Source organism: Thalia democratica, chromosome 5 (genome assembly GCF_965202585.1).
Source record: "Thalia democratica chromosome 5, ktThaDemo2.hap1.1, whole genome shotgun sequence".
In the NCBI taxonomy this organism is placed as follows: domain Eukaryota; kingdom Metazoa; phylum Chordata; class Thaliacea; order Salpida; family Salpidae; genus Thalia; species Thalia democratica.
Window position 1 is genome coordinate 39,798,026 of NC_139169.1, and position 72,089 is coordinate 39,870,114.

Genomic DNA, 72,089 nt, shown 5'->3' on the forward strand with positions numbered 1-72,089 from the left:
GTTCGTGTGACGAACTTACTGCATGTATGGAGATGAAAATTCGTACACTTACTAATGACGACCTAAATCTGTAAAATAATTTTTTTTAGGCAATCCGTTGAGTAATTATGACGTCACAGCGAAATTGCGTTTTAAGCAGAATGAAGTTCGTGTGACGAAGTTACTGCATGTATGGAAATTAAAATTTGTACACTTACTAATGATGACCTAAATCTATACATTAAAATTTTTAAGGCGATCCGTTGATTAATTTTGACGTCACAGCGAAATTGCGTTTTAATCTAATAATTATTGAATGAAGTTCGTTTGACGAAGTTACTGCATGTATGGAGATGAAAATTCGTACACTTACTAATGACAACCTAAATCTATAAATTAAAATTTTTTAAGGCAATCCGTTGAGTAATTATGACGTGCTACGCAACACGTATTATTCAAAACTATCCTATAATTATCCTTTAACTATCCCTCGATAAGATGCGCATAACAATTTTACTATTACACAAAATAAAATTCGTATAAAATACTGTCTTTTTCGGATGAAGTCATCAAAATGTGCTTATAAGGAAATGTAAGTAAATTTTCAGGTGTCTAAGAAATTCACAGGCAAATATTTTGAAAACGTTTTAGAATTACACTGAAAATTATGATCTAGAATCTTTTATTGTCTCATTTATACAAAAAATGCTTTTTCAAAGAACAGATGTTAACTTTCTTTGTTTAGATGTTGTGCAAATATTTTTTCTTCAAAACAAAAAAGCCTCTCAATAAAAAATATATTCAAATCATGTTTTTAATGCTTAAACAAAAGATAAATTTCAAAACATAACGTGTCATGCATGTACTTTTTCTTTGTACAACTTTTTAAAATCTATAACAAAAAAGCATTTTGAAAAGCTTTTAAGCATAAAAACTTTAATGAAAAGCTTTTATAATATTATCATAAGAGTATAAAGTTGTTTGTATAAAAGTTCATTATGGTTTAAAAAGTTTCAAAACACATTAATAAATACCTGTTCAATATATTTATATTTCTATACATATTTATAGTGCTTTAATTCTGAATTAATTGCTGAAAACCTATTAGTATCGTAAGCATAAATACCTTTATGTAACAATATTTTTCAAAGAACGTTCAATTAAAAACAATAAAGTTTGTCCAGTTATTACATAGATGCCAATACTAAACTTCTACAACACTCACTTGAGATTTCTGTGTTTCAAATAAGTTTAGCACTATGCTTTCAACCAAACAGTAACTTTTGTATAAAATTAGCTTTTATGTCGTAAAAGAGAGTATACACTATACATAGTCTAAAGAGTAAGCAGCTATACGATAAGTTCTTATTTTTTAATTATTGTCAAGTTTTTTAGAATAGTTTTAACTAGTAATTATGTAAAAAAAATGCATTTTTCACAAAGATTGATAAGATTCTCTGCCTATAAAATGTAAACAGCTCTACGCAAGTCCGCAAATGACTTTTCAAAGCGGTTTTTGATCAACGTATACATACAGTATTAAGTGTATCTTATATGTATGTTTATAAATGTTTGTAATTAAAAACATAATACAATAATTTGTCTGAAGGACAAGCTAAATTAAGACTTTAGCATTGCTTTTTTATCAACAACCTAATATTGTAATAAAAGCATATTTCAGGTTTAAATAAATTAGTGTTAACCAGGTTGTTACAAAAAAAACGCAATACACTTAAAACATAAATGTAAAAAAGTTAAAAGATGTACCAATTTTTTTTGCAATTGTTAATGATGTATGTTACAGAACTTCAGACAAATTTAAAGCAGCTTTTCTTTTATGGGCAGAGTAACTTTGTTAGCTTAATAAACTTCTTGATCATTGTATATAAATTTAAAAGTATTTAGAAAAAAACCATGCCAAATTTGTTTAACTTTTTCATTAGTGATAACAGATGTATGTAACCGTTTATATTTGTTTAAAACCAAGTATAACTTTTATTATTAATCTGTTTTTAGTTTGTCCGAAAGTGTAAGAAACCTTATAAAAATAAACTTTTTATTTTAATCTACTTGTTTAAACTATACTTTCTTAACTAATAAGTTTTCAATATTAAACGTTTAGTTATGGATAAACGACAAAATTTTTGTGCGCATGAAAAGTTTAAAGTAAAACTTCACACACGTTTAAAGCACTTTAAAGCCATTGTTTGTTACCAAAACAAAAGAAGCTTTAGTTAGAAAACTACCCGTGTAACTTGAAGTAGCTATTGTACACTTATAAGGTAGTGTAACTAAGTTTTCATGCGTTTAATAAATTCATAGACAATTTTTTGTTTAATTTGATAACAGCTATTTGACTGAGTCCGAAAATTTGGTTTTAAATTTTATAATGTGTCACTATATTATATATAAATGTATATAAAGCCTTACTTGGTAACATAAGTTCAACTTTTCTTTTGCGATATTGTTCGAAAAAGTTCAAGCTAAAGTTTAAGACTAAAAAAATCATCGTAATAACATAGCTATTGAAAACAGTTTTTTTCAATGAACAAACAATAAGTAAAGTTATACTTGCAATATACTTTTTAAGTTATGAAGTTTTATTTAAAAAGGCCTTTTAAAGTTTTGTATTTTTAAACAACCATACTTATATAAAACTTTGTATGGTGATGTTTTCTTACTTGGTGTTTAAAAAGTTTAACAAATTTGTTTTTCAAATAACAATTTTCAAGTGTTTAAAGTTAAATAATAGTGTTAATGTTTTACAACTTTTACTATAAAGGCTTATTAATTAATTTTAGCTAAACATTATTGTTTAATAGTTAAAACTGAGTTATCAATTCTTAAAATTGTCAACAAAAAAATGATCATATATAAATCTGTAGTTTCAATTTAAATAGCTCCCTTCATAGAAAAGTGTTACTCTAAATCGTGTATAAAGTAGAAGTATAAAGGAGTGAATAACGTACAACCTCTGGTATACCTGATTTACTTACTATCTTGAAAATAACATGTGCATAAGTTAGAGCATCTTTATAGAATATTTTGTGTTAACCTTATACATTATTTTCAGTGTAATAGTATTACTTAATACCTAATAATTTTATTGCAGTTTTGAATTTACAGAGTCTTTTTAACACACATGAAATACTATCTTCAAATTATGCTGTCTGCCAACAAACATAATCTGTTAAATTAAACTACAATTTCCATAAAACAATCCTTAAACTCTAATTCCATCCAATAAGCTCGTAACATCTGGGAATCTTAGTTATGTCGAAAAATGAAAACATTAAAATGAGCCGAGCAATTCTTCATATTCGTCCTCTTGTTTCACTTAAGGCGTAAGTTTGATTTAAGTATACTTTGATAACGTTAACTCAACAGGTTTTTACTTATTTTTGTAAAATTTTAATATTCTAAATAACCTAAAACTAATCTTTCACAAAACAGTTTTAACAAAACTTTGTTTATTAAGACTTTACTTTATGTTAATCAACATTATATCATCTTTTGTTTGTTAGTAAAGTTTTATTATATTTCAAAGTAAAAAATCCGTTAAATGTAAAGTTTCTTTGCACAGTTTTTTTCTTAAAATGTAATTGGTTTTATAAATAATTTTGTATACTTTAAGCTGCTTTTAAAATTTTTACAAAGTCTTCAATGCTCTTTTTTAACTTGTAATCAGTTGGTTAAAATGTTTAGTTTATTTTGAATTGCTTGAAAATTCAAAAGTAAATCAAAAAAGATTGATTTCAGAGATTTTAAAGTATTTAATTTTAAAAATGTCATAATTTAAAGTTTTCAACTTAATCTTCATTTAAATAAAAAAGTTTTAAACTAAATAACTATTGTTTAAAACAAAAACTAATTAAAGAAAAGTAAACAAAGTTCTCTTAACTTAAACTCTTAACTTCTTTACTTGTGTTTTTTTTAATAATTTTAACTTTTTGCTGACTGCTCCATATAAAATTGTTAATAGGGCTTCCAATTATTTTATAAATTTAATTTATCAGTTGGTATACTGAAAATACAACTTATGTGAAGTAAACTTCGTTTCGAATTAAAACTTGTTTATGAAAAATTTAATTTTAAAGTTTAGCTTAGTTTTTTTATACATAAGTAGAGTAATAAAGGTTTTTATCACCATAATGTATTCACACGGTTTCTAGAAAGTATAAATAATAATTTATACAGTTAAGTAAAACTTTAAATAAAAGTTGAATAAATTTTAAACATCTTTTGAATTACTTTATGTTTTAGAAAGCAAAATATTCAATTCTTAACAGCAAAAAGTAACACATATATATATATGCCTTTTTATTATTCTTTATATATATAACAAACAATTACAAAATATTTTTTTCTTTATATGTACTTTAATTGCAGAAGTAAAGTGAAGAATTTGGGATTTAGTTGTAAATCGGCAAATAAAAGAGCATTAAATAACATTTTAGAATAAATTAATATATAAGTTTTAGTATTTTCTTTTATAAGTTCATAAAAATATTTTTTAAATCTTAAGTGTCAATCTAATTATAAATGTGCTTTTTAAAAAAAAATTAGCGTTTCTTGCAAAAATTTTTCTTTTTATATACATTTTAAAGAATGTGTTTTTGCAATACCAGTATTTAAGTTTTTTGTTTATATTTTTTGCTTTTCTGATTCTTTTGTAAATATATGAATACTGTAAAATACTTGAATATACCCTGTTGTTTGATTATATCTCAAATGATTACCAAAATCAGTTTAGTACTTTGTTTTTAGCTTATACCCAATATTTACATAAAAATATTTGTAAATGTACTTTTAGTTGGTGTTATTCAAAATAATCATGATTTTTTTCAAATTTCTATAGAAGACAAACCTTTTTAACTTTTTAACTTATATTTTCTAACAAAAAAACGTCCGTAATTTTATAAATAATAAAGTTAGATTATTCTAGAAAGTCTAAATTGATATGTTTTTAAAGTTCAATGATTTTATCAACTACAAAATTTTTAATTTATTGTTTTTATAAAAACAGTATAGACAAATTTCTTAAAACAGTGAGATATGTCATAAAAATACAGTATTAAAAGTAATACAATACATTTTTTTAATCACTTTTGCTTAAAATATTTTCTCGTTTATTGTAATTGTAGAATTCTGTAGGTATTTTTTATAGAAGTTTTAAACAAGAAACAATAGGTCTAAACATTTGTCAAAAACTCATCTCTTATAAAGATGGTTGTTAACTTTTTAGTTTGTAATATTGTCTAATGTTTGTTTTTTATTATTCTTACTAATTTGGCTACTTTGGTTCAAATATTAGTTGTATAACAATTTGACTTTTTTATACTTATCCTATATCTTAAACTTATACTGTTTTATGACAAAAAGATCTTTCATACATTGGGTCCTTAGACCTTTTTTTTGAGTATTTTAATTTACGTGTTTAGTAATCTTATTACTTAAATTACTTACTTTTTTGCTTCGAAATATTTCTATGCTCAACGCTGTTTATTAAATTTTACTTAAACATTATTAAAGTATTATGTTTTTGTATTTCAAAACCATTTAATTTAAACCGTTTAAATGCTAAACCAAAACAAAATGATCAATGTTAACTATTTGAAAGATTTAAACTGGAAAGAATAACTTTCATATACCATAAATTTTAATGCTCTCTATCAAACTATATTTTAAATGAACGCTTCACAGTATTAAGCGGTATCAATTTTTCATATTTTTTATAGTACTGCCTTACATAAACAAGATTTAATATATTGCAAGACTATGACAAACAACTTTTTGAACGATATTAAAGTGACTGATGTTATTGTAGCGCGAGCAAGATCTGCCAAATATGCAACCTTGAACGAATGGCAATTTTAGCAGAAGATAGTAAAAATTACTAAATAAAAGACGTGATATTTCAAACAACTGTGCACACAACCGACGGTTCTTCTTCAAATAACACCTTGGCGCCTTCTCACCTTTCATACTTTTCATTCACCTTCCACATACACACACACACACATTCACTTAACATATATTAATATAATTATATATCCTAAGTAACATATAGTTTTATTCATTTATTATTTATATCTATTTCACACAAGTCACTTTCTATTCTCTGAAATTTCATATATTCACTTTACCCTCCGACTATAATTCTTCACACCTTTATATGTTAAGTTCCAAGTTTAATTTGAAGCCTGTATTTAAATCACAGATAAACCGTGCTTTTTTACCTACTACGCCCAAGAAAGCTAGTAGGTTTTTTACTGCAGGTTTATACTTAGCATATGACTACCTTGTTGTTTTACATTTTAACTTTCATATATAACACAATTTACTTATAAAATATATAAAATATCTGTATGGGATATTTAAATTAAACAGCCGACTCCTACTTTACCAATTAATTATTTTATTAATTATAAAATACAATATATATTTAATTCAGGTCATTATGATTTTATGTATGTCGCTGTAAATTAATTATCGGTCAGTACATTGTAAGCCTAGTAATAATTATGGTTTTTGTGTTTTGTTTTTCCTTAAAGTTTAATTTTTTTCCTTAAAGTTTAATTTTTTCATTTTTTCACTTTTTGATTTTTACATTTGAACTAAACCTGCTTCCTAATTCTATATAACTTTGATTCAATCATTACTAACATTCAATATATAATATACATGTTACACCGAGTTTCTGTGACTTTTATTGCCTTCAGCGTCGTTAAGTTTTATTAAATTTTATTGATTTACTAACTAATGGTTAATGTTTTATTTTTGTTCCAAATAGATTACATAAAAACAAAATTAATGTTCTTTACAATACAAATTAAATAGTTTAAATAACCTCATTTACATTGTGACGTAATTATTAGTTGTAACGAATGTATTTTTTTCGTTAGTTAACAACAGTAAATTTTGATTTAGTTATCTTTCCTATTAACGTGAGTTGTTTGTTTATATTATGTTTTGTTGAGTAATTTAGCTTACTTATTTATTTTAGACTTAATAATTTCAAATATCTTATAGTTTTATAACAGTCGGATTTAATATTAAGTATTTCACCTATTAATAACTATTATCTGTAGAAAATATCTTATTTTAATGAAAACATGTGTACACCTACTTTATTCTATGCTTCTATTCTCTCATTACAGTAATTATTTTTTTACAGAACCCAGTTGAAGTGTGTTGATTCGTTGACACACAGAAACATATGTTGGTAGAATAAAGGAAGAATACTGTATAATTTGTTTTTATTTATATTCCAGTGAAGTTACTTTACTAGGATCTTTTGTTAGCAAACAATTGATATATTTTGAACAGTTATTTCCTGTATAATGTTTTTTTGAGAATAACTAAATAGGTAAAAAATATTTACGATTTTTTAATAGTTATCATCATTACAATTTATTCATTTGTTTAAAATATCTTTGATATTCAAGCTTTTTAATATTGGAGACATGTTTTTAATAGTATTTCAACTATAACATTTTCGTTAGCTACTTTTATACATGTTTTATTGATAATATGTTTAGCCTATTTTAAACTAAATATACTTTTCAACAAAACACGAAAAAAACAGCAACTACTCATTTTTCATAAAATTAAAATGTATATTGTTTCTAATTCTTTTTTTATGAACCTTTGCTAAGCTTGTTCGAATAAAAATGTATCACACTAAAAAATTTTGTTTTGAACGTTACAAATAAATTTAAGAATTTAATCAGTTACCCAAATCTTCTTTTTTCTTTGAAATGTTTTAAAGAATTGTTTTATAAATGGAGAGTGTTATTTTATGTACCTCGACTTTAAACATAGCAAAGTCTTTTAAAAACATCTTAATCTTAATTAAGAAGTTAAACACACTTGTACTTTGAAAAATATTCATACTCTCCATAAAAAAACTTATTGAAACTGAACATACTGGTATGTTTTTTTTTTTTTCAAATACTCGTACTTAAAGTAGGTACTTTAATTGTAGCCAAGTAAAAAATGTAATAATACATCACTTTGAACTTCATTTTTAACGACTAAAAGTTCAAGAACTTTATAAAGTTTAAAACATTCAATTAACAAGGAAAATTAGTTTTTAAATTGTAAATACGCTGGTTTACAATAACAGTAACAACGAAAAGCAACAATTTAATTATTTATTTTCTTTTTTTTTTTTCAATTTTTACCTTTGTAACATCTAGTTTAAATACCATAAACAACCGTAATAAAGAAGTATATTATGTTTAACATACACTTATTTCGTGTAAAAGTTTTAATGTATCTCACTTGCCTACTAAAAAAGGTTGAAAAATTGAAAATGAAAATTGCAGTGTTATAATAATCATATTATTCGCTTTACTTTGATACTGGTCGTATGTTCTGTTTATAAAATAGGAAACTTTTCACAGAAATTTTCGTTTTAAGCATCTTAACTTGTAATATTTGTACGAATTTTAAGATCATATCAAATAAGTACTCTAATCGCACGAAGAAAAGGTATGAAGTACTCAAAAAAAAATAACTATAATATTCAAGTAGTGCTTAACAAAAATATATACAAGACTATTCTGTTACGATTTTATTTATCAGGTACATTTTTAAACAAATACTAAATAAATTATTTACATAGGCAGAAAACATCTATTTCAATTTCAACTTATTCACAAAATGAAAGTCTTTTTTAAGATGAAAACATTTTACAAACAACCAAAATGTCCTGGACATGACTTTAAACTATATCCTGGTGTATGACTCGATAACCGAAAGGTTTTTTCGTACACTAGGTCCTAGGACCAAATATTTGAGCGCTTTTTTTTTTTGTTTAATAAACAATGTAAAATATAAATGTTTGTATGAAAAACAATACTTTCACACTGACACGATCAACCTTAACATTTTGTTTAGTGGGTGTAAAAATTGTTAAAATTTACTTCTTGAAGCAATAAAGTATAAAGAAATGTTAATTGTAGAAGCTTATGCTTGCATGGTAGCTACAATTGAAAAATTATGAATTTATCAATTTCACTTTTATTTTGTACTTTTCTGTCGACTGGTTTTTGTTATGAAGGTTAATTTTAATGTTTTTTGTTTTTAAATGTGCCATCTTCTTCTATGAATCTTTTTTTGTAGAGATTTTGCACTACCTAATATAAACATAATTTAGTCAACATGAGTAAAAGTTTATAGTGTTTCTTTTGTACATACTATTGTACGAAATATTCTAATCTAATACAATAAAGCTAAAACAACTTAACAACGATAGCTTTAAAAAGCTCTGAACTTCTAAAAAAAATTATATTTGTAAAAAAACGACACAAGTCAGTATAGAATTTTTGTTTTTAAATGTGTCATCATCTTTTAAAAAACCTAATTTCGTACAGATTTCGCGCTACCTAATTGTTTTTACTTTATTATTATGGTTTAAAAGTTGGTAATGCTCCTTTGTATCTTTAATTTAAATCTCCCTTACACTAAACTCAAAATTCTGTTGTTTTTCCTTATAATACTTAACGAAATGTTTTAGTTTAATACAAAAAGGCTAAAACAATTAAAAACGATATCCTTAAAACAGCTTTAAATTTATAAACACGTTATTTGTGAAGTTATTAAAAAAAACGTCACAAGTCAGTAAAGAGTCAACATTTTGACCTTAATACAAAATAAAGGCGTATTTAATAATATTGAGGAGGTACCCCCTGACGTCACAAAAGAAGGGAGACGACGAACGATGCAAAATGTTGTGACGTCACCGCGAAAACGTTCTTTGAAAGCGATGGCGTCACTGACGATGAAGAAGACAACGACCTTAGTGATGAATCGAGCGATGACGTAGATGATGACCTTCCCCATCTCCTATGGTTTTAGGGAGGCTTTATGCAAAACAACTTTTATTTAATTTAAATTTATCTTTGTCTAACAATTAAATGATTTAAACTGTATATACCCTAAAAACTGTTTTGAGTTTTGGTTGGTGATGCATGAAATTAGTGGCTCATGACGATATTAAACTCAAATTGTTTTCAATATAAACTAAGCTTTTTATAGTTAAGTTTTTACACAAGCATTTTAACCACAGGTCTAGTATCGACAAAATAAATGTGAAACAAATTTTAGAACCGATTGATTAGGAAAAGTTTTACTTAAGAATTATAAGTAGTTTCTGAAAGTTAATGATTAAGTTACTTAATCCGTAGCTTTTCATCAAACTAAGTTCTAACCGAAACAAGATAATTTTTCCAAACTGAAATCAGGCCGGATTGGAATAACTTTTTCAAACTGAGATCCGGGTGTAGATTCAGATAACTGTGAATTTCAAGAGTCATCAATGCTGATCACATTTTAAAATATTTTTTATTTGTGTTTTACAAACCCTATAGAGATTGATAACATTTTTATGTAAGCTAAGAGTTGGCTGTGTGGCTAGCTTTATGGTTATATTGAAATAATTTGGCGCAAATAAAATATTTCCATTTTATAATTTTTCCAAGTTTGATTATGTGTAAGACTAATTGGTTAAGAATATAAAAAGAAGTTCAAAACAGAAATTTGTTAGTTATGAATATGGTGAATCAAAATTTTTGAACATGTCTTTATTCTTGGTTAAATTAACATAAATTAAGCTGAAAAATGTTCAACTTTTATATTAAAATCCCTTATAGCAACAAAAAAAACAATACTATAAATAATTACAATACAAATTATTTTAACACCGGATTTGTTTGTGCTTTACTTGTATTTTTAAGTAACTTTTTCTACAAATTTAGTGTAATTTTCTAACATTTTAAAATTTAAACCTAACTTTTGCAATTTTTCATTAGTTGGATACGGATCCGACCGGATATTATTAAGGATGCTGATCTATTATTAAAATCAAGATACTAATTTTTTTTTCAGAATCACGATTTTAGCAAAAAAGGCTAGCTATTGTAGATCACTTCTACTAGTTGCAATATAAAAAATTAATCATTGTTTGGTTTAAAAAATACTTTGTTTAAAAGTTTAATAATTTTTAATGTGGATCCAGCTATACCACAACTTGTATACAGGGTATGGAGATACTTTACATTATATAAATTAATTTATAATAAAAAATTTAATTTTAAAAACTATTAATAATGTTTTATAAAAGCATTATTAGTTATATAATAAAGTTACTTATACAACATAAGCTAAATAACAATTATAGGAGTAAAAACTAATCAGCTTTTGTACACAACTGTATAACTTTTAAAAACTACATGAAAAAGTTAAGTTAAATAATTTATTAACATAGTAATGTACAAAAACTGTAGAAATAGCTAAAATGGAGATTTAACCTATAAACTAACATCGTAGTTTTTAAAAATAAGTAATTAAATTAGCTCTACTTTACAAACTTAAGATCTCTTTTTATTACAAAACTTATCTCAAAAATACTTTCAATAAAAAAAAATTACAAATTTATAAAAAAAGTTTGTAAAAATAACCTATTCTGGTTGTAAAAAAATTTTAATTAAAATTTTTGATAGAAATTAAAATAAAACTGACCTAACTGAAACAAATTTTATTAAAATTTAGAGTTTTTATGAAATATTTAAGCTAGTAAAACAAAACATTTTCTTTTACAAAAACATAAACCCACGAACATAATAATATTAACACAAATTTAATTATTTAGCACTGGCCGGTTTCGGGGCTTCTTTGGTTTTATTTTCTTTCTGAGCCTCCTTTTTGCAATCACCTCCCGACTTTTCACTTTGATCACCGAATTCCAACTTTATTAATTGTAATTGTTATTATTTGTAAAATTAGTGATACTTTTTATTTATTAATCTAAACAAAATCAAAACTGCTCCTTTTTTGGATTACTCGGTTTTGTGCAGATTAATACAAACTTAAAATCGTGTTGTTGATTAGGAACTATTATAAAAATAATATACTATATCATAAAACCTGCCTAATGACAATTTATCTCCTGATGAGAAATAATAATTAAGTAATAGATTTTTTCAAATTAAACAGAAAACCTGTCTATGTGTTACCTTGTTTTTGATAAACTTGTTGTTAACTAACTAAAAGACAAGTATAAACAAGCTTTTTTTTTTTATTCATTTAAAACAATTTTAAATGAATAAATAAAAAACTGTCTAGTGGCAATCTTGGTAGAAGATTGAAATTTTCATTTCAAAATTAAATCAAAATAAGTAAATAAATATAAAAAAATAAATTCAACACCTCAACAAAATACATGTTTGGTGCAATCATTTTAGTGAATTAAAATTTAAAAATAAAAAAAGTACAAAAACTTGTGTATGACTAAATTTATAATAGAATACGTCTTAATTTATTTAAAATATTTATATAAAAAACAATAAAAACTAATTACCTGCCTGGTGGAAATCTTGTTGTTGATGAGGTTGTATATAAAAACAACACATTAAATTGTTATTATTTTATTAATTCAAAAATTACATAAAATTACTAAGTATTACTAATTACCTGTCTGGTGGAGATCTTGTTGTTGATGAGGGAATTATATAGATGAAATTATACTTTACATGTACACATATATAATAAAATTAAATATCTCAATAAATACCTGTCTGGTGGAAATCTTGTTGTTGATGAGGTTGTATATAAAAACAACACATTAATAACAAATAAATTAATATTATTTTACCAATTCAAAAATTACATCAAATTACTTAATATTACTTCAAACCTGTCTGGTGGAGATCTTGTTGTTGATGAGGTTGTGCAGCGAAACCACGGTTCTGATCAAACTGGAAAGGTACACCACCATCAGCTGGTCGTTGGTCTTTAGGTGAAAGCTACTGCTGAAATCCACCAGGTTGACGTCTGGTAAAAGGTTGAAGATGTCATGGCACAGGTACATTATCTGGTGGTTCATCGGCAGCTCGCCCTTGTACACCTGTGGCGTCATAATCGTGAAGTTGTTACGTCATAGTGATACTTTTTTTTTAAGTTGTAGGTAAAAATTTCGAAGGTTGTACGCTTAAATCGCAGCTTCTAGTGTTAATGATTCAAACATTAGAGGCATTAAAATATTTTTCTACACCTGTGTGTGTGTGACGTCATAGTGATTCGATAAAAACCAATCGTTACGTCATACGGATGCTTTTTACCAAAAGTAATGGTGTGTTGATTTAATGGCGTTCGTTCAGGGGTGAATTTAAACTAATGGTAGATAGACTCAAAACGTTATTTCAACTGACTAAATGTAATTTTGTGTTTTATAAAATATTTAAAAGTTCCATTGTGTTCATTTAAATCTTATCCCTGTGTTTTATTATTCAAAAAAAAAGCTGAATGAGGTTTTTAAGATTTTTTTGAAACCTCCGACTTTTTGATTAAATATTATTACTGAAGTTTAAATGATGGTGGTACCATTATGTTCATTAATTTTTTATTACTAAATTTCAAGAAATTTTTTAATTTTACTTAAACTTAAACGTTGGATTTTACTAAAAGTAAAACAATCTTTATAATTTTGTTTGTTACATATATATATATATATATATATATATTTATACCTACAGCTGAACAAAAAACTAATTCAATTTTAAACATGGCAGCACTCTTTGCAACATGGAAAAACACGACATCTCAAAATTAAACCAAAATCTAGATTTACAAAAGAAATGAACTTTTTAGTAACTACAAACATTTTTCTAGCTTTTATTTCAAATAATTTTGAACGTTTTTGCAAACTTGGTGTGTCTTATATTTTTTAATGACTTACTTACTGGCGTAACAATCTTTAAAGTTTATTGCTTTAATTCGTGTTCATTTTAATTTATGTTTAAAGATACTATTGTAATAAACTAACTGAAGAGCTGTGAAACATTTGTAATAGTAAAACGTAGTGTTATTTTAAATATATGTTAGTTTTAGAAGTTAGATTCTAAAATATGCGACAGGTTGCATGAAAAACCAAAAAATAATATGCAATAATAAATAATTGATTATTTTTTATCTTGTAGACGTATACGGTTGTCAAAAGGTTGATAAAGATGAAAAATTTCACAAGTTACAATAAGTGAAGTTAATGTAAGTTGACTGTAATTTTAAAGACTAATAAACGGCTCAAAAATTATTTTTTTCATTTAATTTCAGATAAAGTTTACTAATCGTTGTATTTTTTTGAAAAAAGTGATAATATGAAAGAATATAGAAGTGAGGTATTAGCAAAACATTGTATAAAATAAAAATATAGTTATAGCTAATGGTTTTTTTCATATTCTTAAATTTAATTTAGCCAGGGTCGGGAAAAAATTATATCCACTTTTTAAAAACTATTAACTTTTTCGAATTTACCTATAGCTGGTTATTGCATATGACAGGGTTGCCAAGGGTTTTATAAAAAATGTTTCCAGGTTTTCTGAACTTCTTTCAGGATTTTGAAAATACAATATTGTTAGTCCATTTTTGGTATAAAAATAAATTAAAGGTAAAAAACTGTCTTAAATGATAACATAATATTGAAAAGATACTGGAATGCTACTTTGTATGAGATTTTAAATATAATAATTCAAATTATCTTTTTTTGAATTCATAGATTTTCGTATCTAACCTAAATTTCATAACTTTACATGTAAAAACTGCTTAAAGTTTTAGATTTTCCATGTTTTGTTAAAAAGTTTTCAAATTGTAGATATTTCTAGTTTTTTGTTTAAATTTTCAATTTCCAGGGTCTTTTGCAACACTGATATGGGCTTTTAAATAAAATTTTCTTATAAGAAAAGTATAAACTCTAAACAAATGTTATATCTTAAACACTCTACAATGGTATAAACTGATTTTAATCTAAGTCAGTAACAAAATTTAAAAAATATATTTTGATTTTATAGTACTACTTACTATACATCAAACTAAAAAGCTAACAATTTAGATATATATTTTATTTTGTCAACTAGACAACAGAAATTAGGGTTTTCGCACTAGTAAGTTTGTAAAAGTCAGCAAAGTTTTCAGCACAATCGTAAGAAAAATAAGAAAAGTTGTAAAACAATCTAAAAGCTTTTACAGTATACTTTTTGGATATAAGCCACTGAAGGTTTATGTTTCGAATAACTAATGTATCTAATAAAATATTTCATTTAATACAAATCCACCAACCTTTCTGAGATAACTTCCAATGCTTTCAAGCTGTTTGACGAGACCTCTGAGTCCTTGCACCTGTATGAATGTTTAAATAAAAAACTATAAATTATATTTAAATTTTCGGAGATAAGCAGGCAAGTACAGTTTAAATTCACTAGATGCTTTTAACAATCAGTTGTTATTTACCTGTACAATACGTTAGATTGGGCACGATTTAAAATAGTATTATAGAGGACCTTAAAATTTAAAACTTGTTAAACTGAACATTCGAACCACAACAGTAGAAATAAACCTATGTGTGATACGCTGCAATAGACTTTAAATAGATATAACTTTTAAGCTGGTAAGATCCATTAATAGTTTCTGTTTCATTATCATTTTATTACAGTTACCAGAAATTGAACATGGTCAAATCTAACGGTTGTATACTTTCTAAAACCTATGCCGTCAAGTGCTAGTCTTAACGAACTAAGGCCAAAAAGTAGAAGTTTATAAAAAAATTTGGGAGCAAATGTCAAAATAATTTAAATAGATCTTTTTTGACAATAGTCAGAACACTATACATAACCTATCTTTATCATACCTGATCAGTGATGCGTTTCGACACTGTTCCCGCGGTGACATTGTGAATAAAATTATCTAAATTTAAAATAAACTGTGAATATAATCTGATCAGTGATGCGTTGCGAAAGGGTTTCCGCGGTTACGTTGAAAATTAAATTACAAACAAATATATTATATGCTAAATTATACGAAAGTTACCTGATCAGTGATGCGTTGCGAGAGGGTTCCCGCGGTTACGTTGTGAATGTCCTTCAAAAGATGCTCGACTCCCACCTCTTCCGCTTCTTCTGCGTCGATCTCAGACGGGATGTGCTTGAAGGTCTTCGAAGTAGGCGTGCCATCGTCATGTACCACCTTTGTAATAGTTGATTATATTTTGAGAATTATAAGCCAAAATAATTACATAATTGTTATGCTTGTTTGTACAACTTTTTTAATTTAATTCATTCAACTTTTTCTTCTTCAGATATTCATAGTTTTATTTTAATTATAGTATTGGCGAGCAAATAAAAACTCTGGGATATAATTAAAAACATATGAACTTTGTAGTACTTTAATATTTTTAATAATGTTCAAGATCAAGAACTTAAGTTAACTTTTTTTTTTTTATCTGATAAAAAATTTATCTCAACGGACACGTATATCTCAGTTGGGAGTCCCAACTTCTTGGGCTTGGCGTCAATGACAACCAACACGGCGTTGGGGTTGTACCTGAAGAATATTCATATATATATATATATCATAATAATAAAAACATTTGTAATACAAACATAATATAAATCTAGTTTTTAATGAGATCGTGGATCATGATGTCGTCGGAGTAGAGCTTGGGTCCGGTGTGGTACCAGCCCACTATGCGCTCCTTCGCGTTCACTTTCTTGAACATTCCTGTGAATTACAAAGTTTAAAATAGTTAAAGAAAACTTGATATCCTACTTTTTTGAACAACACTATTTAAAATCCATTGTTTAAATATTCAGTATGGCAGAATACCTTACCTTGTATTCACTTTCATGAATGTTGTTTATGCTAATTAAAGATTTAAATAATTTAGTATAATGAATATTGTTTAATTTTACTTTTTTGAACATTCCTGATAATTTTTATTTATTTTAGTAGAATTAATATTATTTAGTTTTTGATTTTTTGAACATTCCTGTGAGTTCATATTTTAACATTTATCTTTAAAATTTAGTATGACAAAAAATCATATAATATAATGTTCACTTTCTTGAAAAATTCTGTGAATTGTTAACATTTTAAATAATCTAGTACAAGAAAAAAATTCGTATGTTATTTTTAACTAATAGAATGATAAAATAAAATCTGATGTCTTAAATAGTTTATCATAATAGATAAATAGACATATCATACTTAAGTCTAATTTTGTGTATACTTATGTGAACAGTAAATGAATAATCCTTTAAAAATAGTACTACATATGTTTATTCAATATGGAAAATATTGACTGATGTTTATTCCTTTAATACTTTTATGTATCTTATTATTAATTCCGACATACTTAAAACTATTTATAAAAAGTTTGTTAAGCAACTATTACTTAGCTAACACTGTTTCACCCAAAATGATCTTCAGAACTATTTTAAGTGACAAATTATTTATGGGAAAAAACCTTGCTTTAAAAAGTAGTTACATTTTTATAAACCATGGCTTATGCTTTAATATTATCTAAACAGTTATAGCTAGTAAATAAAAATAAACTGTTTATAACCCATCTACAAAACTAATTATTTTACCTGCCATATTTTCCAAGTAGTCGTGATCAAGGTACCAGACGTTGGGATTTTTGGAATCTTTGTCGAAAGGAACGGCAAAACTGTTCGAGATGTCCAGGAGTTTTTCGCCTTCTATGGTCTTCCATTAGCCCAACAAAACTCCGACAACGCGTCTAGAACTTCCCACCTGTAAACATAAAGATAATAAATTAAAAAATGTAAACTATTAATTAAAATAAAAGTTTTTTTAAATACTCATACAAAACTAAATTATTATTCTTAAAGCTTTTATAAATTAGAAAATGTATTTATAAAGTTATTATGTGTCCCCCCTAACAGACTCTTAATTTCTTTTTATTAATTTTGTAGAAATATATTATGTCCTATAAACAATACTTCTGGAAAATAATCTATTTGGTTGTACTTCCTTATGGATGTAAATTTACTATTTCTTTTTGTATATACAAGTTATCGCCTTTTATACTAAACAAATAAGTTTATTAACTAGTTCTTTATAAACTTAACTTTGTTTAATTTTTTGTTTATGTTTATTTTATCTTAAACTATTGAATATAAATTTATTTTATTTTTTATCTTGTGTATCATTTTCAAGTGGCTCAGGTTTTGATGCCCGAGTACAACATTGCACAATAAACAATAAATATATAAAATTTTCTTAAGTTGTTATACAAATACGGGCCATTTTAACTCTTTAAAAATATGTTCACAACTCGTCAAGCAAGTGAGAAATTTAAACAAACCTTTCCAATTCTGTTAAAATGGTCAACAACGCTCAATAGGACCAGCGGGTTAACTACTACTTTGTCCAGTGGCTTGCTTGTCATTTTATATTTATAATTATCTGCAAAAAATGTTTTTCTTTTAAAAACATTCACGCTCAGAAGTGTGTGCGGTGTAGAAAAACTACTGGTGGAAAACTATACAAATTTGAATTATTTCTTAATTTGACCTTAATTTATTAAATAAAGTTATTAAACTGATACACCAAGTGAATATAACTGATGCTAATCTAGACCTGAATTCAATACAAAATTCCAAAAATACTAATTACCTAGCTTAAACTTATTATAGTTATGTGGCCATTTGTACCAAGTATCTATAGAACTTTCTAAATAACTTTTGTTACGCACTAAGTTTTAGTTGAATTTATTAATTGTTTTTTTGTTAAGCAGGTTCAAATTACAATATAAATTACATTAAATATTAGTTCATGACATCTTGTACTTTTTTAGTTTTTATCTTAGTATAATTTTCCATTATTCAACTTCAAAGACTCAATCTATACATCTAGAAAAATTACATCTAGAGTACACAGACATTACATACGTTTTTACAAGATAATTTAAAATGTTGATTTAAGAATTTTAATTTATAAATACTTCTAAGTTAAACACTTTCTGACCTATATTTCAATAATTTATCTTACATAACTTATCCAAGAGTCTAAAGTGTTTATATTAGTCTTAATGAAAGAGGTAATAAAAAACTTAACAAGATGCATAAACATCTAGTTTAAAGTAATAATAAATTGAAATACAGCATCAAAAAAACTTCAAGATATTTAAGTTTGAACTAAGTTTCATCATTATAAAATTACCTATTTATGATGTTAATATTCAAATAAAACAAAAAAAAATTAAACATCAAAAAGAAGTAAAATTAAAAATCACTTATTAGAAAAGAAAGCTTTCTTATAAAAATATACTAAATAGCATGAAAAGAATTCAACATATGTAACTTTGTAGTTAACAATTTCTTGTGAAAGACTATCTTATATTATAAAAGTAATTTTATTTTAAGTTATTACCATTTTTATAACTTATCAATTTTTTACCATAAAAAAAATTAAGAAACTTTATCCCTTATAAAAATATCAACAAGCTTATTAAAAATGTATAACTAAATTATAACAAAGTTTTTGCTTATGAAATAAACAACTAAAATCTACCACAAGATTGTTAAAAATCAACAAGTTTCAATATACATTGTAAAAAAATGTAAATAAGATGAAGTTCGTTTCACCAAAATACTTAACAAATACTTCAGTCAGAAACAGAAATCTTAAAACAAAAAATGTAGATTTTAAAAGTTAGCTCTTATAAATTGGACAACTTTTTTTTAAGTTTCAAAGGTTTATTATTATAACGACAATTAAATTTTTTATTGTAAAAATATATGTATAATGTTTAAATTTACACAGATCTGGTGAAACCAATGTATGTTATATCAGTTTAAAACATCCAATATATGATTCAGATAAACAAACTGTTATAAATCAATACATTATGTATAATATCAATACAGACTAATAAAAAAAAATAATTATTTAAATAACTGTTCGTAAAAACTTTCAAAATGTTGTTATAATAAAACTATCATTTAATATCTTCTACTGCCCCTGCTGTTACCCCTGCTTTCGTAAGGACCTGGCAAGTAGCTTCTTCTCCTGTAGGAACTCACCTCAACGTTTCTTGCGTCCCCACCAGCGTAACTCTTACCAGAACCGTTTCTGTCATAGTCTTTGGAACCGTGGTAGTTGTTGCTCTCATTGGAGTTGTATGGGGCATACCTGCTGTCATTCCTGTAGCTCTTGTGAGCCCTGCTGCTGTTATGGTAGTTTGCAGGGCTGTTTTGCTTTGGGTAGTAAGTTATGCTGTTCTGTTGGTGGTAGCTCTGAATGTAACTATTGTTGTACTGTTGTCTGGGAGCAGCGCACACTGGAGTCTCACTGGGGTAGGAGCTTCTTGAATCTTGCATGGGATGCGAGCTTGGGGGGTTCATTTTCGGCGTTAGCGGCAGTGGTGGTCTATCATTGAGCTGGGAAGTTGGTGGCAGTGGTGGTTGTTTCTGCTGCAGGTTGAAAACTGCAGTGACTAGGCTCGCGTCGCTCATGTTGTTGTAGCCATTGCTGTACTGATTGAAACTTTGCTGGTTGATAGAATGATTAGAGCTGTTTCTCTGCATTTCAACCATCTTTGCAATGCTGTCAAAGGACATGAAGCCTTGTTGGCTCTTTTCATTGTTGCTCTGGCTGGTGTTTACCTGATTGTTGCTTGCACTGTCGTTAACGTTGGCATTATTAATATCTTCACTTTCTTTTGGCTTGTTTTTGTGCTTTATAATAAGCTGCTGGCCATACAAACTTTCACCGCTTAGCACTGCAATGGCGTAGTCTAGAGACACCTGATGCTTGAACTCAACAAAAGCAAAACCCTTGTGAGCAGTCTCTCCCCTTTCTTTCTTGGGCAGCACAACTTTCAACAGTGGGCCGACTTGCAGAAAAAGCTCAAACAAGATTTCCTCTGTTACTTTTGAGTGGACTCTGCCCACGTATAATGTGTGTCTTTCATCAATCATTTTTATGTTTTTTAATGCAAAACTTGTGGATTATATGTAAGAAATTAGTTAATACTAAAAGTTGTATTATATGAACTAAAGCTGATGTTAGTTTTTTGTTTCCTGTTGTAATACAAAACTATTCATTATTTTTGTTAAAATTTTTGTTGAAATAATTAATTAGGATATACATTAGTGTAGATCAGCGATTCTAAAATTGGTGTAAATTTTCTTGCTTAGGGGATAAATTTTCTTTATTGCAAGTTATCTAAATTAATGTTTATTAAAAGGTTATAAATTTATAAATTAGTATTTAAATTTAATTTTTCTTAAGTTAACTAAACTCTTTAAGTTTTACAATTATTTTATTTAATAAGCTTAAAGTTCAAAAAATCTAGCTCTTTTTCTCAAAATAAAACAATAATTTGTAAATTGGGGGTAAATTTGGTGATAACCTTCGAAAAAGTGGTAAAGCATGAAAAAAAGGTTAATAACTGCTACAGTAGAGATAGTTTAATATTTTAATAGATAATTTTATATTATTCATAGATGTAGTACAAAACACATCCCATATATATCTTTTGTCTTTTGTTGCTCTTGTTAATGATTTTGTTTGTAATTGGAGAACTTATGGATTTATATGTTAAAAATTTGTTAATCAAAAATATGTTACTCTATAAACTAAAGCTGATGCTAGTTCTGTCTTTTTGTTGTTGTTTTAATTATTCATTTTTATAATTAATTTATTGTTTGAAACTTAACTAAAATAAGATATACAAATACATTAAAATAAAGTATAATAGAGAAATTTATTTGTTTATAAATAAAGTAAAGAATTTTAAAGTTCAATTTTTGAATAGCCAATAAGTTTAAAAAAAAATTCTTAGTATCTGTGATTTAGGAGTAGACTTAACTTATATTCCACATATATATTGTAAACAAAAACACTTGATACATTTCTAAACTAATAAGGAAAAAAAATGATTATTACGAAAGAACAGTTTTAAACTAATATTTTTAATCAGGTGGGAAAGGGCATGAAAAATATTATGAAAGTAGCAAATCAATATTGTAGTACTCAATATACTAACAAGATTGTCACTTTTTAAGACAAAAACGACAGTTTAAGTGACTAAAAAGAATTGGCCTAAATTTGTTGCAAACAGAAATTAATGTCAGTTAAGTAAAAAAAAATACTGTTAACAAGCTAAAACACCTGAACATATCATTATAATAACAACTAGAATTAAGAAAAAAAACTTGCAAGAGTCTTAAAAATAAAAACTAGCTAGTTTGCTTTTTTGGCCTGCAATTTTCCAAAATTTAAAACCATTATAGGTTATCCAAAGGAGCCTGAGTGTTTGGGAAAAACACAACTACCTACTCATAAATTGTTATAAAACTTCACCATACAAGTTGTATACAAAACTATAGCAATACTTGATCTAATTCAGCTTCAATGTACAAACTGTTGCTCCTAGCTCGTTTAGCTACAACTGAATTTGAAAATCCCAGATAAAATAAATAAATTGAAAGTTTTTTAATATTTATGTGACCATTTTGGCTTTTGCATATTTTGGAAGGAGGAATTATTTTAAATAGAAAATTATTATCAGGAACAAAAAAAATTGCTTTGTTAGCCTGCATTTTTCCAAAATTTGAAACCATTATAGGTTATCCTAAGGAGTCTGAGTTTATAGGAGCCCAGACTTGAACACAACTACCTACTCATAAATTGTTATATAACTTAACCAAACAACTTGTATACAAACTACAGCCATACTTGACCTAAATCAGCTTCACTGTATAAGCTGTTGCTCCAAGCTTGTTTGGCTACAACTAAATTTGTTTCATGCCTGTCTGCTAAGATACAGTTTCATTTGCAGATTTTTTTCTGAGTAAACTACTTATCAATTGCAGTTATAAAACAATTTAAAAAACTTAATAATGCTTAGGACGTTATAAATTTTTTATTGCAACAAATTATGAACCAGCCTGAGTTGCTTTTTTTGTTATATATTAAGTGCCAAAAATAAATAAAATGTTGTTTATCAAGCTCAGCTATTTAACAAAGTCAAACACAAAAATATTTGTAGAGAAAAATATAACTTTAAAATGATTAAACTAGCATAAGATTAATAAATATGCATTAGAGCCTGAATTTTGTAAAAAAAAAAACTTGAAAACTTGGCTTAAATAAATTTTCGTTTATTCAAATTTAAAACTTCGGCATGTATTTGCCTGCAATTTCTTTATTACTATTAATTATTTATCCTGCTTTTAAAGTCTGTTTTAAGAGTATTTTAGCTTTCTTAGAACTAGGCATAATAAATACTTTTTTCAGGGATCAAAATGGTTTGAAAGGTGGTCTTTTTTTTTTTAATTACTCTATTGATATTTTAATTAATCAATAAATAATTTTATGAAATGAAAAAATATATATGAATATTGGCTACTACAAGACTTGAAATAGTGAACAATATGGTAGTTGACTGACATACAATTATTAAGGGCTCAGGGAAGAAACCACTTTTTTCACAATTTGATCTTATTTTATTGAGATTTAGCTAAGCTACAAGATGCTTTTTACAGACTTTAAAATTTCAAAATAATTTTTGAGATATAGCCGGTCAAAGTTGGTGACAACAATAGGTTCCTTATGGAAGGCACAAACTAAAATAGCAAAAAAAAAATTATTTCACTAAAAATCTATCTTTTCCTCCGTTTTTTAAAATTAAAACCTCAAACTTTCAGGTTTTTTTTGTCATAAAATTGCTAATTTTCATACAGGTTCCGTTTTTTAAATATTGCAAGGAAGATTTCCTGAAAGTTTGAGGTAGTTATCTCAAAAAATATAGGAAATAAATTTTTAGCCTTTTCTAGTTATTTGTTGTTTTAGTTTGCGCCTCCTATAAGGAACCTATTGTAGTCTCCAACTTTGACCTGCTATATCTCAAAATAAAAATTGAAATTTAAAAAGCAGTAAAAAGCAACTTGTAGCTCAGTTAAAACTCAATTAAATAAGATCAAATTGTGAAAAAGGTGATTTACCACCCTATGCCCTTAAAACATTGAACTCATCAAGATCTTGATAACCTTAGCATAACACTTACATTGAAGGAAAAAAGATTTCTTAGAAATCAATTAAAACCAAAATTAATAAAAAACAAAAACCTTTGATTTTGTAAGAATTTATTTTAGTTTATAAGTATAGTTTTAGAAGAATTAACCTTTGACAAATTAATTTTTAACACCTATTTATTTGTTTCTTAAAACACAACAAAATAATGACTATAAAATAACTTAAGGGCACAAATCAGTAAACATGCTTAATAGTTAGGACATTAGCTTTACCTTGTTACTTTAATTGGGCTTCCTTGTAAATTTCTATTAGTGAGAAACTACATTTATAGCAATTAAAAAGTTATTTTTACTCTTACCAGATCAAAACCTTACAAAATATTGGTGTACTGTTGAAGAAGTTAGAACACAGCACAACACTACAAGTTGGTCAATAAAATTGAGCAGGAATTTACAAATTAATCTAAAATAATCTGCAAAAATCAACAAAAAACATTTGATTACAATATATTGTATTAAATGCTTTAGTGATGTAATTCAGGGTTGCCACTGGTTTTTGAGAAATTTCTTTTAAGTTTTCTGAACTACTTCCCGGATTTCAAAATTAAGTATTATAGTGATTTTTGTTTAATTTTTCAAAATTTTTTTCAAACTTTTTCAAGTTCCAAGTTTATGTTTTGTTTATGCCTAAATTTTTAACTTCCAAGTTTTTTCGGGATTCCAGGTTTTGTGGCAACCCTGTGTAATTATATACTTGCTTAACTCTGAAATACTACAGTTTGAAAACCATTCATGGTTCACATCAGATCAGTAAAACTAGAAAAACAAAATTAACAAATATTTTAAGTTTAGAAAGGTTCTTTTATTTAAAAAGAAGTCTTTGTTTATTAAAGGACTTAAGAAGCTAATTAAAAAAAACACTAAACACACAATTTAAAAAAAATATATTTAAGACTGATAGTGATTTCTTTATGCAGGGTTGCCACTTGTTTTTTCAAAAATTTTTCCAGGTTTTTCAAATTTCTTCAAAGTTTTTAAAAGTACACATTTATGGGTCTAGTTTTAGTTAAGCTTAAAGTAAGAAAGTGTGTAAAATAGTATAAAAACATAACAAAAATACTGTAAAGTTAATTTAAATGTGTTTTTTAATAAAAAAAACTGATGATGACAAAATTTTTTTATCTATTTTATAGATATTTTGTGTCAAGTCTAAATTTTACTACTGAGCATGTTAAAATTGTTAAAAATACCAGGTTTTTTAGTGATTTTTGTTCAAATTTCCCGAATTTTCCAGGGTTTTTTCAAAATTTCTCAAATTCTACATTTTTTCATTTTTTTTTTTTTGCCTAAATTGTCAAACTCAAGGTTTTTCCAGGTTTCCAGATAAAGTGGCATCCCTGTTTATGAACGTAATATTACCCTAGACGTTGCAAATATATAATTTAAAATACTATTTGAAAGAAAATTGTAACCAAAGTATTACAAAACACTGTTATTTCATTACAGCAAAACAAACACAAATTATAAAGTTTTTAAAATATTTACTTATGAAATATTTAATAAAATTTACTACACATAAAGACTAAAAAAACTAGTTTAATTTAGCTTATTGTATTAGAAACTTTTGTTAACTTGTCCAATTAATATTTGCCTGAGTTTTCTGTACTAATGTTATATTTTTTAAAAATGCTATGTTATTATGTCATTGCACACTCAAGGTTTTGCTAAAACATAACATTGTAAGCAGGAATAATTTTTTAACAGTGAAGGAAATTGACATAGTTTTCTATAATCAAACAAAATACTAAGTTTCCAAAAATTGATTAGAACAATGCAAAACAATAGATTAGAACCAAACCTGATTTGATAGGTTCCACATAGAAGGCACAAATTAAAACTATGAAATATACTATTTAACTATAAAAACATATCATCTCATTTAATTTTTTACCTTTTTTTATACATTTGCAATTATTTATTATTTTTTTAATGTAGTCTTTTTTAACATAAACAGTATAACATTTTTTTCCTAAAACCACTTTTAATTTGTTTATTTTTTCTAGAATTATTAATTAAGTACAGTAACCTCTCGCTTATTTATGCACATTATGTCCACAGAAAAAACGCGTAAGAGATTGTAAAGGTACAAGAGGTACCAAATATACTTACTATAATGGCTGTTTTTTGACATTGCTTCTATTTAAAAGCAGACTGGGTACTTTCCTACTTTTAACAATTTGTTTACTTTATTTATAAATATGATAACAAAAGATAAAACTATACATATTAAAAAAAAGGAACTAAATTTGTATAAAATAATAATACTTGTAGAAAAATTTTACAAATTTTTAAAACAAGCAGATTTTATCTATAATTATATGTGACTTATTTGATACTTAACATTTATATTCTATTCTACTTAGGGAATTCAAATTATAGTTAAGCATTTGTTTACAATCAAGAAATGGTTTGGTGTCTGTACCAAAATTTGTTTCTATAGCCTTTTACAAAAATATGCATTTGGAGCTGTAATGGATTTCTTTTGACCAAAACTATATAAAACATAATAAAAATGTTTAAAAAACATCCTTTATGTTACTAAAACTTTTTTAACTTGACCTTTGCCCACATAAGGAAAAACTTGTCTTGTATAAAAGATATTTAAATAGATTTTTTGAGTAGGAATGAAATTTCATGCCATAAGAATTTTGGGTAATGAAATTAAAGTTTTTATTTTTGAATTTTTTAGAATTCTAAAATGCGTAACTAAACAAGAGTGCTAACGTTACGAGCGCGTAAAGATGCAAGAGGTTACTGTAATTTTAAAATTCTAAAATTAGTTTTTTCTAAAACTATTAATAAAGTAGTTTTAAAATTCTAAAATTAAAAACCTCTCAAATTATTTATTTGTACTGGCTATTTTTTACAAAAATTTAAGTCACAAGACCTTCATAAACAGTTTATTCAGATACATTGTAATTTGTTTTTTGGCTAATCCTTATTAAGGGCAAAGGGGGTTTCTTCTTGATTTTTATGAGTTGATCTTACTTTTTAGAGTTTTATCTGAGCTATCAGACATTTTTAAGGCGCTTGAAAAAATTCCAAGTAATTTTTGAGATATGAGTGATCAAAGTCAATGCCCTCTATAGGTACCTAATGGAAGGTGAAAACTAAAAACACAAAAAAAGACCATTTCACTAAAAATCTATCTCCTCCTTCACTTTTTAAGCAATATTCCTCAAATTTTCCCAGAAAGTGTAATATTAAATTCCTGCATTCAATTTTTTTAAATTAAAATAGCCAGATTGAATACAGGAAATTTTTTAATTTTGAACACTCAAAAAGCTGAGAAGAATTTCCTGACTTTTTACCAAAGTTTTCCTGACTTTTCTAAATCAAACTCTTTAATTAGACTTATTCAAAAATACATAATCTAACACTTAAAACTATATAAAACTTCCAATCTAACTTTAATACAGGTTAAAAACAATAGTTTTTTGCTGAATTCTATAATCAAACTTCCAGTACATCACTTAAACCATCTGTGTATGATTGATGTTTGTAATAACAGGGTTGCCACTCTTTGAGCCAAAAAATCTTCCCTGAGTGACCAAAAATTTCCCTGAGTAACTTTAAATTTCCCTGAGTTTCCCTGAGTATTTTTCAAATCTTAAAAAAAAAATTTCTCTTCTAACACAAATTATTAATACCTCATTCTCATTTTTCTTCTTTAATAATAAAAGGAAGGTTGTATGTGTATGCTTCTGCATTAAATTTATGAAAAAAACTGTTTTTTTTTTTTTTTTTTTTTTTTTTTTTAAGGTAGAAAAACATCAGAAAATACTCACTCTCCCCTCTGCAACGATAAACGTTTTCTGAAGGTCAAGCAAGTGAGTTTGAGCTCATCACATGTTATTCCACCTGCCCTATCTTTAAATTTACTAAGAAAAAAATTACCTTTTAACTAAAAATAAAAATGTCTATGTAATAATAAAAGAAAAAAAAAAATTTAACTAACTGAAATAAAAACTAATCCTAACCCTTTATTGAAAAAAACCTTTGGTGACAAGTCATTTAGCAAACACTCACAAGGTTAAAATCTCAACACTAAAAACCACAAAGTGTGGGAAAATCATGAAGCTCAAATCCCCAAGTAAGTATTTGCCGACGCTACAACAAAAAACACACCAACAATCCAATCATGTGATCACTGCCACCAGTGTGAACTCACAATCAGCTGTTGCAAACTCAAATAAACAAATATCTAATTAAAAGTATTTAGTTCTAAAAACATAAAAAACTAACTAGAATAAAGAAATACTGTAGTATGAAAAAAAATACTACTTGTATGGATAATAATATATACATATATATCAACAATAAAGTCAATAAATAATAAGAGTTTTTAAAATTTGTAAGTATTAAGTTTGTACAAAACTCAAAAAATAATAATAAATATAAAATAAAAAATAAACAAATAAAATAAGTAAAAATTATATTAATAAAATATTAAATAAAATTTAAAGAAAAAAAAAAAAAAAAACTAAAATTAGAAAATAAAAAATAAAAAAAAAAAAAATTTTCAAATAAATAAAAATTTTGTATCAAATTTATACTTATACATCTAATTTCTAATAAAAAACATAAAAAAAAACTATCTTAAATCTAACACAATAAAAACAAGTAAAATAACTCAACAACAAACAAATTTATTACAATAATTTATAACAATCACTCTTTCATTACCAGGACAATTATAAAGTAAAGACCTACACATCACAATCTGATGCCCAAATAACATAAATCAAATTTCAACTCAAACAAAACATACATGTAGAAGCACTCTAGATCTACTCCATGTAGTTATTCAACAAAAAGTTTTTATATCTAAATTTAAAAGGATCTTTCTTTAAGTTTTTAAAAGTTTCAGGGACACTAGACCAAAACTTGGGACCCAAATACCTAAAGCAGTTTAGGCCAAGTCTCGTTCTAGGTCTTTCAGTTACAAAATTCATTTTCTTTGAAAATCTTGTGTTGTGTGTGTGAACAGAGCTAGCAAGTGTAAATCTATTGTGTTCTACATCAAACCCTTTTATAGTATTACGCATCAACTTACAAATTTGCAATTTATACACATCTTTTAATTTTAGCACACCAGTTTTTTTAAATAAAGGGTTTGTTGTTGTCAAGGCAGGCACACGACAAACATACCTGATTACTCTTTTTTGCATACAAACAATTGGTTTTAAGTAACAGTCAGCAGCACTACCCCAAACAGATATACAATATTGGATATGCGAATAAAACAAACTATAATATACCATTTTAAGTGTAAATGTGTCCAAATAATATCTCAATTTTGACAAAACATAACAACTCCTAGACAATTTCGATTTCAGAGAACTCAAATGTTTCTTCCAATTCAGCTTATCATCCAAAACCACACCTAAGTATTTTATACTATCACTCTGCTCAATAAGAAAACCATTAACCTTGACACTAAATTCACAATTTTTTGAAGTTTTATTAAAAAGCAAAAATTTAGTTTTTGAATAGTTAATAAAAAGTTTATTAGCATGCAACCATTTATCAACTTTAACCAACTCCTTATTAATAATTTCATTTAAATACTCAGGATCACTGTGTTGGTAGCTCAAGCAGGCATCATCCGCAAACAATCTCATATTTATCTCAGTAGAGGAAAAAATATCATTAATATACACAAGAAACAACAAAGGACCCAAACAAGAACCTTGGGGTATTCCAACATTCACAATTTCACGCTCAGACACAACATTATTTATGACCGTTGATTGACTTCTGTCTTTTAAATAATCTTTAAGTAAATTTAACATTGAACCTTTTATATTATAATTTTTAAGTTTAGATATTAGAATTTTATGATTAACCGTGTTAAATGCTTTAGCCAAATCCAAAAATACAGAGCAATTTATTAATTTTCTCTCACCAGCCTCAATTAACTCATCAACAATCTGATTCACAGCTAGTTCAGTCGTACTATTCTCTCTAAACCCATACTGTTTTTCATGTAGCACCTCATTCAACAAAAAGAATTTTTTCAATCTCTCACACACTAAAAACTCAAAAATTTTCGAAAATGGGGATAAAAGAGAAATAGGTCTGTAGTTATTAATGTTATTTTTTTTACCAGATTTATAAATAGGGATTACCTCTGCAAATTTAAGCGACTCAGGAAACACACCATACTCAACACATTTATTATACAATTTAGAAAGATAAGGAGAAATTATTTTTGCACTGAGCTTCACAAAACGTATATTAGGGACATCAGAACGCACACTTTTGTTTGGATTTAAAGTTTTAATATAATTCAGAATCTCAATATCAGAAATTTTGTTAAAGACAAAATCATTTTCAACTGAACCAGACAAATACTCATCATTCTTTACATCAACAACATCTTTTCTCTTTTTTAACAAATTGTCAGCAATATTTACAAAATTTTTATTCATTAGATTGCCTACACATTTTGGGTCATTCACAATTTCACCACACTCATCAAGCACACCTTTTATTTTACATCTAGATGTTGATTTAGTGGAAACGATATTATTCACAATTTTCCATAATTTTTTACTATTTTGTTTATTCTTTTTAACTAGTTGTTTATAATAAAGTCGCTTGGAACATTCTATTACTCTGTTTAGTATATTTCGATATTTTTTAAAATAAACAGAAAATTTTTTTGTTTTATCTTTAATGGCAAATTTAAACATTAAGTTTTTAAAGTTAATTGAGATTAATATACCTTTTGTTATCCACGGTTTAGCTTTTAGTTTTTGTTCTTTTTTACTTAAAATTTTGACTGGAGCATGATCAAATACCGTCCCACTAAAAGTACTCTCAAACTCATCCCAACATTTATTAACATCTTCACAGTTTTCAGCACACAAGTTCATGCCTCTCAATTTCACACTCAAGTCATTCAGAAAAGCTCCAACTTCAAACTTACTGAAGTCCTGAAAGGACGTCAGATCACAATACTAATTTTTGGACTTTTCGCATTTAATTTCACAGATAACAGGCATATGATCAGATATATCATAATCCACAACATTAACATTTAGCTTTTCACAATCAAAACTAGAATAAACATGATCAATCAAAGAACTAGACGAATAATCAGCAGAATGCCTAGTTGGCAAATCAACAAATTGCAAAGCACCAGCACTAGAAATACAATCCAAGTAGTCAAAAGTACGCTGATCTCTATTAAACAAGTTTATATTTATATCACCACCAATTATAAAATATTTATTCTTTTCATTTAATAGGTCTAAAACTTTAAGGAAATTTTCTTTAAAACTATCAAATGTAGTGTTTGGATGTCTATATACATTACCAACTACAAAAGATTTATTGTTTTCAAGTTTAATAGAGATCCACAAATCATCTACATCACACTGCTCAAAAGACACACCTTCTACAATCTCATAAGAGTGGCAAGCTCTAACAAAAAATGCAACACCACCAGATTGATTACTATTAGACAATTTATTTACAAAATCATATCCATACAACTTACCTACAAAAGGTCTCAGATTTGTTAGCCATGTTTCACACACACAAATCACATCAGGCAACCCCTCAGTTACACTCAAAAATTCCTCAATTTTATAAAGATTTGCATTCAAGCTTCTTATATTCATAAAGACAATACTAATACAATTATTCTTGTTAAATTTCACACTATACAGATCTAAGTAACTCTTATTCTTAAATTCAGAAATACTAGGCTTAACAGATTCATAAAAACAATCAAAATCAAAATTGTTAACATTCTGAAAGGGAAAAACAGACTCCTTACATATTTCACAATAAAACTTGTAATCACCTTGTTTGTATAGGCTTAGTTTAATTTTATTATCAGAAGCACACTCAACATGACATTTTTGAAAGCATATAAAACAGGTTAAACAATTTTTCAAGTTTTTACAAATTAACTTACATTTAAGGCATACAGACATTTTTAGCTCACAGGTTTCACAAAAAAAGGGTAAATCATTTTTGCACATTACTGCAAACTTTTTATTTGATACTTTTGTACATTTAAGATGTATCCATTTAAAGCAGCCTTCACAAAACAAACAATCATCTAAATTAGAGAATTTTTTAAAACAAGATTTACAGAAATCATCACTCCCAACATTAACTAGTCCTAGGTTATTTACACAGTCTATACAATAAAAAGGATCTTCATTATTAACATAAAAATTAAACTCATGTTCAGATATTCCACAACAACTTAAATGGAACCATTTTTCACAACTATCACAACAAATAGAATTAGTTTTTGGATATTCAAAATCTTTTTGACATACACTACAAACAGATTCTAAATCAACTAAACTATCTAACTTCAGTTTTAAAGAACTCATTTAAACAAATTAAAAAAAAATAATAATAGTATATTTATAACTTGAAACAAATAAATTATTCTTAGTTCTGCAGTTTTTCAATATCTTCAACTGAGTTGATAACATTCACTTTCGACTTCTCATCCTTTCTCAACAAAATTGTACCACTTGAGGACCATGCATATTTCCAACCATTTTCTTTTTGAAACCTCCTAGCAAGATAAAGAAGGTTCCTACTAGTTTTTGACAAGTTTTCATTGAGATAAACCCTTTCAGCCTTTATGTCAGTCAAATCAGCATTAATTAACTTCTTTTTTTCTTTCATAACTTTAATTTTTTGTTCTCGAGATTTAAATGTAACTAATATAGGATTAAACATCCTCTTTCCTTCCTTCTTCTCTTGGTTGGTTCCAGCATCTATGGTCCTCAAGCGTTTAATTTTTCCAACCTGATGTCTCTCTATTCTTGGATCTACTTTCTTTAAAACCTTCATTGCAACAATCTCAACATTTTCATTTTCACAAGTTGGTACACCCTGTATTTCAACATTGTTGCCTTTCATCCAGTTTTCAATCTGATTCAGCTTAATGTTTGCTTGCTTGCCATTTTCTTCCATATCAAACATTTTTTTAGTCAACTTCTCATTTTCCAATTTCACAGTTTTTACATCCTCGAAAAAATACTGTTTTCAAAAACTCAATCTTAAAAGGTTTAAACCAATTAAAAATTAAAAACTAAATTTTTGCACAACTTTGTGTAAACTTGTTAGTTAACTTTCTACATAAAAGAATAAAGTTTAATTTGTTTGACATTTTAATTGACAAAATTTAATTGTACTATAATAATAATTTCACTTGAAGAACTCACTTAAATGCATACATAATAACTTCATTATGATTTGTATGTCTTTGTAACTAGCAACTGTTCTGAATGCAGTAAATAAAACTTAAAAGCTTAACATTATTGTAAAAAAACCTGCAAAAAGAAAGTTTAAAGAAATAGCTAAAGATACTACTAAGAATATTGAAGAACTAGCCGCAAGGCTAAAAAAATTCTAAATAACCACTTAAATAATAAAAATTACTACTTTTGAACAAAATATTGAAACTGGATTTAACTGAACCTCATTCTAGATCTAGAAAAAAATTTCCCTGAGATTTTCAAAAACTTCCCTGAAATTTAGAGAAAAAATCAAAACTTCCCTGAGTTTCCCTGAGTTAAAAGAAAAAAGCCAAAATTCCCTGAGTTTCCCTGAGATTTTCTACAGTTTGAAAATTCCCTGAGTTCCCTGAGTGTGTGGAAACCCTGTAATAAACAGCTCTATCAGCAAAATTCTTGTATTTTTACCTTATAAACACAGCTTGTCTGAAAAACAAAACAATTTTTTATCAAATCCTAGCATAAATGTATCTAGATAAACAAACGACATATCAGGAACTTTTACAATTAAAACCTTGAATTAATAACGAACTTTCACAACTAAAATCTTAAAACAATAACAAGTTTTTACAGTTGAAACCTTAAAACAATAAAGAACACAATTTTTTGAATTTCCTAGTATAAATGTATCTAAATGAACGAAACGACATATAAGGAACTTTTACAATTAAATTCTTAAATTTATAAGGAAATTTCACAACTCAAACCTTAAAACAATAACGAACTTTTACAGTTAAAACATAGAAACAATAAAAAAATTAATCAAATACTGTTTTTTTAAATTTATGTACTAAAATTTATTTTCTCCGTTTTTTTACTAGCACTTCAACCTCTTCATCTAATGAAGTCATGGTTTCCTTCATCTGGTCTGCATTCGCTTCATTTTTTTGGCAGTTAAAATCATTTGCCTCATTTTATTTAAATCACTCGCATCCTGCTGCCCCTACACTTGTTGAAGAGAATCTTTTCTCTAAATCAAGCCACAACTTGTGGGCTTCATTTCTTTTCTTTTGGCACTCATTTATTTTTACCTCCAATTTCGCTGCCTCTGATTCCTCCTCATCTTCTATTTCTTCACGCCTTTGTTCTTTTAAAAATTCTTGATATCTGATAAAAAAAAATCTATATTAAAAGTATACTTAAACGAATTTTAATTATAAAATATTACTCTAACACCAAAACACAACACTCTAAAATGTACAACATACCTTAATCTTGCGGTGGCTACCAACATCTGCATATCTTTTGAGACGTTTACTTGATATGGTTCTAGTTTGTAAACATACATGTAGTCTTTAATTCTTCTTCTTGATATAATACTTTCTTCTTTCATGTTATCTTCAAGCAGAGCTTTATTAATGCTAAATCCTCGTTCCACCTCCGCCTGTCCATTGTGCAAAACAAACAATGATTGCAGTAGTTTTCCTAGAGAAGATTTGGTACAAACTCCCAATGTTTTTAAGTAAAACTGATCCAAACCATCTTGACTTTGCTTGAAACTTTTAAACTTTAATACATTAATTGGGCAATTTATCAAAGTTCTAAAATGATCAATGCTTTCATCACTTTCAGTGTTGGAGCACATTTTTTGTTTCGTTAAGGTGTGGACAATACTGACAAAACGCTTAACCAGAACTGTGACTCCTAATTTGTCTAGGTTATGAGGATTTAGGCATGACATATCTTTAATAAATGTAGTTCCAATAGCCATTCTGCTTTGGAGACTTTCAACGGCTTTTATAATAAATACTCTACATTCTTTATTAAAATTTAAGAACTTGTGTTCCTCAACTAGGTCTTTTTTCCTTAAATTTGAAAGCAAATTGGTTGCTGCACAACCAAGATCAAGGGCAGGTTTCAGGAAAGCTTGATCATTTAATTCAATCTTGAATAACTTGGGAAGGCTGAGGTTCGAAACTACCCCGTCTTTCATAAAGATACATAGCAGTTTAATTACCAAGCACGAAATGTCCTCATCCATAAAAGCAACAACAGGCTGGGTACTCTGGTATAGAGTTAAAAAAGGTTGCATGAGAGATGCTACATAACTAAAGAAATGTATCTTTACTAAGACAAGATAATCAGCCACTGCATCCCTTACGACTCGGTAACATCTGCTGTCAGGACATTTACTCTTTGGACCTAACTGCCCAACTTGAAAAAAAATTTTAATGTTTGGCCAAATTTCGATTGCACGATCAGCCACTATCTTATTGTCAAGCCAACGAGTTTTAGAAAACGAAAACGGAAAAAGTTTGCTACCGGTTATTGACTTGTAGTCCGTTCTCCGTCCTCCAGCTTTTTTAAAAAGTTTATAAAGACATTTAAAAATGTCATCCAGCTTCCAGTTGGTAGCGTCAGCTCCAAGCTAAAAAGCTCTATGAGCTCACTCAGGTCCTTTTCTTTCCTATAATCCCTTATTTTTCTATACATGGACCAATTTGAATTTAGTCCGTCCATACTTATCTGGGCCAGTTTTGATTCATCTAAAGGCTGTAAAGCTGAAAGAAGGCTTTCTTTGAGGTCCTCAGCAGTGGTATGACCCAAAAACTTTGTAGTTAGGTATTGTGAAACCACTCTGTTGTTAAACATGTATCGAACCACAATATCCATTTGGGTCTTATTGATAATGTCATTGTAGCTTTCATCAAAAGATACACTGTACCACCTGGATTTTTTAATTGCTTCCAGCAAGATGTTTTCAGAATATAGTCCGAGGCCAAAATTTATCATGTATGATAATTTTGTTTGGGCCATCTGACATGACTGTGCTATTTATATCTATATATATTGACTGGGCTATCTTATAACTTATTTAAAAAATTAAACAAATTTGAAAAAATTATAAAGAGGTAAAGTATACACATTAACTTGTTACATCAAATACTAAACTAACTGCTTAGTTATAAAAAACTCAATTGTTTACTTGAACAAAAAACTCTTTGATTCTAAAATTATGCTAGATAAACTTTTGTGTATATATCACAGTTTCACTATGGAAGTGTCCTTGCTACAGATCATAAATACTAAAAAGCTTACAAAATCTGCTTGTTCAAGTAGGGTACTTGTTCAATATGTTAATAGAAAATTTTTGCAGTATTATAAAGGATATTTTACTAATTTATACCAGCTGAAGGCATTGGAAATAAAACTAAATATTTTTGTAAATTTTTAGGAAAATTTTGGAATTTTTTTCTGACTTTAAAGGACTTTTAATTAACTTTTACCATTTAAAGGCTTTGGAAAACAAGGAATTTCGTAAATTTAAACTGATAAAATCTTTTTTTTTTTTTATCAAATTTCCTGACTTTTTTCAAAACCCCCCATTTTTTCCTGACTTTTGTAATTTTTTCAAATTTTTCCTGATTTCCTGACCGAGTGGCAACCCTGACTATGGGTAAAAAAAAACTTATTTTTATTGAATCTTTCATCTATAACTTTTTAATTTTCGGTAATACGCACGAATCGGGGCACACGATATTCATCAATATTTGAAGGAACTTTTTCTATTTTTTATTGATAGTTAATATATATTTACTACCAGGTCCAAATTTGTTCAATCTGCTTTTTAAAAAATAAAGACATCGGTAAGGTACGCACTTTGAGAGATACGCATCCAAGTAAAGTATGCACCAGTTTTTTGAATTTATTTAGAACAAAATGTTCATAAAACTTTTTACAGGTGTTATCAGAGACGAAGACAAGCTTTTTAAAACAAAGAAAGAAAACTGTAATTACTAATGACATTTTAACTACATTTGACATTTTTACTATATCAAAACTTTATCGTCTGACAAATAAGAGTTATAATTTTTATGAAAAATGTATTTAAATAAAACTAAATAAAGATAATAATTAGATTTAGATTAAATTTTGTTTAACCAAAGTTTAATTAACTTGTACAAGAACTGTTAAAAAAAAATAATAATATATATCAGTATATAAAAGTAAGAATGTAACTATTGTAAAGAAATAAAACTCTAACATTAAAAAAAATATAATAACTTTTTAAGTTTAAACAACAGACAATTTTAATAATTAAACAAACAACTTAAATTTAATTTCGAAACTAATTAATTATAATAAATGTACTGTATTTTTATTTTAAATGTACTACTCTGAGTTTTCGTTTTACTGTGTTTCTTTTTTCGTCTGCTTTGTTTGCTGAAAATTAAATTTAAATAAATAATAAAACATATTTTATTAGATTTTTTTATACAATTAAGGTTAAAAAAGTATTAAAATAGTTTAAAGTCAAGTTATTATTAAAATATTTGAACACTTTGTCAAAAACTAAAATTTCGAAATAATTTCTTTAAATATGATTATTTACCTAAAGCTTAGTTTTAAAAGGCCGTTTCATAGCAATTTAGAAACAACTGCTACGCTCGTTTTAGTTTTTAATATAAGAAACAAAAGTAAAACAATGATTTAAAAAAAGTTGAAACAATTATTTATATAACAATCAATTTTGCTTAACTTATTTTATTATCTCTACAAGTTTATGCACGCATAAAATTTATTGTTTATTTAAAATTAAGACATTTTATATATATAAAGCTTTGTAAAATTGCTATACTATATTCAAAAACTATTGCACGCACTATGTAAGTGCCTTATAAAACAATAAATCTTTCAATACGTTTTCTTTATTTTATTAAGTAACTGCAAAATATTTGCTTTTTTCTTTATTCTACAATAATATAATAAAACAAACCTTTTGGTTACCGAGTCGTTAACATCATGCTTATACAACCTATTACGATTTGATAAAACAATTATTTTATATTTTCAAGAAATAACACAACCAAAAAAGTAAGTAATTTAAATGTAAGTTCTGAATAGTATATTTACTTAGAAAATTGTAAACTAAACGTTAATTTAAACTTTTCTAACAAATTTAAAAAAAAAAAAAAGGTAAAAAGAAAACAGTCGTTCTAAAATATTTGTATATATTGTCTGATTACAGTTAAGTATGTCTGCCCTGACTGGAGTTTTGATACAGATGTATAGTTGACTGAACTAAACTTATTCTTACTGGTTTAGAACACATATTTAAATTATGATTTAAGTTAATATCATTACCCATAAGTAGATTAACCTGTTTGATTCAATTAAATATGTTCTATACTCGTTTACTTTTAAACTTTTTAATCATTTTAGGTTGAGTTTCATGTTAAAAAGACTAAGTTGTTCTTATACTGCATTATTTGGGCTTAGTCGTGGTTTAAAGATTAAAACAGCATAATCAAAACTTTCAGTTAATTTGAACTGGTCTCTCAGCACACATAAATCTAGATTTTGACATTGTTAGATATTTTTCGTTAAGTTTTTTGATTTAAATTGTAACATTTAAAAGAATAGATCAAACATAGTTCTAAACAATTTATGCTATATATTATTATCACCTTTTTCACGATTCGGTAGTTAAAATTTAAAAACCTTAATTGTGTAAAAACGAAAAACAATATTAAACTCATTTTGTGTTAATTTAAAATATACTTTTGTTATATAAGCTTGTGTTTAATTATTAGATTAGTTTTTGTATTATAAATGTTTAGTTAAATCTTGTTCCGCTATGACTGATTTTTTCGTGACAAAAATTGATAAATCAAATTTAAAAGTTAAATACAATTTTTTTTTTATAAAAAGGTCTGTTGTTTTAAGTTTAAAAAGTTATTATATTTAAATCAATGTTAGAGTTTCATTTCTTTGAAATAGTTGTATTCTTACTTTTATATACTGGTGAATTTAAATAATTTATATTTTAAATAGTTCTCGTACAAGTTTAATTAAACTTTGGTTTACAAAACTTAATTTAAATCTAATTAGTGTTTGTATTTAGTTTTAGTCAAATACATTGTATATAAAAATAATAATTTTTTTTGTCAGACGATAAAGTTTTTATATAGTAAAAAAGTCAAACGTAGTTGAAATGTCATTAGTAGTTACAGTTTTCTTTCTTTGCTTTAAAAAGCTTGATTTCGTCTCTGACAACACTTGTAAAATGTTTATAAATATTTTGTTCTAATTAAAAAAAAAACAAATGGTGCGTACTTTACTTGGATGCGTACCTCTTAAAGTGCGAACCTTACCGATGTCTTTACTTTTTAAAAAGCAGATTGAACAAATTTCAGGGTTGCCACTCTTTGAGCCAAAAAATCTTCCCTGAGTGACCAAAAATTTCCCTGAGTAACCTTAAATTTCCCTGAGTTTCCCTGAGTATTTTTCAAATCTTAAAAAAAATTTTTTCTCTTCTAACACAAATTATTAATACCTCGTTCTCATTTTTCTTCTTTAATAATAAAAGTATGTATGCTTCTGCATTAAATTTATGCAAAAAAACTGTTTTCGAAAACTCAATGTTAAATTAAAAGTTGAAAACTAAATTTTTGCACAATTTTGTGTAAACTTGTTAGTTAACTTTCTACATAAAAGAATAAAGTTTAATTTGTTTTACATTTTAATTGACAAAATTTAATTGTACTATAATAATAATTTCACTTGAAGAACTCACTTAAATGCATACATAATAACTTCATTATGATTTGTATGTCTTTGTAACTAGCAACTGTTCTGAATGCAGTAAATAAAACTTAAAAGCTTAACATTATTGTAAAAAAACCTGCAAAAAGAAAGTTTAAAAAAATAGCTAAAGAAATATCTCATATCAAAGTACAACTTAATACCTAAAAACTGATACAAAATAATCTAATTTTTTGTGAAAACTTTTATTTTGAAAATGCTCATTATTTAGTTCAAGTAGCTTTTTTCCATTTGAATGGGCTTCCATGAAAGAAGTAGTAAAACAATATTCATTAACTTGTATACTAACTTCTGTATATCATCATACATGAAAGGAATGCTTGGGCTGTTTTCCTGATACCTTGTTAAATATGGAACCAAAATTGAGGCAACAAAGCTAAAAAAAATCAATTTCACAACTATTAATACATCATCCTTTATAGCATTGCTTATAGTTATAAAATCTAGACCAACAACTTTCATTTCTCTAAACTGTTTGATTTTACTTAAGTAAATATAAATTTAAAACTTAAAAAAACTACAATGTTAATACTAAAAATATTGAAGAACTAGCCACAAGGCTAAAAAAATTCTAAATAACCACTTAAATAATAAAAATTACTACTTTTGATCAAAATATTGAAACTGGATTAACTAAACCTCATTCTAGATCTAGAAAAAAATTTCCCTGAGATTTTCAAAAACTTCCCTGAAATTTAGAGAAAAAATCAAAACTTCCCTGAGTTTCCCTGAGATAAAAGAAAAATGCCAAAATTCCCTGAGTTTCCCTGAGATTCCCTGAGTTTCCCTGAGCTTTTCTACAGTTTGAAAATTCCCTGAGATTCCCTGAGTTCCCTGAGTGTGTGGCAACCCTGAAATTTAGACCTGGTAGTAAATATATATTGAATATCTATAAAAAAAGGAAAATGTTCCTTCAAATATTGTTGAATATCGTGTGCCCCGATTTGTGCGTATAACCCATTTTTTACTCAAACTTATTTAAATTGATTACCAGTAACAATAATCAACAATTTTATTTAACCACATATTACAAAGAATTAAAGTTAAATAGTAATAAATTCTTAATTATTATAAAGAAATAAGTTGTATAAGCAAACTATTGCTTACATAATTTCAAAAGTAATGACTTTAGGTGCATTCATTAGGGTGGCCACATGTTTATTATAAACTTCATTAAGGATTATGAAAGTAAGAGTTTTACTGTTAACTTTTAGGTAGAAATTTAGGTTATGGTCGGTTTTAGGGGCGCGTATTTTACTTATTAAATTCATCTTTTTCAGAGGTACTTTTCGACTTTATATTAAATTTTTTATATTAGCAGGGCTACACCCTGCAAATATTTACATTTATTATCATAGTTGCTACAGTACTAAACTATATTTACTTTGGGAACATGTCAAAATTGCATTACGACAAAATTGCACGAAGACAAATTTGCACGAGATGACAAAATTTTACAATCAAAATTTTTTACCAAGGGTCAATTTTGAACGAAGATACTTTTGCTCACAGACAAATTTGCACGAGAGGACAAAATTTCACGAAGACAATTTTGCACCAAGAGTCAATTTTGCACGAAGACAAATTTGCACTAAGGGACTAAATTGCACGAAAACAAAATTGCACAAAGGTTCAATTTGTACGAAGATACTTTTGCACCTAGACAAATTTGCACAAAGGGATAAAATTGCACTAAGACAATTTTACTTCAAAAGCCAATTTTGCACGAGAGTTAAAAGAAACTAAAAGATAACTTGATAAAAATCAAAATATTGTTACTGACAATGGTAAATATAAGAGGTTTTAGTGATAATAAAAATAAAAAATATCTTATAAACATAGTTTAAAAAAAAAACAATAAAATGAATAAATAAACATAAATTAATTAAGAAGAAAAAAAGAGTTAGGTAAGAGTTAGGGATAGAAGTAAAAAAAAAGTTATTAAAAAAAATGAAGGAAAAAATCAAACAAAGTTACCGAACGAGGGTAAGGATTTGGGGTAACAGAAATAGTAAAGTTTACAAATGAAGTAAATTAATAAAAACAATTACAACAAAGAACTAGTTGTTAATAATCTTTAAGTTTTTTTTATTAAAGCTGTAAAGTTTTTTTTATTAAAGCTGTTAAGTTTTTTTAAAACGTATTATAAAGTTAACACTGTCATTACATTCAAAATTTATTTAATTGAAATGCTAAATTTTAGTTTTAGTGTTGATTTTTGTTTGTCGTTGATGAGACTTTAAACTATGATGTGTGTAAAAATAATAGAAGGTGTTATCAAAATTTGTAGAACAATTATTTTGACTCACTTTATTTTTTCGTTTTTTAATATTCGTCATACAATGAACACTACTTTATGCTATCTTGATAGAAACGAATATCCTTTTTTTTGTTGTACTTTCGAAAGAGATAAAAACGATTTCATAGTGTTTTACTTGCATCATGTTAAATAACTTGAAAAGAGAATATTTTTAAACTAAAAAATGTCAACTTTTAAGATATAAGCTAATTTAAATAGCTTTATTTAATTATTTTAAATGACAGTCAAATTACAGTTATGATAAAAGTTGTTTCTAAGTTTCTTTCATACTTTTATTATCGTATTTAAGTTTTATTATTTTCAATTTGTTGACAATGTTTACTTTATAATACTTTTTTTTAAAGTTTATAGTTTGTAGAAATAAAAAACTTTAGATTATTAACGACTATAAATGTACATTGTTAAAAAAAGTTAACGTCTTAGCAAATATATTGTATTTATTTGTGTAAGAGTTTTTATAAATTAACTTTTTTGTTATTTTTACTAAAGTTGTTACCCCTAATCCTTACCCTCGGGCCTCGGTCGATAATTTATCTTTTTTTTTCTCTCATTGATTATCATTATACTTCTGCCCCTAACCCTCATCTGCTAGCTTTTTTTCTTATTAATTTATTTTTATTTAATAATTTACTTTTTTTTTAATAACAATAGTGATATTTTTTTATTTTATTTTACTATTACTGTTACCTTAAACTCTTACCCTCGCTCAGTTACTTTTTTGTTTAGTTAGTTATTTATTTTTTTTAAACTATTGTTCTGTTTTTTTTACTCGAGCAAAATTGTCCCTTTGTGCAAAAATTTTAGTCGTAAAGGGCCTGCGGTAGGAACTACCTTTAATTGGTAAAGTCCCCTTTTTTGTGCTAAAGCTAAACTCTCAGCGCGTTTAACTCTTAGGCTTTTACTAAATTCTTACTCATAATATTTAACTTAGGAATTACTAAATATATAATAAACTTAATATATATATAATTTCTTTGATGAAGTGAGTTTATTGAAAAAGTGATATTAATATGATAACTAGAAAACAGAAGTGGTAAAGCAGCTACGATATCAGTTCAATAAAACTGCGAATATACAACAAGTATACACAACAAGTAAACACCAAATTCTACAATAAAATTGTTCTTGAAATGTTCTGAATATCACCATCTTAAATATTAAAATAGGTCATACTAATATTACAGACTCTTAAAATATGTCGTGCTTCATGCACAACGATTGCTAAACTGAGCACAAAACAAGTAAGTATAAAGATCTTATAAAATAAAAATCATAAAAAGTTTCTAAATGCAGTTAGTGTCTTAAGTTTAAAGTTATAAGTGCCTTCCGCACGGTCTTATGGTTGGACTGAGCGTAAAAACAAAATCCGTTTATAAAGCGTCTAACGCCCCTTTCCTTGGCGGTCATTTAAAAACAACAAAACTTACATTTTGGTTACAAAATATCTTCTTAAAATTTTTCCCACCGCGCAAATTTGTCTTCGTGCAGAGGTATCTTGGTGCAAATCTGACCCTTGTTGCAAAATTGTCTTTGAAAATTTTAACCCCTCGTGCAATTTAGTCTCAAGGTGAAAATTTGTCTTCGTGCAAAATTGACCCTTGATGCAAAATTGTCTTTGTGCAATTTTGTCCTTTCGTGCAATTTTGTCCTCTCGTGCAAACTTGTCTGTGAGCAAAAGTATCTTCATTCAAAATTGACCCTTGGTGAAAAATTTCATTGTAAAATTTTGTCATCTCGTGCAAATTTGTCTTCGTGCAATTTTTTCGTAATGCAATTTTGACATGTTCCCATGTTAATATAAAAAATTGAATATAATGTCAAAAAGTACCTCTGAAAAAGATGAATTTAATAAGTAAAATACGCGCCCCTAAAACCGACCATAACCGAAATAAGTATATGATTAATAACAATATTTAATAGCATAAAGTTACAAAAAAGATACTGGGATGTTATTTTAATTTTGTTTTATAATAAAAATGTAAAAAATGGATGTAACAATGCAATACAATAGTGTAATTGAAAATTTATAAAATATTGTAAAAAATTTCGGCTTTTTCTAGTTTATTTTCAGACAATATAAAATTTCTGATTCTTTCAGATTATTTATACCGAATTTCGAATCAATTTTCAGCTCAATCCAGTTTAGGTGGTCACCCTAAATTTATGTCCATTTAGTTTCTAAAAACTGTAATTGATAAGGGTTAGCCAAAGATATTTAACATGGAATCTTATAAGATCATTTTGTCTCAAATTTATGTGTAATACTTATTATACAAGACAAGGAACATTTCTAGAAAATTTGAGGTCTGTAGCTTTAAGAATAAAAGAGAAAACAGACTTTTGATAAATTTTAAATTTCAGAAAAAGTTGATAACTAAACATTTGTAGTCAAAAAATTTGATAGTAAATATTTATAAAGTTACCATATCTCAGAACTAAAAAAAAAAGATTTTTTTTTATAAACTGGCATAAAGTTTATAATTTAATCTTAAATAATAATAAGTACTATTTAAAAAATCACATGGTTTTGAGCAGAAAACTGTGAACTAAATATTATCTTATTTATGTGTGTGATGTAACTTTTCTAAGACCAAAATATAATTATTTTATTAATTTGTTTTCATAGTATTACTTAAAAACAACTTGATTATTTCATTTTAATTTAAAAGACACAAACTGAGTTCTGCCTCATTTACCATTTTGAATATGTTGGATACTTTTAGATGTCGTTTTAATTATTTTATTGATGCTTTACATTAGTTTTTACTAATACAACTTTAAATTACACTTTCATTGAATCCTTAGGAAAAAAGAGAACAAAAATGTGAAAATTTCTACCAAAAAATTAAAAACTAATCAATTACTTTGTCTGAGTTTTTATTTATCAAAAAGGCAATCCTACCCTAATTTTCGGTATTAAATAATTATAGGTAAACTTGTACCAATTGTATTTTAGTCCTGCAATTAGGAATAAATCTTATGTAAATACTTTAAAAACTTGAAGGTATTTATGAACATTAAAAATGTGAAAATTAGACTAATTCAACTTTGTTAGACTTACAGATAAAAACATTTAATTTCAAACATTTTTCATAAAATAGCTTACTTAAATGTTATTTTTTAACAAAATACAAATTTTGAATTCATATATTTCCTAACCAAACTTTGTTTTGGATGATAATCAAATTTGGTTACATATATTTCTTCTACCAAAATGTTAGGTATTCATCCTATTAGTTAGCTTTTAAACTGAAACTAAAGTTAAAAACATAATTAAGGTCAGATCGAATAAACTGTTACGCGAAATTTAGTATACATAAAAAAACGTATACAAGATAAATAATTTTGATTTGTAATAGAGATTAAAAAAAGTTGTGTATATTATTTTTAATTATATTAAACTAAAGTTATTCAGATCAGTACTTGTCAGAAACAATTACTTACTAATTATAGCTGTTTACTCAAGCATGTGGTGTATTTTTTGAAATAAAATTCATGATTCTCCTAAAAAAATGTAACAAAAAGTTTTTAAAACAAATTTCTTATTCGTAACTCTGTTCAAAACCATATATTTCTGTAATTCTAGAAACCCTGCTAAAATTACTACTGCTGTCTTGGACATGTAGATAAATATTAGCATATACTTGCCAGAACTTAAGATTATAAATTTCTAGAAATTTAAAAAAGTTTGTTATACTGTCATGTACGAGTAATGAAATGGCGATTTTTTCGTTTAGTTATGTCAACAATGGTTTAGCTTTTGGACAACTGTTTGTAAACATTATGCATCATATAGCTGGAATTAGTCACATAACATGTAGTGATCATTTATTTAGATTTAATTATACTAACCGTAAAAGAGTTTCTATGACAAACCATTTAAGTATGTTATTTTAAAAGAGGATCAAATTTTTTAGTGGATCCGTTGAATTCGTAGTTCATTCCGAGAACAAAATTATAGACTAAGTTTTTCTAACGGTCTATAGAAGTAGTTACATGTATTAAAGATATAAGACATATTATGTAGTCCTGTGACAACTACCACAAGGTTGGCAAACTTTAATTGGAGTCTTGTTGAAACGTTTAGGAGTTTACCCTAATATTTACTGAGTCAGCATAATAGAAATGCTTTTTTACATGACTTTTTTATTATTCAAAAGTTTATTTTTATCTTCTAAATCTTTTATTCTTTTCAGTTTCATGATCTTCTCGTATGTATCTTGACTTCTTTAATTTATCTATTGTGCTTGGGGGGTTTAGGGATAAGGTTAGAGTTTAAAGAAAATCTTCAAAATTTTGGCTGATTAAGAAAAAAGCAGTGGAAACACCTTTACATTACAATCGGATCCCTTTGATTGACTGCAAAAAATTGTTTGGGGGTCAAACTTATTTCGAAATCTTTTCTATTTTGTAAAGTATGTGCTTAAAAAAACTATGGCCCACATGTTGATGCGTTTGTTCATGAATACCTAGCTTGTTTCTATTATAAAGACATGACGTTTGCCAAAGTTTTTGCAAAGATCAACCATACAATAAATAAAAAAATTGTAACAAAATACAGTCAGCTAAAAAAAAAACGTTTAATATGTAGGAAAGCATGCTAGTATACTTTGTTTCATTATATAACTTTGACCAGAAAAAAACTCCTTTAACTATGGAGGCAAATAACTATCACTTCTGTCACTAACTTGCTTAACGAGGGAATATTAATGAACATTATTTTAAAACTTATTATGATGTCAAAGGCTTTAAACACTTAAAAATAAAACTTACATATTTTAGCGGAGAAAACAAGCGAAATTTTAAAAGTTAAATTATTGTAAGCATACTGTACAAATAGTAAGGGTGAATCTACATGTGATAAATAAATGTGATTAAAAGACATCTGTCCGCATTTTCAAACCCTTGTAAATACAGCTTATTTAACCACTGACGAGGTCTTTGACCGAAACTTAGTTTGTAAAATAAAATCTAGAAAGAATAAATACATTATTTCACCTCCAGAAAGTTGAGATCTCTCTATTTGTTTTCTTGAAACCAAAAAATATAATATTTTTGATTTATTTAAGACAATAATTTATTGGCATAAGAATGTATAAAAAAGTTTGTAAAGGTGTTTTCTTTTATTATTAGTAAAAACTATAATGTTCATTGTTGAAAACAGTAGATCTACTAAAAAGATAATAAAGAAAATAAGTTATGGACTCCATTGCAAGTTTTAGATACCTTTTATCTCGATTAAAACTTATATATCTATGCTTTTAGCCGTTTGACAGTTATTGTTCGTTTAAATTGTAAAGAATATAAGCTTAAGAACTTCACTACAAAATTTCTAACATGCTTTGCTTAAACTAAACTTGCGTGTGTTTTTTTTTCAAACTCTAATATCTTGAGCCTTTCTTATAAATTTATGTATATTGTGAATTGAACGACAAAAAAAAAAAGCGCTCAAAATGTTTGGTACAAGGACCTGGTTTACGAGCAATTATTTTGGTTATCGAGTCATACAGTTTAATGTCTTGTACAGATCATGATATATTTATTTCTTTATCAAGAACATATATAGCTTTTAGACTTATTTTAGACTTAATAATAACAAATATTATATAGTTTTATAACAGTCGGATTTAATATTAAGTAATTCACCTATATTATATGTTTTGGTTTTAAGAAAACAAATAGAGAGATCTCAACTGCTGGAGGAGAAGTAATATATTTATTCTTTCAAAAATTTATTTTACAAACTAAGTTTCGGTCAAAGACCTCGTCAGTAATTTACCTATTATTAGCTATTATCTGTAGAAAATATTTTACTTTATTGAAAACATGTATACACCTACTTTATTCTTTGCTTCTATTCTTTTATTATAGTAATTATTTTTTTACAGAACCCAGTTGAAGTGTGTTGATTTGTTAACACACAGAAACATATATTGGTACAATAAAGGAAGATTACTGTACAATTTGTTTTTATTTTATGTTTTTGATGTTGATCTAATTGAATAAATTAAACTCATACAATAGATTATTTGAATAATTATTCTTATTTTTATGATGCAGTGAGGTAATTTAATGAAACTGTAGCAATAAAAAATATGTTTTTAATAACATAAAAATAAGTTAAGCTTTCTAAAACATCTACAAATTTTGTTCGTGGAGATATTACGAGGGTCAGCAAACTGCGGCCCAAGAGCATGTCTTATTAAATAGGGTGCTACCAATAATATTTACATCTTTTCACAGGTTTGATAAGCTAAAATTCAATAAAGGTTTTAGATAAAAAATATATAAGAAGTTCGAAACTTACACTGATATTTTGGGTATGTCATGAAAAACTAAAAACTGAAATTACGGCTGAGGATTGCAAATTTTTTATCAATAAAACGTTATTATTTTTTGTTGTTAAAAGATTAAAACAATTAACTGCAAGTAATTTTGAATGCTTACCACTTATTAAAATATTTTCAAAGCCGTATTTTAAACCCAAAAATACTCATTAAAACTGAAGTACTTTATATTAAAATTATTTTATCCTTTTTGTCATCATTTTTATTGAAAAAATAAATAATTTTTTATTAAAAGTTTTTAAACTGAAACTTAGCGTTTCAGTAATAATCAATCATATTCAATTGAGCGAAAGTTTGTATATAAACAAGGTAGTTTTAGCTTCGATATAGTTTTTATTTTTACTTTCTAAATAATTTATCAAGTATATAGAACTATTTTAAGTAAGTTATGCTTAAAATTATACACTTCGATTGCAAAATCATGTCAAACTGTTCAAATTCTTTTAGTATTAAATATGTGTTATAAGTAAGTGCATCTTTAAAAAAAAAGTTAATAATATAACATAACTAAAAGTACGGTATATGTAAAAGCTTATACAAATAAATCTTTAAGCATGTTTATTTGTTTGTATTTATTTAATACCAACTAATTAGTTGTTATCGTATTAAACTTTTTAGCATGTGATACAAAATAAGTATTAAGATATTAAAATCTGATTCAAAGTAGTGAGAAAGTAAAACTGAGTAGTTAACTAATTTTAACAGATACTACATTAACTTATTTAAGTTTCAAAATTTAATCTTGCATAACATTTTATGTGAACAAAAATCAAAAAGTTTTCGTGGCTTAGTAAAATTGTTCAAAAATTACTTAAATTAGAAAAAACTCTAGTCTATGTTCTAATAAAAAAGTAAAAACTTGAAAAAATTAGCTGTTAAATGATTAGAAAATTCACTAATTTATAGTTTTAAACCATGAAAAAAAACAGTTTTATAAAATAAATTGCACATTTGTATCTAATAAGTTTATATGTTCAATTTCTTAGTTTTAATAACTCATATTTAAGTGACCCCTTCTCTTAGGCTACTTAAAAAGTATTAGTTTTATTAATAAAAATAATATTAAGTTTTGAAAATTTCACACCATTTCAAAATTACGTACTAAATCGCTAGCAAGCTCGCTTACAAAGTCGAAACTATAACATGCACATTTTACTACGGCGAATGCAAGTTTGTGGTATTTCAAGTGTCGTTTATATTACAAGTACACATTTGAAATGAGGTTTATATTGCAACTGTTCAATTAAGTTCAAATAGTGCAGTGATAACTATGAGTTTTAACTTGTTTTCTTTTTTTTCACAAGTTGAGTTATTTGTTTATCTCTTATATAAAAACACGTGATGTTCGCTCTTTTCTCCATAAGGACAGAGTCACAAGACCGTATAAAAGAGTTTTAAACTTGGTATATAATAAACGTTATTTTTGATAGTTTATTAATTACTTATAACTTTATGCTGATGTAGGCATTACAAGCTTAGTTTGAAAATGATTTAAACTTTAAAATCTTTAAACTTTTTAACGTATTTTTTTTACTTAAACTTAAACTACTTGTTTGTGATTTTTGTTTTTGTTGAACAGATACATTAGTTTTAGTGAAAAAGTAATAAAAATATAATTGTCTGTTTGATATACCCTTATTGAAATAAATAATTGTATTTATAAAACAAGTTTTGACTAAAATTTATACAACTTCGGTTATTGTTGTGAAGTTTAATATACTTACAACTTGTTTCTTATGCTAATGAATTAAATCTTCAGTTAAGCTAAACTTTATAGAAGATTTTAAGATAAACTAAAATAACTTGAAATATAAGGAATAATTTAGAAACAAAAAAAAATCTATAAAGAGAAAGTATACTCATGTAAAACTATCAGTAGATCCTGTGTTTAATTTATTTGTAAATTGTTTTTGTTTTTATACTAATGACGTTTTCTATACATTTATCGAAAACTAAAAGATTCTTTGTACTATCAACGTATAAACAAAAAAATTTTAGACATGAGTACATAAAAATTATTATAAATACAAATGCACGTTGTATAGAGTTTATCGTTGTTGTTGCACGTTGTTGACTTTAGAGTTTATCGTATGCAACAAATATTTAGAAAAATAATTTACAAACAGTTATTATTTTTTACAAACTTAATTTTGTTACAAGATTTTTTACGTTTAGAAATAGACACAGCTAGCAGTTTATTTGTTTATAAAGAATATAAAATAAACGAATATTTGAAAAAGTAGTTACAATTAATTGAAAACAAATTAAAGTTTAAAAGGATTTATAATGAGAAAATACAAACTAAGCTAAAGTAATTTTTTGGTTCAGTTTTCGTACAATAAGTATATTTCACTTAAAAATTCTTTTAAGTATATAAAATAAGAAACTTTTCTCAACTTGTTTAACATTTTTGCATAAGTTTATATAGATAAGAAAACCTTAAAACAGATATAGTTGTACAACTTAAACTTGAGTAAAAACTTTGACTGAAAATTATTTGTAAATGCAAATTTTTGATCGTTTTTTCAAACATTTTAATAGTTATAAGGAGGCACAGAGACCTTAAAAACTTTAAAAAAAATCAGTTATTTTATTTTAGTTTTTTGTTAAAGCTTAATCGTTATAAACTTAAATAACATTTAAATTTTGTTAGTTTCCTATCTACTTTTAAGGCTTCTATTATGAGCTGTTAACTTAAGCTTAATTATCTTTATATATTCAATAACTTTTGTACAAATGTAAAAATGTTTAAGAACTAATGTAAAATAATGTTTTTATCATATGCAAATTTTAATGTTGAATTCAAAAGCTGGTAAGTTTAAAATAACATTTATATTGTATAATTTTTCAATTAAACACTTTAGAAGCTAAACTGCTTTAAAAAAATAAAACTAGCTTAAAACATTTGTTTGGCTTATTAGACCCATAATTTTATTTTATAACAATCACTACTAGATACTTTAAAATTTGTTTTGAGTATATAACTAAAACATAAACTAGCAATAAGATGTAAATTCGTTAATGGAAAAAAATGTGGAAAAACATTTTAAATCAAAAGTTTATCTCCTTAACTATTTTGTTATTCTAAACTTGATATAATTGCAGACTTTAGCTTCCAATTAAACAGATTTTTACAAATCTGTCATAAAACTCAAATGGATCCTATCAGGAGGTTTTGGCGTCAGAAGTCGTAAACAGTTTAAATCGCAGTACCAGGGATGTATGGTATTTAATTTAGCTTGTCTAATTTTTTTTTAGTTAGGGTTTTCGAAATATAAAAGTTTTAATTTTATATTTGTATTTGAATGAAGCATCAAAACGCCGATTCAGTATGGACAGTACTATTTATCAGAGAAATGTCTGTGTTAAATGCTTAATTACAAAAAGTTTAAAGTTAATTATAAATTAAAAAAAAAAAGATTCCGGATTTATCAACGAAAACAGTTGTTGAAGTTTTGAAAAGAAACTACAACAGATATGAAATTTCTAAGCTGAAACCTAATTATGTAATTTCTATTACGAAAGGCAGAAAGTATCGACTAAGTGTTTTGTTTTTTTTGTTTCTTTTTAATTTGTATTTAAATTTAACTAACAGTAGTACAACTATTAACGTTAAAACATTATTGTCAATAAAAAACGTTTAAAACAAAATAAATAACAAAAAATTTGGTTAGCTTTGACATGAAAAATACTAACTACAACTTTTTATACAAACTAGAAATATTTCATAAGTTGCAAAACCATAAGATTTTTACATACTTTTAAGTTGTTCATTTAATGTACAATAAAACAAATTATTTTTAAAGAAAACAAGAACCACTGTCACTTATTATTATTCCAACGAAGAACTAGTTCAAAAGATGTCTGTACCTCACGAAAATATAAAAGGATATCAGAACAATGTTCTCATTTCGTGAAGCCAGTTAGCTTCTTGTTACAACTGTTTTAGTTATATGAAATGAAAATAATTACTTTTGAGAAACCAAACATGTTTAATACTTTTTTTTTCTTAATCTATATTATATACTAAAGTATACTAACTTGCAATAAAAAATTAGGTGCAATGGCAGCGGCAAGATATCACACAGCTAATTGCAATCAGTGCCTTGGAGTATGTTCGTTTTTATTAAAAAATATATAAAAACAATATTTATTGTTAGAAGTTAGATAAAGCTATTGTTTATCTAGTTACGTTTAAATAGTTTTACGAAAAAGACTATATTCTATTTTTTAATTTACAAATATAAACATATTTTTTTGATTAATAATGTAAAATTCTCATTTGTATTCTTAAATTTTCTTCACTAATGTTATTATGTACCATTTTAATATATTTAAACTTTTAAAAATAGATATAACAAACTTTATGAAGTTATTTTATCTATAATTGTTTATTGTTAAAATTGGTTTCAAATTAAGACTCGATAATTAAATAAAAATATATATATTAATATCTTTTTTTTTAAACTGTTTTTAAATATTAAAAGTTTATTTTAGATGGAAATCTAAGCCATATAAATATTTTAATACTAAAGGTTTTAAAACAGAAATTTAAATTTTATTCAAACTACCAAAAAGAAAACAATCAAAAACGTTTTGAACAAAATTATTTTAAATTAACTTTTTCTAACACAAAAAAGTTCTTAAAATCATTTTGAAATATTTCTTAAGGATGAAAATTGTAGATATTGTGATAGAAAAGAATGTATACTGTTAGTTGAAACTGTTCTAGATTTACTTAAAAGTATTGTAGTATTTGATAAAATTTCAAGTTGTAAATATACACTTTCATGGCAGAAAGAAATATGTTATCAGTTATTAAACTTTTTTTTATCATAACCATTTTAAACCAGTTTTTTATCAAGCCAAATCTTTCAACTCAGTATAATTGAGAGTTTTAATATTTGCACCAAGATATTTAAAACACTTCAAAAAACCAGTCGCAAATGTCTCCAATTAACATTTATTATTTTCTTTAGACATGAGAACGATCCCGATGAAGTTGTAGTAGATGTAGTAGATGTGAAGGGACAGGAAATATGAGGAAAGTAACTTTCAAAAGAAGAAAAGAGTAAGTTTTTAAAATTTATAAAACTATTTACTTATTGTTAATTACTTTGTTTAGTTTGTGTAGAAATGTGTTTTGAAAAGTTTTTAACTAACTGACATATAAAGTTTTAAAATTTCTTATAATTGTTCTAAAGCTGTTAGATAATGTTAAGTTTTATTAAGTAATTAGTATTACTAAAATCTGTAATTAAAGCATAAAAAGTGAGAAACAATAGATATTAAGAATATATTTTGTTGATATAAAAAATACAAAGTAGTACACTAGCTAATAAAATTAGACTGTAGTGTTAGTTTTTTTAGTAAGGTTTGATATAAACAGATTATTTTTATAGTTTATTTAAGCTTTAAAACTCTTTTTATAGTACTTTTATAAACAACATTAAGTTTTTTAAACGATAATTTTTTTTGCGAAATTCTTTCTACCAGACTATATAAATCTTTTTACCTTTTTCTTGAAAATACTACAGAGTGGGTTTTACACATAATGGTTTAGATATGTTAAAATAACAAAAAATAAGCAGACTAAAAATAATAATTATTTTTTAATAACTTTTATGTACCATAGTTTGTATCGGCAACAATAATTTATTGACATAGGTATTTAACTACTACCGGAAGTATCAGTATTTTTTGTTCTATTTGTTAGGAACTTTGTAATACTAAAAGTCTGTTTGTTACTTATCTATGCAAAATATGTTAAAAACCTTAATAAATAGGTATTTTTTTTCTTTTTTTTAAGTCAATAACCGAGTGGTTTTTGCTTCAACTATTCCTTGACGGTCAGTTTCTTTATTGTGGTTAGAAAAATAACACTTTTTATTATCTAAAAAGTGGTTATTTAAATTGAGCTAAAATCACAATTAAATAAAAATTTTTATAAATAGTATTATTTTAAACTGTTAGAATTTATAAACGTATGAAAATAGCTTTTGTTTTAGTTTACATAAATCCGAACTTATTTATATTTCTTTATTTTAACTATTTAAAACCATTTACTATACAACAAACTATCAAAGTTTAGAAACTTAATTACACGAAAACCTTAACATATCTTCCTTTTTTATTTTTAGAATAAAAACTTTAAAAACAGTTTTTGTTGTTTTTAGTTTACTCTAAGTCAGGAGTGAAAATTCATCACTTCAAACTTGTTTAGCTTTCGCGTAATATTTGTTCAAATAAAAACTTCCCAAGTCTATCTTAATTATCATTTGTATATCTTAAAAATTGGTTTAGTTAATTATAGGTATATGTTTGAAATTAATTTTAAAATACTAATTAACTTCCAGAAACGATTATTTTCATTTATCTGTGAGTATTAAATTTAAAATCAACTAACTTAATCTCAAACATAATTAATTTGTATCATTATCAGAAGGCATGCAAAAGAGTATACTTACGGACAATTACTCCCGAAAGAGCAAAAACTTCCAAGAAAAACAGTCGACAAAGCTTATGGTATACAGGTATCTCAAAAGCATGCATCAACAAGGAACATACACAATGTTGAAACTTTATTGAAGAGGTAAGTTTAGTCATTTTTCAAAAAAAAAAATTATAGTATTTCTTAACTCATGTATTTACCTAATGATTAAGTATTAAGTTTTGAAACAATCAAACTGTAAAATTATTCAAGTGTTTTAAAACGTCTATTTAAAAAATAGCTAACTAACACAATTTTAATTTTAAGTCTATTTTTTCAGAGACTAAAACTGGTTTTAAATAAAACTCAACTAAATACTAACTTGTACCTAAATCGATAACTTTTTAATATCTTAAAGTAATTTTTACTTTAACACGAAACAAAAAAAAATCGCTAAAAAAACTTAACACTTCAAGTATATAAATGATTTTTATGTCATAAATTCGCAAAATAATTTAATTTTAAAAGATCATTAACAAAAAAAAATACGTTATTATGTTATTGTTTTAGGTAAAGTTCTACTCATTAGTTCCTTTCTACCAAGTTAGTATACAGCACCCGAAATTGAAGGATGAAAATGGTATGTATATTCTGTTGAAATTGTGGCTTGTTGGTAAAATCATCTCGTTTATTTTCCATCGTTTCCTGCATTGAACGACAAGCTAAGAAGCTTTTGCTGTGTTATGTAGTGTACTTGTATTTAGGCTGTACTGTGTGTTTTTTTTCTGTGTTTTTATGGAATTCTGGCTGAAATTTGACAAAATTTTTACTGCTCCTGTTGTTCACTAAATAAAACTTCTAGTTTATTTAAACTAAATCAATGTTTTTACTCCTTTTTTGTATCAATAAAAACATAGTTGCTTGTAGAATGCTATTTGATATTGTTAACTTTTTTGTAAACACTTTCTTTATATTAAGTTTATGATAACTTTGACGACTTATTTATTAAAATATCAATTAAACCTATTTAAAATTAAATGTTTATTTTATATTTTAGTTCACCAAAAACTTCAATCGTGCTCTTTATTTTTGAGCTTTGAATTATAGTTTAAGCTTTATCACTTAAAATACATGAGAGTTAGTAATTTAATTTGTTTGTAAACTATTTCTACTGATTTATTTATGTACAAATTATTTAATTATTTTCTATTAATAGCTGGCGTGTTTTCGTTACTTTTACTTAAGATACTTACGTGTTTTTCTTCTGGTATTGAGTAGTTTTTACTTTGTGTTTAAACTGATAATATTTTGTGTTGTTAAGCTATAGACGAGTACAAAATTAATTTATTAACATTTTTGAACTATCTCTTTGATTATAGTTTAAGCAGTATCTTTTTCAATCATGTGTTTTTCTAAAAAAAGTTTGAGATTTTTAATACATAAGCATAAGTATATAAGTAGTATAGCTATATTGCTTTTAAAATAATAAACAGTTTAAATATTGAATTTAATGTAATGAATATATTTTGTCAAATAGTTTGACTATGCATCTTCATTAACTGCGCGTGATTTTTCACTTATATATCAAAGATCTGTCGTGTTTTAAAAATGTTACAAATATTAAAAAATAACCCTGATATATCACAATTTAAATATATAAAAGAATTAAATTCTTTGTATATAAACTTTAAGCTATTTTTGTGATAAAAATGGTAATGATTGATTTAAATACAACACTACAGTTTAGTAAACTTTATTTATCTATATTTATTTAACTATTTATTGCTTAACAAAAGCCATTTGATCAGAGTTTTTGTCTACATTCACTAAAGTCTTTACAACGCTACATAACTAATGAATTAAAAAGCATTTGAGAATTTCTTTTTAAAAACAACTTAACCTGTATATATATCCTCAAAATATTTTTTTAAAGTTAGTTGTTTGTTAAAACTTATGTCTAAAAAGCTGTTTAAGTCTTTTTATTCTATACACTTTACGTTTTTGAAAACATTAGCTCGTCCTTTAATTACCCCTTTGACACTACTAAAATACCAGAAGACTTCTTATAATGTCGTTTATTGCAGCAATATTTTATATAAGAGTAAACCTTGTTTTAATTCAAATCAGTGAGTACTAGTCTTTATTTTAAGTTTTATTTATTATTTAAGTTGTCACTATACTAAGTAGAATGATTAACTTTAATGAGCAACGGGTCTTGCAGATACTGAGCCTTCATGTTGATTGAAAGCTAAATATTTATTAGATATTTATTAAAGTCATGATCCGCAGAGCAAACAATTTTTTTTGACGGTAAGACAACTATTTTTACGGACGCTTTTGTATGGTGCATCTTTATGTGTTTAATTGCAGAATTTTGCAAAAAGAGACCAAATATTTGACTTACCTTTATTTCAAGTAGTTTTTGTTTTAGAGAAACAAAATAATCTACAGAAAAAAGTTACTTTAGGTATGCCACAAAAAAAACCAAACAGTTTTACATAAAATATTGCTGCAACAAACGACAATATAAAAAAGTCTTCTGATATTTTTTTAACCTTAGTTTTTCATGCTCTTAAGCTAAATAACACTGATTACTAGTGCTCTATTTTTCTTATTTTATTACGTTTTTAATTTTGATAGTATTTTTATGTTAGTTACTAAATTATTTAAAAGTTAATGCAGCGCGCAGTATATGTTTTCTACACAGTACGGCCCGAAAAACTATAGAAAAACAGGCCCACGTTTTATCAAAGGCTGCCAATCGCTGGACTAGATTCTTTTTTCTTGTATTTTTACAAAAACTAACTGGTCAAAATTTTTGTTTTTTAACCAAGCGTACTTTGTTTTTTGATGCAAATTATTGCAGCATTTTTTTACGTTAAATTAATTAATTTGCTTTTATGATGCACTTTTTGTGTAATTTCTCTGTTTCTTCAATATATAAACTACCGAAAATAAAGGTACGAAGTCTTTCAAATATTGAAAACTTTTTTGCAAATTTATTGCAATCAATCGCTTTTAAAAGGCTCCAATAAAAATGCCTCACAAAAGATACTCTATAATAAATCTTCTTCGATGTTCAAATAAAATTTATACAATCAACAAACCACAATCGTTTACAACAGCCTACGTCATAATGCTTCCAAAAAGCGAGTATAAATGTCGAAGTGAACGAAAATATTTCTTTATAACTGTTTTAGCCAGTATTTATTTCGGCCATCGTCAACAAGTTGAGATGTTTTATGCCATCGAATATAAACAATGAACTTCACCGCACGATCTACAACAGGGGTCGGCAAACTGCGGCCCGCGAGCACGTTGTTTTTTTGAATGGAATGAGGCCCGCGAGAGAAATTTCTGCGGCCCGCGAGCTACTAAATGTGGCCCGCTGAGCAAAAATAAATTTTGGTGAATTTTTTTCGGGAATTTGGTTTAGATTGATTAATATCGTTTTAAGTCCCTGAATAACATTTTAAAACAACTAAAAAACTATATTGCTTTGACTTGAAATTGTTAAAAAGACAGATTAGCAATTGACAAGTGATTTTCTATCAGTTTCACAATAACTTTCATATTGCATCTGTAAATTTTTAGCTTAAAAAAGAAGTGCTTGGATGCAGTACGTTGTTTATATAATATTTATTTAGTTATTTATATAACAAACTAAACGCAAATGCTTTCCATTTAATGCACAGTACTTAACTAAAATTTCTTTCTGTATAGTTCAGGTATTTTCTTTAACATGTAATTAGTACCTAAATTCTTTTATAAATGTTTTATCACAGTAATTAATATCTAAGTGTGCACAAAAACATTTGAAATAGCATGATAATAAATAGGTTTATTTTATTTTCCATTTAAAACATATTAAATTTTAGAAGGATTGTGTGCAATTTAAATTAATTGCTATAAACACCAATGCACATAGATGTTTAGAACCATTTTTTAAACCATTTTTTTAAATACTTAAGTTAGATTAAGTGAAGTTTAATCATATATATATATATTTTTCTACTTGAAAATCTTAATGTTTACAACGCTTTTAAAACAGTATATATGCAGAAATAAAAATTTATTTGTTATGTAAATTGGTAGGTATACAGTTTCATTTTTCAAACAAAAGTTTTTGGTAGATCGAATTTATTTCTTTGCTTTCCACCCTAATATACATATATGCTATTTTTTGTAACTACGTGTTTAAGATATATTATATTTAGTGATGGTAAACTTAATAAATTTAAAAGTTATTAATCAAAATAGTTCAAATTCAAGCAATTAAGCAACTTAACTTTGCCACAATATTGGACTAAGTCAGTCATTGAATTTTTTTCAAATTTCAGGCTAATTTAGACATTTTTTTAGTATTTACCTTGAATTGCTTTTTTTGTTCTAAAATTTAAATCTAAGTTATCAGGCTAGTTTTTGGCACTCATTCAAAACTTTTTTGCTTTGAAGAGTGGCAAACAAACTTATGATTTATGTTTTCTTATACTCACAGTTGTGGTTATGATTATAATATATTTTAAGTCTTGCCTCTGCTATACTTTGAAATATTATTTATATTAATTAATAAGTGTGAACAATCAGTGTTGACGTAATACCTTGAATTTGACAATTTGCCTACAAAAACCTGGAAATTGAGATTAAAAAAAAAGAGTTTTAAATGTTTTTTTTTCTTTTAAAGCTACAGATGCAGAAATGAACAATATAATTTTTTCGTATGTGATTCAAATGATCCTTCCCTTCATTAATTTCATTATTAATTCTTTTGCCTTTTTTTGCGTTATTTGATAACTTAGGATACAACTTAGTTTACAAAAAAAATAACAACTTCAATCAAGCTATTGCACGCAGAAAACTTTGATTGTAAATGTGCGTTAGACTTTAACTTAATTTTTTTTGTGTAAGTTTTTTAGAATCTAAATTTAATTTATAACTATTGAAGGTCAAAAAATTGTAGAAAAAAAAAAGTCTGTGGGTTTTATTTGCATCTAAAAAGTCAAAATCTGTTATTAGTTTTATGCTTCAAAGGTTCGTTTATCTGAAACTCCAAAAGTTTTGACTTTGTTTCAAGTGTCATTATATGGCACAACATTTCATAGATAACTTGTTTTTTTTTTAGTACCAAGTTAAGTTGCTAAGACAAATGTTTTAAAATGTTTTCAGTTCAAATGGTATGTCCTTTTTATTAATTACTTTTGCTATTTTATAAATGCCTTAAAAAAAATTTCTGATCAGTCTGTAGTTACTGAAGATAATCATGCGCTTTGTTAAAACTGACGTAAGCATTTTTTCGTTTCTTGCAATAACTCCTAACCAACGTTTTTATATTTTTATAGTTCGTCTTATATTTCACATTTACTATTTCTAAATGCAAAGTTTTTATTGCGATAAAGATTGTTATAATGCTGAAAAAAAACTTCTATTTATTAAAGTGTTAATAATTTTTCATTTTCTCGTTATAAATATTTAAAAAAGTTAAATATACATTCAAGCTGACTTATAACGTTTATCTTTTTGTTTATATTTAATCTGTTAATAAACTTCGTTTTTTTTGTAAACTTTGTTATAAACAGGATTGCAAAAAAATGCCTTGTATAGAAATTTGTGTACTCAGACTAAATTAAACCTGTTTAAGACATTGTTGAAAACTTAGGTCCTGGTGAAATTTATTTTTCAAGTACTTTAAGTAAATCTATCAATACTCATAATAGTTTTATGATTAAAGTGTAATTTATTTATTGTAATTTATTCTAGGCTACGTACATATTTTGTACTTTTTAATAATGATAATATTTTAGTTAGTTATTTAAGCTTGATTAACAGCAATTTTTAAGCTTTTTTAACTTTTAGTAAACTTAGACTGGTTTTATATTACTCAAACATTTTTAGTTGTTAAAGTGACAACTATGTAAAAGACTAGTTAATTAGTAATAAAGAATTCGAGCAATAATTATGTAAAAAACAAGCTTTAGGTTTCTTTAACACAAATAGGTTTTATTTTGATGTAAACTAATTACTGAGTTTTTAAAAGAGTGCAAATTTTTAAAAACTTAAAATTTATTTTCAGTAATTAACAGTTTTTTATATGAAAAATTAATTGATAACATAAAAGAATGTATAAAAGTCACTCATAAAGTAATTCAAGCTTGGTTTTTATAAAAAGTTAAGTAAATATTAAGTTAAACTATTAACTGAAAAAAATAGTACATAGTTTATTAAGAATTGAATATATTAGTCAATTTAAATTTAAATCCTTTTTTTTTTAATAAATAGTCTATGTAAAAATAAAAGCATATCCAAATAATAAACTTAATAAAAGTTAACTAAAAGTGTGACTAAAACTAAAACCAGAAGATTAGTTAAATGTTACTAAAACTAAGGCCCGCGAAGTTTTTTGAAACTTGAAATTTGGCCCGCGAGCACCAACTGCCTGCCGACCCCTGATCTACAACAACAGCATCCGAGACAATCCTACGACCGGTTTCGTCCTTATTAGGGCTCATCAGGCAAGAATAGTCGCGTGAAACCGCTGTTGTGATCTAACCAAGCGGGCTTAAGTACGAAGTACTGAAGCGTCCGTTTGTGGGTAAAGTCCGAAAAATTGACGCAGGCAAATCTTCACAGCTCAACGTCTTAGACATTGTCAGCTTAATGTGAGATTTTACTCTCTACGCGTATTAGAAAACATAAATCATAAGTTTGTTTGTCACTCTTCAAAGCAAAAAAGTTTTGAATGAGTGCCAAAAACTAGCCTGATAACTTAGATTTAAATTTTAGAACAAAAAAAGCAATTCAAGGTAAATACTAAAAAAATGTCTAAATTAGCCTGAAATTTGAAAAAAATTCAATGACTGACTTAGTCCAATATTGTGGCAAAGTTAAGTTGCTTAATTGCTTGAATTTGAACTATTTTGATTAATAACTTTTAAATTTATTAAGTTTACCATCACTAAATATAATATATCTTAAACACGTAGTTACAAAAAATAGCATATATGTATATTAGGGTGGAAAGCAAAGAAATAAATTCGATCTACCAAAAACTTTTGTTTGAAAAATGAAACTGTATACCTACCAATTTACATAACAAATAAATTTTTATTTCTGCATATATACTGTTTTAAAAGCGTTGTAAACATTAAGATTTTCAAGTAGAAAAATATATATATATATGATTAAACTTCACTTAATCTAACTTAAGTATTTAAAAAAATGGTTTAAAAAATGGTTCTAAACATCTATGTGCATTGGTGTTTATAGCAATTAATTTAAATTGCACACAATCCTTCTAAAATTTAATATGTTTTAAATGGAAAATAAAATAAACCTATTTATTATCATGCTATTTCAAATGTTTTTGTGCACACTTAGATATTAATTACTGTGATAAAACATTTATAAAAGAATTTAGGTACTAATTACATGTTAAAGAAAATACCTGAACTATACAGAAAGAAATTTTAGTTAAGTACTGTGCATTAAATGGAAAGCATTTGCGTTTAGTTTGTTATATAAATAACTAAATAAATATTATATAAACAACGTACTGCATCCAAGCACTTCTTTTTTAAGCTAAAAATTTACAGATGCAATATGAAAGTTATTGTGAAACTGATAGAAAATCACTTGTCAATTGCTAATCTGTCTTTTTAACAATTTCAAGTCAAAGCAATATAGTTTTTTAGTTGTTTTAAAATGTTATTCAGGGACTTAAAACGATATTAATCAATCTAAACCAAATTCCCGAAAAAAATTCACCAAAATTTATTTTTGCTCAGCGGGCCACATTTAGTAGCTCGCGGGCCGCAGAAATTTCTCTCGCGGGCCTCATTCCATTCAAAAAAACAACGTGCTCGCGGGCCGCAGTTTGCCGACCCCTGTTGTAGATCGTGCGGTGAAGTTCATTGTTTATATTCGATGGCATAAAACATCTCAACTTGTTGACGATGGCCGAAATAAATACTGGCTAAAACAGTTATAAAGAAATATTTTCGTTCACTTCGACATTTATACTCGCTTTTTGGAAGCATTATGACGTAGGCTGTTGTAAACGATTGTGGTTTGTTGATTGTATAAATTTTATTTGAACATCGAAGAAGATTTATTATAGAGTATCTTTTGTGAGGCATTTTTATTGGAGCCTTTTAAAAGCGATTGATTGCAATAAATTTGCAAAAAAGTTTTCAATATTTGAAAGACTTCGTACCTTTATTTTCGGTAGTTTATATATTGAAGAAACAGAGAAATTACACAAAAAGTGCATCATAAAAGCAAATTAATTAATTTAACGTAAAAAAATGCTGCAATAATTTGCATCAAAAAACAAAGTACGCTTGGTTAAAAAACAAAAATTTTGACCAGTTAGTTTTTGTAAAAATACAAGAAAAAAGAATCTAGTCCAGCGATTGGCAGCCTTTGATAAAACGTGGGCCTGTTTTTCTATAGTTTTTCGGGCCGTACTGTGTAGAAAACATATACTGCGCGCTGCATTAACTTTTAAATAATTTAGTAACTAACATAAAAATACTATCAAAATTAAAAACGTAATAAAATAAGAAAAATAGAGCACTAGTAATCAGTGTTATTTAGCTTAAGAGCATGAAAAACTAAGGTTAAAAAAATATCAGAAGACTTTTTTATATTGTCGTTTGTTGCAGCAATATTTTATGTAAAACTGTTTGGTTTTTTTTGTGGCATACCTAAAGTAACTTTTTTCTGTAGATTATTTTGTTTCTCTAAAACAAAAACTACTTGAAATAAAGGTAAGTCAAATATTTGGTCTCTTTTTGCAAAATTCTGCAATTAAACACATAAAGATGCACCATACAAAAGCGTCCGTAAAAATAGTTGTCTTACCGTCAAAAAAAATTGTTTGCTCTGCGGATCATGACTTTAATAAATATCTAATAAATATTTAGCTTTCAATCAACATGAAGGCTCAGTATCTGCAAGACCCGTTGCTCATTAAAGTTAATCATTCTACTTAGTATAGTGACAACTTAAATAATAAATAAAACTTAAAATAAAGACTAGTACTCACTGATTTGAATTAAAACAAGGTTTACTCTTATATAAAATATTGCTGCAATAAACGACATTATAAGAAGTCTTCTGGTATTTTAGTAGTGTCAAAGGGGTAATTAAAGGACGAGCTAATGTTTTCAAAAACGTAAAGTGTATAGAATAAAAAGACTTAAACAGCTTTTTAGACATAAGTTTTAACAAACAACTAACTTTAAAAAAATATTTTGAGGATATATATACAGGTTAAGTTGTTTTTAAAAAGAAATTCTCAAATGCTTTTTAATTCATTAGTTATGTAGCGTTGTAAAGACTTTAGTGAATGTAGACAAAAACTCTGATCAAATGGCTTTTGTTAAGCAATAAATAGTTAAATAAATATAGATAAATAAAGTTTACTAAACTGTAGTGTTGTATTTAAATCAATCATTACCATTTTTATCACAAAAATAGCTTAAAGTTTATATACAAAGAATTTAATTCTTTTATATATTTAAATTGTGATATATCAGGGTTATTTTTTAATATTTGTAACATTTTTAAAACACGACAGATCTTTGATATATAAGTGAAAAATCACGCGCAGTTAATGAAGATGCATAGTCAAACTATTTGACAAAATATATTCATTACATTAAATTCAATATTTAAACTGTTTATTATTTTAAAAGCAATATAGCTATACTACTTATATACTTATGCTTATGTATTAAAAATCTCAAACTTTTTTTAGAAAAACACATGATTGAAAAAGATACTGCTTAAACTATAATCAAAGAGATAGTTCAAAAATGTTAATAAATTAATTTTGTACTCGTCTATAGCTTAACAACACAAAATATTATCAGTTTAAACACAAAGTAAAAACTACTCAATACCAGAAGAAAAACACGTAAGTATCTTAAGTAAAAGTAACGAAAACACGCCAGCTATTAATAGAAAATAATTAAATAATTTGTACATAAATAAATCAGTAGAAATAGTTTACAAACAAATTAAATTACTAACTCTCATGTATTTTAAGTGATAAAGCTTAAACTATAATTCAAAGCTCAAAAATAAAGAGCACGATTGAAGTTTTTGGTGAACTAAAATATAAAATAAACATTTAATTTTAAATAGGTTTAATTGATATTTTAATAAATAAGTCGTCAGAGTTATCATAAACTTAATATAAAGAAAGTGTTTACAAAAAAGTTAACAATATCAAATAGCATTCTACAAGCAACTATGTTTTTATTGATACAAAAAAGGAGTAAAAACATTGATTTAGTTTAAATAAACTAGAAGTTTTATTTAGTGAACAACAGGAGCAGTAAAAATTTTGTCAAATTTCAGCCAGAATTCCATAAAAACACAGAAAAAAAACACACAGTACAGCCTAAATACAAGTACACTACATAACACAGCAAAAGCTTCTTAGCTTGTCGTTCAATGCAGGAAACGATGGAAAATAAACGAGATGATTTTACCAACAAGCCACAATTTCAACAGAATATACATACCATTTTCATCCTTCAATTTCGGGTGCTGTATACTAACTTGGTAGAAAGGAACTAATGAGTAGAACTTTACCTAAAACAATAACATAATAACGTTTTTTTTTGTTAATGATCTTTTAAAATTAAATTATTTTGCGAATTTATGACATAAAAATCATTTATATACTTGAAGTGTTAAGTTTTTTTAGCGATTTTTTTTTGTTTCGTGTTAAAGTAAAAATTACTTTAAGATATTAAAAAGTTATCGATTTAGGTACAAGTTAGTATTTAGTTGAGTTTTATTTAAAACCAGTTTTAGTCTCTGAAAAAATAGACTTAAAATTAAAATTGTGTTAGTTAGCTATTTTTTAAATAGACGTTTTAAAACACTTGAATAATTTTACAGTTTGATTGTTTCAAAACTTAATACTTAATCATTAGGTAAATACATGAGTTAAGAAATACTATAATTTTTTTTTTGAAAAATGACTAAACTTACCTCTTCAATAAAGTTTCAACATTGTGTATGTTCCTTGTTGATGCATGCTTTTGAGATACCTGTATACCATAAGCTTTGTCGACTGTTTTTCTTGGAAGTTTTTGCTCTTTCGGGAGTAATTGTCCGTAAGTATACTCTTTTGCATGCCTTCTGATAATGATACAAATTAATTATGTTTGAGATTAAGTTAGTTGATTTTAAATTTAATACTCACAGATAAATGAAAATAATCGTTTCTGGAAGTTAATTAGTATTTTAAAATTAATTTCAAACAGATACCTATAATTAACTAAACCAATTTTTAAGATATACAAATGATAAAAAAGATAGACTTGGGAAGTTTTTATTTGAACAAATATTACGCGAAAGCTAAACAAGTTTGAAGTGATGAATTTTCACTCCTGACTTAGAGTAAACTAAAAACAACAAAAACTGTTTTTAAAGTTTTTATTCTAAAAATAAAAAAGGAAGATATGTTAAGGTTTCCGCAGATTTACCCTTCGCGGGCCGCATTTGGCCCGCGGGCCGCAGTTTGCCGACCCCTGTTGTAGATCGTGCGGTGAAGTTCATTGTTTATAACTGTTTGAAATGAAGCTTCCGGTTTTAATTCTGTTCTCCACTTGCTTTTTCAAACTTGCAGTGGGCAGATGCTGGGAGGCGTGGCGGCCAGGCAAGGGCAGTTTCCGTTCGCGGTTCAAATCCACAGGGAGAACTGCATCGGCGACGGTTGCAACTGCGGAGGGAGCATCATCGGAGACCGGTGGGTTTTAACGGCGGTCCACTGCGTCAGGGAGAAGGGGAGGAACCGCAGAATCGGCATCGTGGCAGGAGATGTCTTCAGGGTGTGGATGAGCAGGTACAGAGTGGAAATCCAGCCGGAAAACGGACAAATCCACGCATACAGTCAGTTCGGCGACGATGAGCTGTCATATGATGCCGCCTTGCTCTTCAACCCGACGACGTCTCTCACGCCCCAACTTCGACTCCCCCACATCGACAGCATCAGGTTTGAATCCGAGGGTGTACTACGAGTCGGAAACCGATGCATGGTGATGGGCTGGGGAAGAAATGTAGTTGACTTTGTGACGAAAAATGCCACTGTACCATCGCCATTTCTCAAATACGGAGAGCTAAGCGTTACGAACATTACCCGTAAGCACATTGTATTCATCAATCTACGAAGGGACGGTCCCCGACCGCTGAAAGGAGACTCCGGGAGCCCGCTGGTCTGCGGGGACTCGAGGTTGTTCGGGTGGATGAGAGGCGGAAGTATTCGTTCAAATTACGTGCGGTTCATGAGACTGGATTTCTTCAGAACGTGGATCACCAACAAGAAACGACAAGTTCTAAACCAAAATCAGGCAGGAAATGTTAGCGGTTTAAATTAGCAAACCTGGGGCTTATTGTAGTAGCAACTGTCGCGAAAGCAAGCAATAAATAAGAAAAAGTATAATGGTAGATAATTTTATTTTCAGTGTTTTCCGAGTTGAGGAATAAAGGTTATACTTGTGTTTCAAACAGAGCTTGATATAAAAATTACTTTTAGTTTGAAAAAATATTTTTAAAATATTAAAAAAAATACTTTTAAACACGCTTCAAATTGTTTTAAGTTCAAAATGACGCGTAGTATTATTTTAATCGTTTTATGTACTTTTATATTGAATCATATTTTTAAGTTGATTGCTTTTTTTTTTTTTATTGAAACTTGAATCAAAAAACTTGTGAAATTGATAAAAAAAGCTTGAAACATCTTTTTTTTCTAAGTCATTCAAACTTTAAAAAATAAGTAGTTTGGTTAGATAACAAAAGTTAGCAAAATGTATAATAATATTATCAAATTTTATATCAAGTAAAAACTTTCATAATAAAATCAAATTGATCAGATATGCGCACACTAAATGGTTAAAAAAAGTGGTTTTGCTTACACATTTGTCGATTTATTACGTCATTAAAACTAAATAAAATTCGGATTAAAACTTACTGACTGAAGCTAACAAAGCAGTAGCTTAAATATCAGGGGTTGGCAGCTTTTTGTAATACTAGGGACAATTTTACTAGAAATAGTTGTTTGCAGGTCGCAGTTATTTAAAAAAAATTTAATAATCTGTATAGAAATACTGTTTCAAATACAAATTTAACAAAATAAGCAATAATTAAGCACTGTCAAACAGTATATATTAAAATAAGAGCCTTATTTAATTTTTTTATAATAAAACCTTTAATTTTAATGGTTTTAAGAAAGTATGTTTTTCGGTAAAAATTGCCTCGCAGGCCGCAGTTTGCCGACCCCTGTTATAGATCAAGTAACTAATATTTTGGTAGCAGACATATATAATAACTGGTGTTTAATTGTATAGTAGTTACTGAGTTTATTAAAGTTTTTTGTACTGTTTAGCAATGTTTGCATTTAGAAATATTTTTTTATGAAGAATTAAAATGTTTCAAGTACTTTTATTTTTAAATACACATAATGCTTAAGCAAACTGAATATTAATAGATTGTTTTTGAATACTTTTATTATTAAACTACTTTATTTTAAAATGGTAAGTATACTTACAACTAAAAATTAACTATGTTTTGATTAACAATCTAGATTATGTTTATTAACTTTACAAAAAATTAAACATTTTATTGTGTGTAATTCTAAACTTTGATTTTAAGTCGATTAACAGACTTATTAAAAAAAGCTTTAGACATGCCAAGTTTTGAAAAGAATAATCCAATATAAAGCTGCATTAGATGGTAACTCTGCCTCTTTAAATAGAAAAATGCTATACATATTTTTATCATCAAGTAATCTTTTATACTAAGCATACATTTCTAATATTGACTTTTTGTAACATCTAAAATTAAAACAAACATATTCTTTTGAACTTCAGACCATTAATAGACAGAATTAATTGTCAAAGTTATCATAGTTTATAGTAAGTATGTGAAGCATAACTTGCAGATAATTGTTTAGCTATCGTTAAAGTACTTAATTTATTTGTATGCTTCAAATCAAGAATGCAACTCGATAAAAATCTTCAGAGATTTATACATCTTTAAAATTTAAAAAGAATAATTAAACTATTAACAAAACAAACAAGTTATAATTTTCTTAGGTAGTATTAAAATTTCTATAACTTCAACTTTCATCTTTTTCAAGTACAACTTTTGTACCTTTAAATTGTAAGTCAAATGATTGATCTACAGTTCGATTAAGAATATTGAGTTAAAATTTACCACAAAATTTTGTAAAAAAGGTTAAACTACGATTTTCATACTTTTTATTTGCACTTTGCAACAAACTAAACACTCAAAAGTTTTAATTAATCTTTATATTTGTTGTTAACATGTTTAAACCCTTATATAAAATTGTATGAGAAAAATTTCACTAGTATTATAAACAATGGCCTGATAAAAACTTGAGTACTCGTTTAATCCTTTACGCAAAAGTTTTTTACTGAATTCTACTACTTATAAATAATTTTAAGACGACTTTTGATAAACAAAAATATATTAATTTAGTATGTTTTTTACACGAATTATTATTTCAACGAAAACTTTATATATCTTATCTAGATTTAATTGAAATGTAACTAGCAAAAATTTTGAGCTTGATTAAAGCAGTTTTCAATAACATATGATTACATTTTTTATACTTTCCTTTTTGTTTTACATAAATCTAAAATTATGTGTAAAAAAATGGTTAGTTTATTCTTCTTTGTACTTGATTTATTTTAACTTTAGGTCGGTCGACTTAGGTTTATTTTTTAAATCATTTGTAAAAATGATAAGTTAAATAAATTGGAAAAAAGGTATTACAAATATTTTAAGAGTCTATTTAATTTCAGTTATATATCTTATCAAAGCATAATATTTCAATACAGATATTTTTACTTCATAAGAACATCTATAATCTATTCAAAAAAAAAAAAAAAAAGGATACGCTAAATCAAATATGTTTGTTAGTCAGTAATTTATCCTTTTGTGTTTGCAATCCCTACTAATGAGAAGTTAAAAACAGGCGCGTTGTAAAGATTTAAACTTAAGATACAATCATTTTATTAGTATATTTTTTTTGAAATAACTCGCTAATTCTTTAATAATAGTAGATAACTCTTTAATTAAGTCGTAATTAAGCTATTTTATTTCAAATTTTCGCATAAACGTTTTTCATTATTTATCTCGCATTTATTTTATCTCAACAGTTTTGTGTCTCTGCTTGTCAACCTACTTTGGCTCGAATAACATTTTGGCTTTTCTCCTGCGAAAATTAGCAAAATAAATATTGTAAGTGGTTTAATTTCATTTTAGAATGATCACAATCAGGTCACTTAGCTCATCATAAAATTTTATCTAGAAAGTGAAAGCATACTCAGATATTTTTCTTACCAAAAATGTTAAGCTTGTCTTGTTAGATTATAATATAATTTACTATGATTTAGTGCGGATGGCTAGTTTATAAAAACCATGTAATTATTTAAAGTTTTTTTGGACTAGTATATTTTTCACTAATATAAAGATGTTACTGATTATTTATATAATTGTATAGTAAATAAGTTGTGACCAGGATAAAAATAATTTAGATATTTATTTTGTTTAAAGCTTATCTTGTTATATTTTATGTAGTTTTAAAACTTTTGAAATCCATCTTATTGGTTTTCACTTATGATTTTATTTAAAAAAAATACATTTATGAATATTTAATTAAAATATTTTTAATGTATTTTGTCAAAAGGTTAAAACTCAAGATATATTGTTTTATAATGTTTTATCATGGTTAAGAATAATTAAGCATAAAATTTTATTATGATAAACTGGGGCCCGCAATCTCAATTTTCTAAAAGTATTGGCTCACAACTTACAAAAGCTTTCTGGCCCTTGGTTTAGAATCTTGCACATAGTGTAAAGACAGTGATATTTTTGTTAGGCTCTCAAATATACTTATGTACTACATTAAGCCATTTAATCTCAACTTTTCGCATAAACGTTTTTCATTGTTCATCTCGCATTTATTTTATCAGTGCAGTTTTGTGTCTCTGCTTGTCAACCTATTTTGGCTTGAATAACATTCTGGCTTTTCTACTGCGAAAATTAGCAAAAAGAATATACTTGTATGTGGGTAGTTAGTTTCATTTCATTTTAGTATCCTCATCTCATTTTGAAACCTTATATGAATTTAAAATGCCTAATCAGAATTTTACCATCACCATTGATTTAATCTTTTCAATTTATGGCATGAATGTTATGGATAAACTTATGGAGTTTTTGCTGCGCGGGTCTTATTTACAAAAACTATGTAGTTATTTAAATTATTATTTTTATGTTAGAATACATAATTTAAAGTACCATCTTGATGTTTTAGATTATTTATTTTAAAATGAAGTAAATAAATTGTGACAAGGATTAAATAAATACATATATTTTGTATTTTTTCTATTTTTTAGCTTATCTTCTTCTATGGTGTCTTTTTTGGACAGACTGTTAGTAGAAAAAAAATCTGTTTTTTCAAGTTTAATTTATTTAATTTTTTTATTTAAAGTTAAAGTTTGTATACCAGGGTTGCCACTCGGTCAGGAAAAGTCAGGAAATCAGGAAAAGTCAGGAAAAATTTTAAAAATGACAAAAGTCAGGAAAAAATGGGGAGTTTTGAAAAAAGTCAGGAAAAGTCAGAAAATTTGATAAAATTTAAAAAAAGTCAGAATTTTTCAGTTTGAATTTACAAAGTTCCTTGTTTTCCAAAGCCTTCAAATGGTAAAAATTTATTAAAAGTCCTTTAAAGTCAGAAAAAAAATCCAAATTTTTCCTAGAAATTTACAAAACTATTTAATTTTATTTCCAATGCCTTCATCTGGTATAAACTAGTAAAATATCCTTTACAAAACTGCAAAAATTTTCTATTAACATATTGAACAAGTACCCTACTTAAACAAGCAGATTTTGTAAACTTTTAAGTGTTCATGATCTGTAGCAAGGACACTTCCATAGTGAAACTGTGATATAAACACAAAAGTTTATATAGCCCAATTTTAGAATCAAAGTGTTTTTTGTTTGAGTAAATAAATGAGTTCTTTATAACTAAGCATTTAGTTTAGTATTTTAAGTAACAAGTTAATGTGTATACTTTACCACTTTTTAATTTTTTTAACGTTAGTAAAATTTACAAAATAAGTTATACAGGGTTGTCACTTTACCTGGAAACCTGGAAAAACCTGGAATTTGACAATTAAGGCTAAAATAACATGGAAAAACCTGGAATTTGAGAAAATTTGAAAAAAAAACTGGATAGTACATTTGATC

At 26.3% G+C, this 72,089-nt stretch overlaps 3 protein-coding genes across 3 annotated transcripts; 1 reads left to right on the top strand and 2 right to left on the bottom strand.

Moving 5' to 3' along the window:
- Positions 1 to 11,253: 11,253 nt before the first annotated feature.
- LOC145837164 (26S proteasome non-ATPase regulatory subunit 7-like) lies at positions 11,254 to 18,226 on the bottom strand. Its single transcript, XM_082944932.1, is given in 8 exon segments — positions 11,254 to 11,732; positions 12,680 to 12,889; positions 15,097 to 15,156; positions 15,844 to 15,999; positions 16,278 to 16,358; positions 16,433 to 16,533; positions 17,403 to 17,568; positions 18,143 to 18,226. Coding segments are annotated over 8 exon segments (963 nt in total). The 3' UTR covers positions 11,254 to 11,627.
- Positions 18,227 to 19,573: 1,347 nt separating this feature from the next.
- Positions 19,574 to 20,759, bottom strand: LOC145836517 (uncharacterized). The gene has a single exon (XM_082944313.1). The coding sequence runs from the start codon at positions 20,757 to 20,759 to the stop codon at positions 19,782 to 19,784; it is 978 nt and encodes a 325-aa protein (XP_082800439.1). The 3' UTR covers positions 19,574 to 19,781.
- Positions 20,760 to 66,451: 45,692 nt separating this feature from the next.
- On the top strand, positions 66,452 to 67,192 carry LOC145836518 (serine protease 29-like). Its single transcript, XM_082944314.1, has one exon. The coding sequence runs from the start codon at positions 66,452 to 66,454 to the stop codon at positions 67,190 to 67,192; it is 741 nt and encodes a 246-aa protein (XP_082800440.1).
- The last annotated feature ends 4,897 nt before the right edge of the window (positions 67,193 to 72,089 follow it).

What these genes read in the sequence shown, in the direction of transcription:
- LOC145836517 (XM_082944313.1), bottom strand. Translation starts at nt 20,759, where the DNA reads ATGATTGATGAAAGACACACATTATACGTGGGCAGAGTCCACTCAAAA.
- LOC145836518 (XM_082944314.1), top strand. Translation starts at nt 66,452, where the DNA reads ATGCTGGGAGGCGTGGCGGCCAGGCAAGGGCAGTTTCCGTTCGCGGTT.